Source organism: Sapajus apella, unplaced genomic scaffold (genome assembly GCF_009761245.1).
Source record: "Sapajus apella isolate SASKATOON/1434 unplaced genomic scaffold, GSC_monkey_1.0 scaffold16, whole genome shotgun sequence".
Classification (NCBI taxonomy): Eukaryota; Metazoa; Chordata; class Mammalia; order Primates; family Cebidae; genus Sapajus; species Sapajus apella.
Genome location: NW_022436956.1, coordinates 29,906,148 through 29,978,236, shown reverse-complemented (window position 1 = coordinate 29,978,236; position 72,089 = coordinate 29,906,148). Strand labels below are relative to the sequence as shown.

Sequence of the window (72,089 nt, the reverse complement as noted above, 5' to 3'; positions counted from 1 at the left end):
GAGGCGGAGGTTGCGGTGAGCCAAGATCGCGCCATTGCACTCCAGCCTGGGTAACAAGAGCGAAACTCCGTCCCAAAAAAAAAAAAAAAAAAAAAAAAGATATTGGATTTTGACCTGATTAAAAACAGTGTTAAAAACAGTGGAAAAATAAGAACAACTTGTACTAGAATTTAATGAAATATCCTAAAAAAAAAAATGATTCAGTAGGTGAACATGACTCGTTGATTTATCAATAAATCACATGACTATTTCCACATGATCGACATCTTGCTTTCGATCTACTTAAAGCTAATAAGTTGAGTAAAGATTGAACAAAAAACTATTTACCATATGTATTGTACAAAGCAGAGCACATGAACCTCTATAAAATAAAGCTTTCATGATTGTTAGAAATCCACAGGGTAAGGAAGTGGGTACAGATAGGGGTTAGCCAGTTGCTCAGTCTGCCACTGGAAGAGAGTGGAGATCAAAGCTATGGTGCCATGTATCTCAAACAGCCACATATAATTCTTGACATACTGGTAAATGCACTCACCTGTTTCCTGCCAAAGAAGATAAACACACCAAAAACAACAGCAATGCTCAGAAAAGCTGAACATTTTCTTTGAATATGTATGTAATGTGCAAGAACTGACTTCCTGGTACATTTGTGGACCAACCATCGAACTCAAAACTAGTCTGATAAGAGTATCCTAAGGTCAGCAAGAATAGTCAGAGGAAAATGTGAACTCAAAGAGTGGATTTTATAGGGCTGTTCACTGTGAATGGTGATTTGTTTTATTTTCTAAACTTGAGAAAGTAATCCTGAGAAGCAGCAGAAGAATCATTTAAAAAATGGCATTACAAATAAGCTAAAATGTTAGGTGTGTATAGAAAAGAAATCTCTGTCAATTGATCCTAAGATGCCTTGGACTGTCCAAAAAACTAGCTATGTGTGCACTGCCCTTGCCCACACAGACAAGCCTTCAGTGCACCCTGCAATTTATTCCTGTCATGATACTCAAGTCTCAACTAACTCCTTTACTTAGCCAAGACACGGTTATGCTGTATCTCTACCCCTGCACACCAGTCTCTTATAATTTCCAAAGTGAGAGTTCTCATATTTAAAAACTGAATCTTGGTTTCTAGGTGATTATAAGATTATGAAAAGATGCTCCTCTCTCCCTGGCCATGCTATTATTTTCCTTAGTGTTTAAGAGTTTGGGCTGGTTATCTTGGCCAAATTATCCAATTTTTCTATTCCCGAGTTTCCCCGTTTATTATTTAGATTTTATTTATTTGAATTTATTTGACTTATTTATAGCCACATCTCTCTGATACCTCATTTATAAAATCAGGGTAATACAACATATTTATTTGTTTATTATGAAAATTTATCAAGGTAAACTTTGCAAAATATTTATAATAAGATCCAGCTCATAGTAAACACTCAATATGTACTGAAGAGTTACTGTTGTGTTGTGGCTGCTGTTGTTATTGTCGCCAGATAATGTATGTGTGTAACAGTGGTAGAGTGGAGATGAGACCTCGTACTGTAAATTCACTGAGAGCCTAAACGTAGTCATTTATCTTTATATACCTATTCATTAAACATTGTTTTACACAAGCCATGGGCTCTCAATAAGTGTTTTTTAGCAGAATAAAACTTTGCTGTTGAACCTAAAAATATAATTCAGATGACAGGCATTTTAGGCCAGTCCAAAAAAAGAGAAAGTTGATAGATTCAAGATTAGAACAAATAAAGTGGTGCCCACGATGTGTATCTCAGTGTGAGTCATTACATTATTTAGTAGCTCTGGCAAGTTGATGGGCAAATCTGGAATCTACAGTTCCACCGGCTATTAAGGTTTGATTTTTACGCCATGAGTATGGACCGTGCAGTTCCCACTAAGGTGGAGGAATTGGGATTGGAGGAGTGATGGCAATACACAAGTAGCTTAAAGAGTTTCAAACTAAAGGGTGTGAAATGTCCATGACGGAAGATGCTCAAAGTTGTTTTTCTCACGTTTCCTGATATCAGGTTATCTTTTACTGTTAGTAGTAGAGGCTATGATGCACATTTCCTCATCTCTATGGTCAGGAATGAATAGTCTCTCTTTTTTTGTGGATAAGAAATTGCTACTGATTCTAGGAGAAAGCCTCCAGGCAAGTTTGTCTTCTCTTCGATGAAACAGGCAATATCTAGGCAGAAAACTGCACTTGCTGAATTGATATGCCTGGTCCACCAGATGCTAGGCCATCCCAGGAGTATCAGATCATTTGTCAGAAGGAGGGAGTTAATATTTAAGCAATGCATCTGCTTGTAATACCTGGCTACTCTCACTTCTAATTGTGTGATCTTGCTAATGTTATCTTTCTGGGCAAAACTTTCCTCATTTATAAAATGGGAATAATAATTATGTCTATTCTATCAGATTGTTATGAAGATTAAGTAATTCTTGTAAAATACTAAAACAGTGATTGGCCTTTATTAGCACTCTTTCAGTAATAGCAAATAGAATTAGATTTTAATCTCCTCCAGAAAAATTACTTCCTGGTAATTTGATTGTTAAATATATAAAGCAAACAATTAGTAGGTCTCTTACTTTATTCAGACTTTAGCAATACTGGTCACTCAATTTTATACCAAAACCCTAGTTTAGCACTGAATAAAATCAGGTTTTCTATTTTTTATTTGTAAGTAAGTTTGAGAAACTGTGCCTGGAGAGGGGATAGAGCAATTTTCAGTTTCTTCCACATCTCCCATCTCCCCTAAAATAAATGTCTTGGGCAACTCACCCAGCCCAATTGAAAAGGAGGATTTTGTGTAACAGATGGCTCTTTATTAATTATGATCCACCACAATTTACTTTTAATAACTAAGATAGTTATCGAAACATAGATTCACAAAGCTGAACAGGAGTTTATGTTCATCTAGTTCAAAATTCACATTTTACACTTAAAAAAAAAGTATCTTCATTAGAACTCCTTACTTAAACCACTTCCTTCCCCTTTACTTTGATGGAGAGAGAGTTTGACATGGCCATTCTGGTTTTTAGCCATTGCTTGCCTTCCTGTGCTTCCATTTACTTGTCCCAAGAGTGACAGTGTTACAAGCAATTCAGAATGCGGGCATTGATGATCACACTTTACCAAATGCATGGTGCTTCACCTAATTCAACCTAGCCATTGTATAATCTTTAAGTCCAAAGGCACATTTTAGTAATATAAATCAAGGTGAAACATCTTTGTTTCCAAAAACAATACTATTAATGTAAATATTTATCTCTTATTGATCTTGAATTACCTGGAACTTATTAATTTGTGAGCTGGCCTGAAAATTCCCTTTACATTTTCTTATCAATATCTACATCTATATATAATTACTGTTTGATGTCTGAATAATTGGGCCTCACACATTACAATGTGGAGGCTTTTTAGTTCAGATTTGGTATAACATAATGATGAAGAAAAAAATGACTAGGCATATCATGCATTTAACCCCCAAATAGGTGACAAAAATCCAAATCAGTATAGAGTAATTGCACACACCAGCATTAACAGAAGTCCCTAGTACAAAGAAGACGGGTCTCTTGCCAGAGGAAATGTGGTGGCCCAGATAGTGCAAATGACAACTTTGGCCTGAGGTAAACAGGCAACATACTATTACATTTTAGAATACAAGGCAAGCAGCTGTTGAGAACTGCAGCATTTTTCTAAAGTGCATTCATGAAGTTTTAGGATATCATGACTTTTCAGAAGGACGGTACTGCATTCTGATACCATCACCCTAGAAAAGATAAAAGATTACAGCTTTTATCTTTTACATTTTACATGCCTAAAAAATGGGAAAGAGAGGTGTTATTATTGTCTTAAATATTGAATACAGTGTATTTTTGAATTGTCAAAAAATAAAACAAGCATATGTGTGCATACAACACACTTTCTAATAGCAACTAAACAGATCAGGTATTATTTAAAAGCTTCCTCTAATTTGCAATAAAAGGCAATAATAGGGTTTTCAAGATTAATATGCTAAACCATTGAAATGATGAAGCAGAACACACATATCCCCTTGTAGTGGTTATTTAGAGAGAAAACAAATGAATATTGCTTTTTTTTAAAACTGTATATATGAAACGTTTATTTTCTGGTAATGATTCTTCTTGCTTAAATACTGTTTAAATAAATCAATGTGTAGGGTTAATGGCTATCATCCAAAGGCCACTATATTAACAGGTATTAAGAATACAAATGATACAAGATAATTAGGTAGCTTCATTTTGGTATGTGAATGGCTTTGCAATGCTTTGTAAAATACAGACAGATATTTCTACTGTGCTTCTATAAATCACAGATGCAGAATAATACTATTTTTTTCTCAACTACAGAGTATGTACTCTTTTTATAATATTTAATTATTTTTCATTGAAAAATAAAAATTGCATATATTTACCATGAATAATGTAGGATACAGTAAATTCCTCTTCAAAGGTTTAGCCTGTCAATTCCTTTAAAATTCAAGAGGGGGAAAATCATTAAGTACAATGATTTCTGAGTAACTTTTCAAAGAACCAATATGTCACTATGTTCAGCTTCCCTGTTCTTTGTTCTCCATTTTAAAGTTTAACTTCCTCATTTTTTACATCTCCTTTTCCCTAGTTTCAGTAACAACTCCCTCCTAGCCTCTATCACCTGCTCTGTCCTTAGTCACCTGCTCTGTAACTGTCCTGCCAAAACTACTCATCTCACCACTCCAGCTCATATCCTGGCTCTCCTTAAAATAGTCTGTTGGAATTAGCTTAGACTGTGCTGTCCAACTCTAGCCAATAAAGACACTGCAGTAGGGGCTGCTGTGGGACAAGACCTCCTTCCCCTCCTTTGTCCAGTGTGCTCTCACCATTTCTCCATCCACAAGACGCACCTTTCTATACAAGTAAACTTGCCTTGCTGAGAAAGCTTTTTACCTGAGGGCTGATTCTTCTTTTGGTCACCAAGCATTTGTTTCTAACATGCAACATGTGATTCTGAAATATGCATATATTCTGGAATGCTAAATTGAGCTAATTTACATGTACATTATCTTATATACTTTGCGTGTATGCGTGTGTGTGTGTATGTGTGTGTGTGGTGAGCACATTTAAAACTTACTCTCTTAGCAATTTTCAAGAATAAAATACATGGCTAACAATAACCATCATGTTGTATAATATATCTACTGAACGTATTCTTCCTAACTGAAGTTTTGCATTCTTTCCCCAGCTTCTCTCCAACACCGTACTCCCACCCCACCATTATACTCTGTTTCTATGGGGCCAACTTTTTAAAATTCCACATATAAGTGAGATTATATCACATCAGTCTTCCTGTACTTGGCTTCTTTCATTTACTCAAGTTTCCTAACGAAATAGCTGTACTGTTGTTCTTTGAATTATAGTCTCTGTTGGTATCAGTGTTTAATACTACAGAGAACTATTATAAATCAATGGATTGTCATGAAATAGTTCACTGAAACACTGAACTGCGTTCAGTTCAGTGAAATATATTGTTATGAATATTCCACTGACTCCTCAATTCTCAAGACTTTATGAGAAGTAGCTCTCAACTATAGCTGTCAACTATATTAGTTTAATCTATAAAAGATTTCTTTAAATTCCTACAGCCCGATTCCACTTAATGTTCATTTTCCAGAATATTAGAAAACAAAAGATTCAAAAAGTAAGATAACCTCAATATACTACTAACTGATATCATGGATAAGTCAGTTAATATTTTGAGCAAAACATTAGCCTGTAAAATGGGTTTTCTAACTTGCAGAATGCTAACTTCTTATAGATTATAGGTTTATGTGAGGTTTAAATGAGGTAAGGATGTGATAGAATTTGAAAATGCTCGAATTGCTATGCAACTGTAAGGTCTTATTGTAATTAAAATTAACATAAGAAATTGAATGATTACCAAACCAGTTCCTATGTGTTTCTAAAAAAAAAAAATCTGGGCAATTTATCAACATATCTAAATTAAGCATGAATAAGCAGAGGGTATATGTAGAATGAAAGAAGAAAAGATCAGAATTTAGGAAAACAATGTTGTTTGAATGGAGACTGTGGTGAGGAGGGGCAGGGGGACACTTTTCAACAGAAAGCTGTGCATTGCCCCATACAGGAAAATCTTCCAAGCAACTTAATTCTGTCTTCTTATTTACTGAGCTAATTCTCAACTCTGTAAGTTGTAGATCACTAACACTTGTAAATTCTGTCTTTCATAGTAGAGGTTGAACACACTTACCTTCCATCTTGTATTAAGACCAGTTTCGCCACCTTTTACATATTTCTTTCAATTTTCCTGATCTATAAATGTGCCTACTTATACAGTCCCCTTTGTACTAGTTATAACATGTGTCTGGTAACCACATTAAATGAGTAGCTCATTAACATGTGTTAGTTTAAATCTGTATAAGAGTTACAGTTTTATCCTTTTATGAAAATCATCTTTTAACAGCACAAGGATGAAACATCAACTAAAGAGAAGGCAGTTAATTATCATATGGACTAGCAAAAGAATACAAAGGAAATGACATACTCCTGAGACCAAAGGAGAAAAAGGATTTGGAGAAAGAGTAGTCAAATAGCTCAGCCTTGTCTGGTAAATTGAAAGAGGTTAACAATGTATTGCATTTGGCAACTATGTATCCATTGGTATTTTTACAAGAGTATTTTATAACATATTGGGGTTAAGTACAATGCAGACTTTAGATGAATAGGTGAGAAGTGGAAAAGGAAAGCATCAAAGCAAGCCTAACTTCTCCCTCACTTTTCTTTGTTTTGAAACTTACTCTTCTGTATCTGTAAAAATTATGAATGCTCACTGTCAAAAAATAAACAATACAAAAATGTAAAAAAAGAATGTAAACCCCTTCTGAAAGTATAATGACTTGAACATCTTTCTATACCTTCCTCTAAATGCATATAATTTAAAATAATGGAACCATAATATATCTACCTACTATTTGGTACATAACTAAATTTTGTTTTATCACTTAATCTTCCTAGTTAAATTTTTTATATTTATTTCTATTTTGAACAGCTTAGTTATATGTCTTCCAGGCAAATAAAGGGGAAATAAGAAGATAGATAATTTGAATATACATACATGCTTCCTTTATTCTTATACCACTCACATCTGTATGATATTTTACAGTTCACAGTATCTTCCCATGATTTGTTTTATTTAATCATTAAACTCCATAAGATAAGCCAGGGAGGCATTTTTGTCCTTAGTTTACAATAAAAAAATTGAGGGTTGATAATGGTAAAATATCCTGCTCAAAGTCACAAAACTGTTACTCAAGTCCTTCATTCAACAATAGTATGCCAGAGACCATTAAAATAAAAATGAATAGAAAGTGGTATTTGCTGTTCTCTCTATAATTCAAAATTTAGTGAGAGAGAAAAGCGTATAAAGAAGTACAAGAAAATCATTCAGAGGTCCTGTAGGAGACGCCTAAACAAGGTAGGAAAGAGTAGTCACTTCTGTTGTTGTTGTTGTTGTTTGATAATAGCCTATGCCTTGCAAAGCAAAGTAGAATAATGATGTCATTAAATAGAGAGAGAGAGAGAGAGAGAGAGAGAGATTCTAGTTTAAAGGAGATCTGGTGAAAAATGAGGTAATGCCCTCCTTAGGGACCTCTTCTTGAGATATGTACTTACATATAAAGAAATAAACTTGATGCCAAGGCTTTACTGAATTTTTGTGAACAAGCAGAGCAAAATGAATATATAAGTTTGTGGACATCTTTTCAAGGTAAAAGCCTGTCATGTAGATACAATGAAGATGAATTAGAGAGCTTTACCCAAACACTGTAAGGTATGCATGTCAAGTACTTTAATTTCAAAGATGTATGCTGTTTGCTCTAACCCAGAAAAACAGGCTATTGCTAAAGAAAAATTATTTTAAGCTGAAATTTTCAGCAAGCTCACAGCAATTTCACATATCTTCATAATGGTAGAAAGAGCAAGATGCATAAATATCTAAACTGGCTCAAAGACTGGATAAATTAATATTTAAGCAGGATACTGGAGTCTACCCTTTTCGCTCAAGAATTGAAGTGGCAACAACAGGTAGTAGAACCCAGCAAAGACAAGGCGCCTTGTGGAAATCATGGAAACAGAAAAGAAAACCAGTAAAAAAAAAAAAAAAATAATGAAAAATGTTCTAGTCTGAAATGAGAAATGCCAATGGTATAATGTAGAATTGAATTCAGAATTGCTTTCAAAGTTTAACTCTCCTACTTGAATATGATTTTTTTTTTCATTTCAAATAACAATATGGACTTCTAGTTTTCAGTTTAGCATGTAGGAAATTTGAAAGTCTTTGTTCTAACAATAAGTTAAAAACTTAACAAACTGTAAAGGCACCAACTCTTCCTAGATTCATCACAGAAATTAGGTCCCAGAGCAAACCACTAAACCCCAAATTGGAGAGAGAAACAGGTGGATGCCAACAATTACAACTTACCAGAACAGAAACCCATAAGCAACAACATCCTTGGGAAGCAGTGACTTGGTAGGAAACACTGAACTGTAACTGATGAATTGCTGTAGCCTTAGATTAGAAAAGTTGGAGAGTTAAAAACTCCATGGGAACCCAGTAATAGGACAGCCCTGACACTTTTGTGAGCTTTACCTCTTAGAGCTCTCTATCAGATTTCACAGTGAAGATGCAAGAAAGTTCCCTGGTGTTTCCAGCATGGTAAAGAGAAAAGTACTCATTTTTAAATACCCAGAGCATTCTATTCTTCTTAACAAGGCTTTCCCTCAACAGAAAATATTTCACCAGAGCCTAACCTGTTGGGATTTTATCAGATCCCAACTGGCCTGAGGAAGTACAGAAAGCAAATCCAGCCCTCTCTAGCTTTCACATGGGTAAAAGGAAATAGTCAAATTCAGCCCGTTCTAGCCTTTCAAATGAGAGAAGTTAAATACACAACTCTAGCCTTTCCCTTCACCTCAGCCATCTGATCCTATTTTTGAGTGGGAGGAGAACTGAAAAGCACTAATGAAGTTTACGGTCCAGGAGCATAGGCTCACTAAAAATCTGCAACTTAGTCATAGTACTACAAACAGCCCCTTCTCTCCACCTCACCGCCAACATCCCTAAAGACCTGTTTACTGTAGTTCCCTATGCCCACGGCTTCATGTCAGGATATCCAGAAAAAAAACCTGCAAGATATACTAAAAAAATTAAAACACAGTTTGAAGAAAGAACAAGATTCAGAACCAATCTCAAATATGGCAAGGATACTGGACTTACCAGACCATTAATTTTAAAATACTGTGATTCATAAGGACTCCAATGTACAAAGTAGACAACTTGTGGTAACAGATAAATAGTGCAAACAGAGGAATGGAAACTCTATAAGAATTTTTAAAAATGGCTAGAGATTAAAAAAAAACACAGAAACAAAGCCCTTGATGGGCATTAGTACACCGGACATGACTGAGGAAGGAATCTCTGAACTTGAAGATACGTCAGTAGTAACTTCCAAAATTGAAAAGCAAAGAAGAAAAATAGGACAAAATTTTCATAAGACAACTGCAAAAAGTATAATGTAGTCAAATTTTCAGCAACAACGTAGTTGAACTCAACAGTATAATAAACCAACTCAAAATACTTGATATCTATAGACTACTTTAACACAGTAGAATGCATGTTATTCTGAAGCTCATATTGAATAATCATCAAAATAGACAGATTCTGGGCCATAAGAACACCTTCACCGAATTAAAAGAATATAAATTATTCAATGCCTACTCTGAAATCACAATGGACTTAAACTAGAAATTAATAACACTGATAGTTGGAGAATTCCAAAATTTTTAGAGATCAAGCAACACACCTGTTAATAACACATAAGTCAAAGAAGAAACCTCAGGACAAATTAAAAGCTATTTTGAATTAAATCAAGATGAAAACACAACTTATCTAAATTTGTGGAAAACAACAAAAGCATACTTAGAGGGAGCTTGTAGAATTATGTGTGTATTTTAGAAAAGAGGAATGATATAAAATAAAGAACCTAACTTACATTTTAGAAAACTAGAAAGAAAAAGAACAAATTATATCTAAAGTAAGCAGAATTAAAGACATGACAAAATGTAGATCAGAACTCAGTAAAAATGAAAATAAGAAATCAGTAGAGAAAATCAATGACACTAAAGTCTGGTTCATTAAGATCAATAAAATAAATAAACCTCTAGCCAGGCTAACTAAGAAAAAAAGAGAACACAGCCATTACCAATATCATAAATGAAAAAGGGGACATTACTGCAGATCTCATGGACATTGAAACAATAATAAAAGAATATTTGAAATAGCTCTAATGTGTCAACACATTTGATAACCTAGATGACATCTACCAATTCCTTGAAAGATACAGTCTACCAAAAGTCACACAAGAAGTAGACACTCTGGATTTCCTATATCTACTAATGAAATAGAATCAATAATTAAGGGCCCTCAAAACAGAAAGATGGATTCACAGACTCAGGTGAATTCACAGGTGCATTCTAGGAAATATTTAAGGAGAAAATTGTACTAATTCTCTGCAGTCTTGTCCAGAAGACAGAAGCAGAGAGAGTACTTCTTAACCCATTCTATGAAAACAGGATCACCCTAATACCCAAATTAGATAAAGCATTCTAAGAAAAGGAAACTACAGACAACTATCTCCTGTAAAAATAGATGCAAAATTGTCAACAATATTTTTAGTAAATCAAATCTAATAATGTATAATTAACCGAACACCATAGTCAAATGGAATTTTTCTCAGTTATGCATGGAATGTTCAACATTTGAAAATGAATTCATTTATTTCATCACAGAAAAAGGCCAAAGGAAAAAATCATATGATCATATCAATAGTCACAGAAAGAGAAAGCATTTCGCAAAATCCGTACAATTCATTATATAAACATTGCAAACTATCAATCATCTCCCAAGAAGAAAAAGAAGTAAAAAGGAAAATAAAAAGCATTCAAATTGAACAAGAAAATAAAAAATTGTATCTATGTACAGATGACATAATTTAGTATGTAGAAAAACCTAAAAAATCCACAAAAAAACCTGTTACAATAAACAATTTCAGCAATGTTTCAGGATGCAAAATTAACAGACAAAATATAAATAGTGTTTCTGTACACTAACACAGAGCCATCAGCAAAATAAATTAAGAAAATAACACATTTCAGAAATAGTCACTATAAAAATTACAGAAATTTAATTAAAATGAGAAGTGTTAAAATGTGAAGAAATTGAAACATTTGCACACTGTTGGTGAAAATTTAAATTAATCAAGTACTATAGAAAACAGTATGAAATTTCCTCAAAAAATTAGAAAATGGGATTAACATGTAATATGGAAATTCCACTTCTAGTCTTATACCTAAAGAATTTAAAGTAGGATCTCAAAGAAATATTTGCACACTCATGTACATCTCAGCATTACTCACAATGGCCAAGAGGTAGAAGCAACCCAAATGTTCACTGAAAGATGAATAGATGAAGAAAACATGATATATACATACAATGTTATATTATCCAGCCGTAAAAAAGAAAAAAATCCTCTCACATAATACAATATGGATGAACCTCCAGAACATTACACTAAGTGAAATAAGCCAGCCACAAAAAGTCAAATACTATATGATTTCATTCATATGAAGTGTTGAAAGCAATGAAGATCATAGAGGCAGCAAGAGGAAAGGGTGTTGTCAGAATTGGGAAGGGGGTGATAGAGGGTGTAAGAGGAGTTAGTATTTAGTATTAGGATATATAGAGTTTCAGTTATGTAAGATGAAAAAGCTGTAGCAATCCGCTATGCAACAATGTAATAATTAACACCACTGAACTATATACTAAAAATGATTAAGACAAGACATTTAATGATGTAATGTTATGTGTTTTATTACCACAATAAAAATTAGTCAACTGCTTCCCTATGTAATAGCAATAAATAAAAGGGATTTGAAATTAAAAACACATTACCATTCAAAATACCTGTCCCCTGAAAATGAAGTACTTAAATATAAATCTAAAAAATTGTGCAAAGGCTATATAAGAACACTTACAGAACTCTGATTTTAAAAACTAAAGAAAAATTAAATAAACAGAGAGGCATTTCATGTTATTGGATAGAAAGACTCAGCGGTTCCAACATGTCACTTCTTTTTCCAATTTGAATTTTAGATTCAAAACAATCCAAATAAAAATTCCAGCAAGTTATTTTGTGGATATCAATAAACTGATTCTAAAGTTAATATACAAGCAAAAGTACCAGAAATGCAATGCAATATTGAAGGAGGAGATCAAATTGGGAGGACTGACATTATTTTACTTAAAGACTAATTATAAACCTTCAGTAATTAAACAGTGTAACATTGGCAAAAAAAAAAAATTGACAAATCAGTGGAAAATATTAGAGATTTTAGGACTACATCTACATAAACATAATCAACTTATTTTTGAAAAGGATCAAAGACAATGTAATGAAGAAAAAATGGGCTTTTCAACAAATGGGTGCTGGAACAGCTGGATATGCACATGCAGAAAAAGAAATAAATCTAGATACAGACCTTACACACTTCACAAAAAAAATTAACTCAAAAGGGATCTTATACCTAAATATAAAATGCAAATATAAAGCTTCTAGAAGATGATATAGAGAAAATTTAAATGATAAATATATTGATAACTTTTTAGATACAACACTAAAGGAAAGATATATGAAAAAAATAATTGAAAAAATGAACTTTATTAAAATTAAAACTTCTAGTCTTTGAAACGCATTATCAAGAGAATGAGAAGGAAAGCAATACACTGAGAGAAAATAATTGCAAGAAATATGTCTGGCAAAGAGCTTCTATCCAAAGTATACAAAGAATTCTTAAATCTCATCAATGTAACAACAAACAATCTGATTAAAGAATGGGCTGAAGACATAAACAAACACTTCACCAAAAAGACATACAGATGAACAATAAACATGAAAAGATGCTCCTATCTTTTCAACATCATGTTTCATTAGATTATAAACTAAAGCAATGAGATACCACTACATACCTATAATAATAGCCTAAATGCAAAACACAGACAGTGTCAGATACTGGCAAGGATGTGGAGGAATAGCAACATTCATTCATTGATGGTGGGAATGCAAAATTGTACAGCTACTTTGGAAGACAAAACACTTTCTTACAAAACTAAATATATTTCTACCATAGAGTACAGCAGTATGCTTCTTTGCATTTATTTACCCAAAAGAGTAGAAAACTTATGTTCATGCAAAAACCTGCACACTGATGTTGATAGATGTTTGGCAGCATAACTGCCAAAATCTGGAAGCAACCAAAATGTGCTTCATCAAGTGAATGGATAACATACCTTAGTACATTCCAACAATAGAATATTATTCAGTGCTTTAAGAAGGGAGCTACCAACCATGGAAACTCCTGTGAAATAGGTGAACTCATATCATGGGGATTTGTTGCACAGACTATTTCTTCACCCAGGTATTAAGACCGGTACCCATTAGTTATCTTTCCTGAGTCTCTCCCTTCTCCCACCCTGCACACTCCAATAGACCGAGTATCTGTTCCCCTCTATGTGTTCATATTTTCTCATTATTTAGGTCCTACTTATAAGTGAGAATGTGTTGTGTTTGGTTTTCTGTTCTTCTGTTGGTTTGCTAAAGATAATGGCAAGCAGCTCCATCCATGTTCCTGCAAAGGACATGATGTCATTTTTTTAATGGATGCATAGTACTTCATGGTGTATATGTACCACATTTTCTTCATCCAGTCTACCACTGATTGACACTTAAGTTGATTCCATGTCTTTGCTATTGTGAATAGTGCTGCAATGAACATTTTCTGCGTATGGCTAGCCAGTTATCCCAGCATCATTTATTGAATAGGGAGTCTTTTCCCCATTGCTTGTTTTTGTCAGCTTTGTCGAAGATTAGATGGTCATAGTTACGTGGTCTTATATCTCAGCTCTCTATTCTGCTCCATTTATCCATGTGCCTGTTTTGGTACCACTACCATGCTGCTTTGGTTATTGTAGACTTGCAGTATAGTTTGAAGTCAGGTGGCATGATGCCTCCAGCTTTGTTCTTTTTGCTTAGGATAGCCATAACTATTCAGGCTCTTTTTTGGTTCCATATGAATTTTAAAATAGTTTTCTCTAGTTTTATGAGCAATGTTGTTGGTAGTTTGACAGGAGTGGCACTATGTCTATAGATTGCTTTGGGCATTATGGCCATTTCCGTGATATTAATTCTTCTTATCTATGTGCATGAAATGTTTATCCATTTGTTTCTGTCTTCTCTGTTTTGTTTCAGCAGTGTTCTGTAATTATCACCTTCCTGGTTAGCTGTGTTCCTCAGTTTTTTATTCTTTTTGTGACAGTTGTGAATGGGATTGCCTTTCTGATTTTGTTTTCGGCTTGGCTGTTATTGGTGTATAGGAATACTAGTGATTTTTGTACATTCATTTTGTACAAACTGAAACTGTTGATTTTTTATCAGCTGAAGGAGCTTTGGGCCAAGACTATGGTGTTTTCTAGGTATAGAATTATGTGGTCTTCAAACAAGGATACTTTGACTTCCTCTCTTCCTATTTGGATGCCCTTCATTTCTTTCTCTTGCCTGATTGCTTTGGCTAGGACTTCCAATAGTATGTCAAATAGAAGTGGGGGGAGAGAGCATCCTTGTCTGGTGAAGGGGAATACTTCCAGCTTTTTCCCTTTCAGTATGATGTTGGCTGTGGTTTTTTCATAGATGACTCTTATTGCTTTGAAGTATGTTCTTTTAATACTTAGTTTTGAGAATTTTTATTATAAAGGGGTATTGAATTGTGTTGAAAGTTTTTCTGCATTTATTGAGATAATCATGTGTTTTTCATCGTTAGTTCTGTTTATGTGATGAATCACATTTATTGATTGATGTATATTGAAACAACCTTTCATCCCACAGATAAAGCCTCCTTGATTGTGTTGCATAGGATTTTTGATATGCTGCTGGATTCAATTTGCCAGTATTTTTTTATTTTTGAGGATTTTACATTGCTATTCATCAAGGATATGGGCCTAAAGTTTTCTTTTTTGTGTATGTCTTGGCCAAGTTTTGGTATCAGGATTATGCTGCCCTCATAAATTGAATTAGGGCGGAAAGCTTCCTCCTCAGTTTTTTGGAATAGTTTCAGCAGGAATGGTACCAGCTCTTCTTTGTACATCTGATAGAATTTATCTCTCAATTTCTTAATTTTTCTGGTTCTGTTTTTTGGATAGGAGGCTACTTGTTACTGATTGAGTTTTGGAGCTTGTTATTGGTCTGTTCAGGAATTCAATATTTTTCCTGGCTCAGTCTTGGAAGAATGAAATATTCTGTTTCACAAGCATGTTATTGATCAGTAATTTATATTCTGGGAAGAGATAAATTACCTCTCTCTAATTTTTTTCTGCAGCACATAAAAGAATACTTCAGACATAAAATGTTTTCCATTTTGTTTTAATGCATAAATCAGCATAGTACTTATTACACTACTTTCATATGCATACTTGTATGTATATTTTAGATAATTCTGTACAAATTAATGAAAAGAAAACATTTATTTATTCATCCATTTGTCACTAAGGTATCCATCTGTTCAACAAATGTTTATTGAACCTATATTCTGTTCTAGACATTATACTAGTAATGGATCCAGGAACGGACATTGTCTTCCTTATGTTTTTAGTCTAACAACAGATATACCATTAAGCAACTGTTAAAATAGAGAGTGATAAATGTTATAATAGGCGGCATGCAGGTGCTGATACCCAAATGCCCTATAGATAAATTTGGAGTTTCAGAGAAGGTTTCTACCAGAAAATAATAAAAACATTGACATTAAAAACAAAATGGTAGTAAGAAGTTATCCAAACTAAAAGGGAGTAGAGAAGCACATCAAATGGCCATCCCATGCAGGTATGTTGAATGCACACAGAAAAGGAAGAACAATGAAGAGATGAAGGGGATTGATTGTGACTAGGTCATAGAGAAAAAGGTAGAGTGCAGCTAAAACTGGGCAAGTCATGGCTTGACTATGACAGGCCTTATAATCAAATCTGGAAGTAAACATTTTATCCTAAGGAGAGTGGAAAAAGATTTGAGTATATAAGCAAAAAAACATATAGAGACAGGGTGTCTAGTAAGAATATATGAGAAATTATCCTTGAGAGAAATAATTTTAGCTTTAGTGGAGATGTTGGGAATGAAAATGGAAAATAGAAAAATTTATAAATAAGTAGAAATGAATTGAAACATTCTTGAAAAATTAACGGATCAAAGAAGAAATCAAAAGAGAAATCCAAACATATCTTGGGACAAATAAAAGTGGAAATACAATATACCAAAAGGTATGAGATGCAGCAAAAACAATTCTAAGAAGGAAGCTTATATCAATAAATGTTCCCATTAAAAAAGAAAGATCTTAAATAAATAACCAAACTTTTCACCTCAAGGAATTAGAAAAAGGAAAACAAACTAAGCCCAAGTTACCAGAAGGAAGCAAATAAGACAGATTAGAGGAGAAATTAGTTAAATAGAGACTAGAATAATAATAGAAAAGATGAACAAAACTAAAAGCTCGTTTGTTGAAAAGATGAGTAAAATTGAAAAACCTTTTAGTTAGACTAAGAAAAAAATAGATAAGACACAGGTAAATAAAATCAGAAATGGATAATAAGTACCCCAGAACTTAAAGTATAATAAATAATTTTTTTCAAAAGAAAAGAAACACTTTACAAAAAAAAAAGGGAAAAGAAAAACCTTTAGTTAGTCTAAGAAAAAATAGAGAAGACACAGATAAATAAAATCAGAAATAAATAATAAGCCTGGCCAGGAAAAAGTATTAGTTCTCAAAGTAGGAGGAGGAAACAGTAAAATCCCAGATGAAGAAGCACAGCTGGGTGATTTTCCCTTCCTGCCTCCTTTCCCTGCCTGACAACGAAGCTGAGGTTTGTCCCTACCCTACCCCTGGCACCTGATAGCTTCTCTGATGAATTCTACCAGACATTTAACTCAGAATTAATATCAATCTTTTTCAAAATCTTCCCCTCCCAAAAAAACAGAAAGTAAAGAAGACTTTCAAACTCATTTTACAAGGCCAGTATTACCCTGATATTAAAGCCAGGCAGAAATATTATTTAAAGCAATACTTATAGGCCAATATCTGTCATGAACATAGATATAAAAATTTTCAACAGAATACCAGCAAACTGAATTCAACAGACGATTAAAAGGCTGATATACTGTCATCAAGCGGAATTAATCCCTGGTATTCATAGATGGTTCTATAAATAAAAATTAATAAATGTGATATGCCACATTAATAGAATGAAGGATGAAAATCATATGATCATCTCAATAGATGCAAAGAAAGTATTTGATAAAATGCAATGTCTTTTCATGTTAAAAATTCTCAAAACATTAGATACAGGAGAAATGTACCTCAACACAACAAGCCTACAGCTAGTGTCATACTTGTTGAAAGTTGAAAGCTTTTTTCCTAATAACAAAAAGCAAGACAAGAATTTCCACATTTGCAACTTCAATTCAGCAATGTTCTGGAAGTCCTAGTTAGAAGAATTAGGTAACACAAGGAAATAAAAGACATCCACAATAGAAAGGAAGGAGTAATTTTTTTTTTCTTTTTGCAGATAACATGATTTTATACTAAGAAATCCTAAAGACTTCACCAAAACACTGTTAGAGCTAATAAATGAATTCAGTAAAGTCACAGGATACAAATCAACATATAAAAATCAATTGCATTCCTACACACTAAAAACAAATGATCTAAAAAAAATTAGGGAAACAATGTCATTAAAAATAGCATCAAAAAGGAATAAAATACATAACAATAAATTTAATAAAATGAATGACATATCTGTATAGTGAAAATTCTGAACTTGATGAAGGAGATTTAAGAAGATACAAGTAAATGCAAAGATATTCTCTGTTCATAGATCAGATGAATAAATGTTGTTAAAGTGTTCATACTACCCAGAGCAATCTTATCAAATTCAACGTAATCTCTATCAAAATTTTAAGGGCATTCTTCTCTGAAATTAAAAAAAAAAATAACAAATCCTAACAGTCACATGGAATCACAAAAACTAAATAGCCAAAGCAGTAAGAATGGCAAGAAAAACAAAGCTGGAGACATCAAACTGCTTGATTTTTAAATATGCTACAATGCTAAAGTAATTGGCGCAGTATGGTACTACCATATATACGGGGATATACACTAATGGAACAAAACAGAAAGCCTAGAAATAAATCCACACATTTATGGTTAATAGATCTTTGGCAATGGTACCAAGAACACACAGTGAGGAAAGGATTGTCTTTTCAATAAATCATGCTGGAAAAACTGTATATTCACATACAAAAATAATGAAATTGGATCCTTATCACATACTATTTAGAAAAATCGTTGCAAAGTCAATTAAAGGCCTAAATGTAAGACCCGAAACTGTAAAAATAATAGAAGAAACCTTAGGGAAAAAACTTCATGACATTGATCTGGGAAACGGTTTTTTGGATAGGACCTCAAAGCACAGGCAACAAAAGTGAAAACGGACAAATGGGATTATATCAAACCAAAAATCTTCTACACAGTAAGGGAAACAACAGAGAGAAGACACGACCAATGGAACTGCAGAAAATATTTATAAATCATGCATTTGATGAGAGTTTACTATCCAAAATGCCTAAGTAACATAAAATTTTCAACAGCAAGAGAGCAAATACACTGATTAAAAAATGGGCAAAGAACCAGAATAGCCGTCTTTCAAAAGAAGACATACAAGTGGCCAACAGGTGTATGAAAAACTGCTCAGCCTTACTAATTAGGAAAATGCAAATTAAAACCACCATGAGATCTTACTTTGCAACTGTTAGAATGGCTAAGATATATACATGTGTGTATGTGTATGTATGTATACAGAGAACTGGGTCAATGTGCATTGAGTGCCAAAAATGCCTTTTGTTGGCTAGTTAAATGGTCCTTTGTATATATATGCTCTGTGTGTGTGTGTGTGTGTGTGTGTGTAACACAACAGAATAGCATGCTTTCCATACTTAACCTTAAATACAAAGAAACCTTAAACACAAAGAAATCTTGTCATTTGTGACAGCATAGATGTACGTGGAGAACATTTTTGTTAGGTGAAGTAAGCCAGGCACAGAAAAACAAATACTGCATGACCTCACTCATAAGTGGGACTAAAAAAGTCAAACTTACAGAAGCAGAGTAGAATGGTGGTCTTCAGGATCTGGGGTGTAGGAAAATAAAATGATGTTGGTCAAAGGGTACAAAGTGTCAGTTATGCAGGGTGAGCAAATCCTGGAGATCTAATCTATAACATGATGACTATATTTAATGCTGTATTATATGTTTAAAATTTGCTGAAGGAGTGGATCTTAAATGTTCTCACCATCCCCACACACACTCAATGGTGAGGGTCTGAGATGATGGATATATTAATCAATTTAATTGTGGTAATTATTTTATAATGTGCAGTTTTATCAAACCATTCTATTGTACACATTAAATAGGTACTTTTTTGCCAATTATGCTCAACAAAACTAGAAAAATACTAAAAAATGAAAATGAAAATAATGGAGTTTTGAGAGATATAGGATTTAGAGGTTGACTTGATGTGGATATACAAAAAAAGGAAGAAGTCAAGGAGAGCTCCCTGTTTCTGGTTTTGACAATGAGCTGGATGCTGGTACCATTCACTACAAGGAGCAGTCAATATACATTACAAATTAGCTACACAGGAACGGGTTGACATCACATTTCAATCTGTTTTCATAATACATCCACTGGTGCATTGAATGAGGGGTTGGATTTATGGTTCACAAAATACAGACTTTGTAGTCATAGCCATATACATGAACACTGAATCCTTAGAAATAAATAAGATATCCCAGGTAAAGTATGTAAAGCATAGCAAGAGAGACTTGAAATGAGGGATTGAGAAAGTGTAATATAAAGTGATTTGCAGGATAAGAGCCTGCCTGTGAGGGTTCTATGAATAAAGTGCCTCACAATCCAGAGACTACCGGAAGGAAACATCTGCAGTGGTATTTGCTTGAAAGAAGTTAAATAAACACACATTTTACTTTGGCTTATGAACAATTGGTGTTCCTGTCAAGAGCATTTTCTGTAAAGTAATTATGAGAGGAGTCACACAACAGTAGCTTTAGATATGTGTGAGACATTAGAAAATGAAGGCTATAAATTGCAACAAGCCATTGAATGGGTGGGAGTTTTAGAATTTTAAAGTGAAGGAAATGTGACGATAATTAAGAGACATCAAAAGAGAAGAATCTGTGGTCATACAAAATAGTTCCACAGGATTTATACAAAAGCAAGCGGGCTCTAATTAAGCAGAAAATGAGGGAAAAATGAAAGAATGGCATGAATATTCAAAAACTCCTGGTGCTTTCTACAATTCTCATTAATAGTCACATACTACACCCTTACTAATGTTTAGTGTCTTGTCCTTATGTATGTTTGTAAGAGCACGTATTCTTTCTCTGTATTATTAACCATTTTATTTGTTTTATTTATTATATTTATTTATTATATTCGCATTTTATTTGGGAGTATAATTTAATTTTATAAAACATGGGAAATAAAACTTTTACCAAATAGTCTTTTAAGAATCAAAATTCACACAATTAACTGTTTAACCTCACTGATTAAACAAACATGTATTCAGTATTTGGTAAATGCCAGGTACTGAGTACACAGAAGAAAACAAAGTATTTTTTAAAAGAAAAAAACAAAAAAATCTGCCCCATGGGGTTAACTTATAGTCCTTACTGATAAAATTTCATGTTTACCTTAAATTTCATGTAGTTTTATATGCAAATCCATTAAATTTCAGGTTATGTGATGAAACATGTCATTTTTATTCTTTTCCCTAACCTTCATTATCTCATACAGTTCTCTGAGTAAATGGAATTAATATTTAAATGACCTATTATTACCACATTTACTAAGATATTCAGAATTAATTAAATATATCTACTAATATGAAAATTGGATTGGTTTTGAATATGAAGTAGCCATATCATCTGCTATATTTTATGTAAGTTGGACTGGCCCAACTTGTGATAATAAGGAGAAAATCTCAGAGATCCTCTAAGAAAGAAAGCAGTAACCTTTATTAATTCCCCATCTTTGATTCAACCTTTTTGACTTATTTTTCCTATTTTTAGAAATTTTAAAGGAAGCACTTTACCATGTGACCTATTCATAAGTTGACCCTCATTAGTACCACATTTTCTTATGTGATTCTCCATGAAGTTACAGAAAGGATAATGATAATTATTACCATTTACTTTCATTGTTATTTTAATTAATATACAATCTGTGAAAATAAAAATGAAAGTCCTATTTAAAGTAAATATCTTCTCTCTGCTAAAATACAGATTGTGATTTAATTTTCTAATGCATATATTTAAATTTATATTTTAACTAAAAACTGTTTTTTGTTTGTTTGTTTGGGGGACAGCAAAATTTAGTAGCACAAATAATCTTTACATGTTTCCAATAAACTAGCATAGATGAGTAATTGAGATAAAAGCTGTAACTACTGAGTTTGTACCAACTCTATTATAAACATAGAAAGTTTATAATGTAGTAATATATTGTGGCTAAAAAAACAGAGAGCTTAGCAATAGTATTATATATTTGAAAGTTTAATTTAAATTTAGTATATTTTTCATTTCACAAATTTGAAGTAGAAGTAGAAAGCAATAATGGCAAAATAATGAGGCTCTTAACACTTCAGGCAATTTGGAAATTCTCTAATTAGCAATAATTGCAGAATCAGCACTTACTACACACTTGAAATAAATGCCTCTTTAAAGAAACTACAATTTAAATATTTCTCATACAGATATAGAAAACCACACTGTCTCAAAAGGCAATAAAATAAAAACATACTGATAAACTGCTAATTGCTGTGTTCAAAATGTCTTATCTATTTTTACCTTTAAAAATGTATGCCCTACTTTTTTATTACCATCAACAGAGACGAAAAACTATCATTTTTGTACTTAAAGCCACGCTTACCTACTTTGAAGATAATAGCTGATACTTCATGTCTTCATGATATTAAAGAAAAAGTAGAATAAATCCATATTAAATTAATAATAATTAACATAATTAATGTATTTATGCTACCATACCATATTAAATGTTTTAAGAAAAAGGATAAAATACTTCTAGTTTATCGTTTTGATTGTTGGAAGGATGCAAAAGCAAATGATTTCTAAATAGTAGTTTTTACTTATTTCTTACTTTGTAGTATTTACGATTTTTCATTGTGGTTTTTATTTGAAGTGTATTAGAAATAGAAATTATAAAGTTGTGTTTCAGGGAGTATGTACGGAATGTAGTTTAGGGGAGAGAAAGGATCAAAGAGATTTGTAATCAGTCGTTTTGGGTTGGGGTAAAGACACTTCTCTCAGTGAGCCTAGTGGGACATATTGAGCCATAACTAAACTTACTTTATTTCTTATTACCCTTTGTTTATTCAATATTTATCAAAAATATGGAAGATTCAGGCATTTTTAGCTTTTATTTTAAAGCAAATATAGACTCAAAGGAAGTTACAAAAAATGGTACAGAAAGTCAATGTTAGAAATATCAAAGTAGAGAACTCCAAAATCTGTCTCCCCATTAATCAATAAAGAAACTGGCAAAAACTATAATAATCAACTACAGTATTTTAGAATGCTTGAGTAAAAGACAGCTGAATCTCAGTAAGAGAGATTTGTAGCATTTTAACTTAACCTCCGTTACTTCCTTGGTGATAGCCTTGAAAATGCCATTTTCATTCCTGGTATGAGTATCTAATACCAGAGGGTCCAGGGTTGGCCTTATTTTTAAAGAATTGTGGTTGTTTATTTAAACCTGTGTGATGGCTCCTTGAAAGCCTCTTTGAGTAACTTATAACTCTCTCAGATCTGAGGAAGCTACTTAATGACAAAAACATTTAAATACAAATTTAATAGTTGCTACTTCCTGGGGCAAATGATAATAGTTGATATAAGCAATAGATTAATCAAAAAGTCAAACACGGAATTACCATATGACCCAGAATTTACACTTCTAGGTATTTCCTAGGAGAATTGAACATGTATGTTCAATATAAAAACATAAATTCAAATAAAATAAACATTTGCACATAAATTTTCATCATAGCATTAGTCACAGTAGCCAAAGAGTGACTGATCAACAGATAAACAAATTATAGTATATCCATACAATGGAATATTAGTTGGTCATAAAAGGAAATGAAGTACTTGTACATACTACAAAATGGATGAACATTGGAAATCTTACAGTAAGTGAAAATAGCCAGACAAAAAGGCCATGTATTATAAGATTCCATTTACATAAAATTTCCAGAATAGAAAAATCCATAGAGACCAAAAGAAAATTAGTGGCCAAAGGTTATAAGAAGGGAACAAACGAATTGTAAATGCTTAAGGGGCAAGGCGTTTTCTTTTCATGTGATGAAAATATTCTGAAATCAGACAGTGATATAGGTTGTCCAACACTGTAAATAAACTAGAAGTCACTGACTTGTGCACTTTAAAATGGATAAAGAATAAATTCTAGGTTATGTAAATTTTAATACAGGTGCACACACACATGCAAACACACACACCCAAAAGTGGAGCTGGGCCATGTTTAAAAGTGTAGGATGCTCTGGCCATGACTTCCTTGCTGCGATCTAGGGTTAGAAGGGACACTGGAACACCAGGATCTCCTCTTTTGTCTGTGTCAATTTGCAAAGCGCCTTTCCCATAACTTGTCTTTGTTGCTCTTGATACAATGTGTATTCAGCACTGATACTTTGGACAACAACTGAAAACTTTGTTGTTGTTGTTGTATTTGAACCTACTTTGACTAATAAAAGTTTATCAGTTGACCCCTTTTAGGACATGTCCCTGGGCAGAAAATTAGAAAAAGGTTTCTGGGCAGAAAACCTTCAGAAGTTGAAGAGTTTAGGCCCCATATGGCCTCTAGTTTCTGGTCTTCCCCTTTACTTTCAAACCCTTTTTCACCCAAGATATATACGGCTGTACTAGCTTTTGCATGGATGTCTCAGTCTTATATACCATACAACGTGCAATGTGCATATATATATACACACACCTTGATATGGTTTGGAAGTTTGTCTCCTCCAAATTTCATGTTAAAACGTGATTCCTAGTGATGGAGGCAGGGAGGTGGGAAGTAATTGGATCATGTGGGTTGATCCCCTAGGAACAGTTTAGCATCATCTCTTGGTAATAAATGAATTATTGCTCTGAGTTCTCATGAAATCTGGTAGTTTAAGTGTATGAGTGTATGGCACCTTGTCCCTCACTGGTTCACCCCTACTCTTGCCATGTGACATGCCCGCTCCTGCTTCACCTTCCACCATGATTTTAAGCTTCCCCAAACCCTCATCAGAAGACAATTTCAGCACCATGCTTCCTGTACACTCTGCAGAAGTGTGAACCAACTGAACCTCTTTTCTTTATAAATTACCCAGCCTCAGATTTTCTTTATAGCAACACAGAAAAAGTCCTAATACACAGTGAATCTTTCAGTATTAGTTTTAGCTTATTAACCAATCAGTTTTTTTTTTTTTTTTCCTGTGACAAGTTTTTCCCTCCGCTGGGCTTCTTCCCTTTGTACCAAAATATTTTCTTTTTTTTTTTTTTTTTTTTTCAGCTTTTCAAGCTTTATTTTTTATTCTCCCCAGTCTCTGAATACAGCATGCCTCTCTCTCTAGACTTCTTTGCCTTTGTACTTGCAATTCCTTCTGCCCAGGAGCCTTTCTCTTCCTGTCTATATCCAGTGAACTCCTACTTATGCTTTAGAGCCCAGTACAGAAGGCATCTCTTACAGCTGTTCTTTTCACCCATACAGCCACACTTCCACTGTGCTGTCATGTACTCTGTCTTGCCTCCACTGAAACATATATCGCCTCGATGACAGGTAATTGTTTGCATAAGTGTGAGAGGTGTGTCACGAGTGTGTGTCCCCTGGTGGGTGAGGGCAGGGACTCTGCCTCACACAACTCTGAGATCCCAGAGCTGAATCAAAGAATAAATTTCTCCTCCTCCTTAGACCAAAAAGAGCCCCACTGTCTCTCCTATCATTCTTCAAGACAGAAAGCAATGATTGAACAGAATTTATTGGTTGTCTCCGAGTATCTCTGGTTCGGCTTTGGCAGGGCTGTCTGGTTTCCTTTGCTTTGCTTGTTTTGGGGCTGCTGCTGCAGCCTTTAAAGCTCTTTTTTGCTTCTTCAGCTTTTGAGTCTCCTGGAAAACCCGAATGCACAGAGCCTTCTTGATCACGAATCGGCGGTGGGCTCTTCGGTAATACAGAGGTGGGAAGGTGTACTCAATCCCCAGCTCCTTGTATATCTTCTCATAGACATCATAGTTGGTGTTGATCTGGGAGCTTCAGGCTCCTTTCTCCCCTCACTTTGCCATTGATAACTTCCTGTCCTATCCTTCCAAAGTCTGGGACTGGAACATCCAAGGATTGCCATCAGACACCTTCTCTACTGAGAATGGCATCATCATCACCCAAGGCAATAAGTTAGGGTGCTACTGGGAGTGCATGTGGCCTGGGAGCAGGGCCTGTCCTCTGATTTGTGCTCCCCCTTCAGGTGGACATGGATAACACAAACAAAAAGAGCCTGGGAATGGTCCAGGTCCAAACGTAGCTACTTTCGAACTGGGATGAAAAACAAGAATTTTGTGACTATGGATGATATTGTTTAAAAAAGGATGAGAGACTAACTTGCTTTTCTTAATATTTACTAAATCAGGAACCTTGCTGTGTATATGTGTATGTGTATGTATATGTACACACACACACACACACACACACACACATATTTACTTCCTTATACATAACTTTCTTACACATGACAAAACTACTTGTATTGGCTTTTCTTTGTGTTTTCCTTTAATATTATAAAATTGTATAAAATGTCTGAATATCATCGTTTTCTTAACTCTGTGTTTAGGGTGTTATGCAGTTTTCTTCTTCATATAATTAAGAATCCTTTAAATTTTAGTTACTTTTTTCTCATTTACTTTCTTTTTAAATGGCAGTAGTTAGCATTTTGTGGATTTAGGTGAAGTGACATAGATCTTTCTATGACATAGAATTTTCTATGTGAGAAAGGAAGCTTATATTAGGAAGAAGTGTTTAAACTATAAACTGAGGAGAAGAAAATACCTAGGAAAAGAGAAGAAAGTTGGTAACCAAAACCATGGTCTCCTTCCTAAATTTGTACCTCAGCCTGCAAAGGAAGCATCAGTTCTACTACCCAGGAAGAGCCAACACTAGGAAGAGGACTTCTGCCCTTTGTCCTCTCCTTCTGTTCACTTCTCATAATGGGAAAGAAAGTAAGTTATCTAATCTGTAAGATAAGAATATGTTGCATATAATCAGTTTGACCTCTTCCTCATCTTTTTGGAGGGGGATATACTTAGAAAATTCAGTTGCCCCCTCTTATCTTTCTTGTGTTTGGGGGACATGTTCCATGATTGTCCGTGCATGCCTGAAATCTATGCTAGTACTGGACACTAAATATATAGTGCTTGTTCCTGTACATATACATTTATGATAAAGTTTAATTTATTAATTAGATATAGTAAGAAATTGATAATAATGTCTAACGGCAAAATAAAATATTATAACAAGATACTGTAAAAATGCCATGTAGTTATGGTCTTTCTCACTTTCCCCAAATCCTGTAATATTCAGACCATAGTTGACTACAGGTAAATGAAACCACAGAAAACAAACCATGGATACTGGGGGACTATTGTGAGAGGGGATACCCCCTACCCTCCTCCTGCTTCCTGGCCTCCACCTCCTCCTCCCCTTCAGATGGGAAGGAGGGTGAAAAAAAAGAAATAAAATACCCAAGAGCTGAGAAGATGATTCCCTTTTTGGTTCCCAGTGTCTCTGCTATCTATAAGCCTTGAAAAAGAATGTTGCTTGCAAATGAATGTTATCACTACTGGCCAAAGCCCAGCAATGGGTTACACCCCATGTTTGAACTACCCAGGCTCCCTCCTGGAAATATCTCTGCCAACTAATAGTTTACTGCCTTTGCTTTGTCTCTGTAAGCCCCCTCCCCTGCCTGTTCCTGCTTATGTTGCATATGAATTAGCAAATCAACAAAGCCAAAAGATTGTAAGGTTGGATGTCCAGCAAATGGACAATTACATAGTTTCACCTCAGTTGTAACCCTTTAGTGTTGTAAACCTATAAAAGGGGAAAGAAGCTGCTTCTTGGGGAGCTCAGTGAATGATGCTGTAGCCTCCCGCAGCTCCCAGCTGAATAAAAAGCCACATTCTTCCTCAGTTTGGTGTTCCAGAGGTTTGTTTCCTGCAGCTCCTGCTTAAATTGTATTCATGCTCTTCTGTGCTATGAAATAAATTTACCACCTTAGAGTCGTGAATGCAGCCGGGGAAGGGTGCTTTTATGGGAGGCTGCTTCACTTTCAGGCAAAAGATATTCAAAATCCTATTAGGACACCAATTTAATCAATAGTAAAGCAGCTATGTTCATTTCTAGCTATCTGAATAGAGCGTGGACTTCTTGGTTTGTTCAGAACTAAACAGAAGGGAGAGAAACTTGATTATTTTGATGCTCTGATTAATGTTTAACACTCTTGAGAATACTATGGAGTAAATGCATCTACTCTTTCAGCATGCAGATAAAACACTTTGAACTTGAATCCTAGAAGATGTTTAAATTCTTATCTATAAATTATTTGATTTCTTTCCCAAATAGCCTAATTCCTAGTGTATTTAACATGATGGATTCATGTACTTTTTGGGAACATACACTTTATTTGAGAATTTTTCTCATTCCATATATATTTCTGAACACCAATTCTATTTTACATACTTTGGTAGGTTCTGTGCATATGAGAATAAAATGGGCATTATTTACCCTAATAAAGCTTATAGTTTTAGGAAAAGATAGACATTAAACCAAAAAGAAGTGGGAAATATATAATTACAAATTGTGACAAGTGCATTAAAAGATTTTTTAAAATCTTATTTTTATGCCAGTAAATAACAGGACATCCAGTTTAGATTGAGGATCAGATAAGTCTGGGAGGAAGCTCCTCTTAAGATGTTGGCTGAAGAAGGCATATTTCCAATGGACAATGAAAGGAAAATTACTGTATTTCAAGAAGGAAAAAATAACGTGAATGTCTGTAGGCCCTGAAGCCCTGAAGTGAGAAATTACTTGACTACATGTGGTTCAGAAAAAACAAATGTTATAAAATGAAGTTAGAGACATCAGAAAGGCTTTTTAAGGATCTTGTGTTTTAAGATTTTGTGTTTTGTAAGATCACTCAGGCTTGTTTTGAGAATGAATCAGAGGCAGGAGTGGGATTGTGGAGGATGCAAAAGAGATGGAGTATCTAATATTACTTTAGCAGACCCTCACCTTTCTGTCACTTGTTATCCTGTGAAGATTTCACTTGCTACCCAATGAATAAAAATTAGAAAAATTGATCTCTTGGTTTCTCATGTTCAGGGAACATCTTCTTTTCTATAATTTTCTTCAGGCAGGGAAAAAGATCTGTGAAATAGTAAGAAATATGCATATTGGTCTCTGACCTCAGTCCCTAGCACAGAACTACTAAAACTATTATAATTTCCTGAGCAATAGGGGTTCTAAGAGAATCTTTTGTTCTAATGTTTGGTCTCTGCCCTGGTTTCTGAGACAAAGCTCCTAGTACCTTTGTAGTTAAAGGTGGTAGGTGAATCTTTTGTTCTAATATTTGGTCTTTGATATAGGGTCTTGGCAGAGGTCCTAAATCCTTTTGAATTCTCTGGGTGATAGACATGTCTTTTGTTGCAATGAGATGACTTGGTGGGTTTTATGATGGGGCTGGTCATCAGAAAGACTAAACCATGATTATATGCTTGGAGCTCTCAGCCCCACACCCCATTCCTCAAAGAGAAGAGAAGGACTGCAAATGACTCAGTCATTACTTCTGTGATAAGGCCTCCATAAAAATATTTGAACTATGGGGTTTAGGAGCTTCTGAGTTGGTGAACACATCTGAGTGCTGGGAGGATGGTGCACCTTGACTCCATAGGGACAGAAACTATCCTTCCAGACTTCACCCTATGTACCTCTTCATCTGGCTGTTCATCTGTATCCTTGGTTATGTTCATGATTAATAAGCCAGTAATCCTAAGTAAACTGTTTCTCTGAGTTCTGTGAGCCACTAACGCAGGACATGATTTATAGCTGGTTAGTAGGAAGTATTGTTGATAACCTATTACTTGCAATTGGTCTCTGAAGTGGGGGGATGTTTTATGGGAATAAGCCTTTAACCTGTGGAATCTGACACCATATTAGTCCACTCTCATACTGCTAATAAAGGCATACCCAAGACTAGGTAATTTATAAAGGAGAGAGGTTTAATTGACTCACAGTTTATCGTTGCTGAAGAAGCCTCAGGAAACTTAAAATCCTAGCAGAAAGGGAAGCAAACAGATCCTTCTTCACATGGCAGCAGGAGACAGAATGAGAACTAAGCGAAAGGGGAAGCTCCTTATAAAACCATCAGATCGCATGAGAACTTATTGTCACCAGAATAGCATGGGTGAAATAGCCCCCAAGATTGAATTACCTCCCATCAGGTCCCTCCCACAACATGTGAGAATTATGGAAACTACAATTCAAGATGAGATTTGGTTGGGAACATAGCTAAACCATATCAGACACTATCTGTACCCCATTATCTATCTCGGTAGTTTCAAAATTAAATTGAATTATAGGACATCCAGCTAGTGTCTGCCAGAGAATTATTTGGTATGTGGGGAAAGACCCCCATACATCTAGTTTCAGAATGTGTTGAGTTGAGTGATTGGTTGAGTGCATGAGACTAGAAATAATCAATATAAATTTTTTTGAATCTCAGAAGGCCAATACCCTGCTTTTCTATTTCTGAAGTAATTAGTAAATAGGAGTGTTATTTTGCTGAGTATTGTCATGTCAGACCAAAGACATACTAAATTCCAATAAATGATTAAGCAATTCTGAGAATCAAGGGCTATGAAAGTAAAAGAAAAGAGATGAAGGAAAAGGAAAAAGGTATGACTTCTTGTTCTCATGCTTCTGTGTGTATGTGTGTGTGTGTGTGTGTGCACGCACGCATGCGCGTGCACACACACACAAGCTCACTTATATATTCACTAGTTTAAGAATCAAATATAAATTTTAATTACTTATAATATTTCAGTTTATCTTCAAAATCCATGTCTTCTTATAAAGGTCCACCTTCAATAACGGCACTTCTACTTGCCTTCTTTTTCATTTTATGTAATAAACCTATTCTATGGGTTTTGCCAATATCTCATGAAAGTCCTGATTTCTCTTTTCCTTCCTGAGTTATTCAAAGTCTGGTGCCTTCAATTGTGGCTAGATGTCAGTGGAAGCTTTCTTCTGCCCAGGCATTGCTAACACTGATGAAAGCTGGGGAATCTATTCTCTTGGGTTGGGAAATTTTCTTCATTTTCTCCAACAGTAAAGATTAAAGATAGATTTCTTCTTAAATTACTTAAGGGCAGAACACCAGTTCCAAGTGTATTGCACTTTTCTCTAAAGCACACATAGTTTAGTCTCATTAAGGAATATAAATTTATCCCATCAATTAGACTTTGACCTGACTTGAAAAATAATAAACTTCATATTTTGATGCTGAAAAGCATTTGAAGACTCCTTCCTAAGTCTTCTTTCAAGACAAAAAAACCACTACATTAGCTGAGAATGTATTATATGGGAAATTACCTTGATGCAGTGGAAGCACTAAGTGGTGAGCTGACCCAGAGGTCAAGGAACAGAAAGGCTTTCAGACCAAATTAAAATGACCAAACCACATAGTTTCTTTAATTGATTAAAATACTGAGCAAGAAACAAAGAAAATGAAATGGGATAAGGTAATTCACTTAGATAGGTGTAAACTGGATGAAGGGACTACACTCCCTGAGTCCTAGGGTTCACAATGTTCACAAATCCTGCTTCTCTTTTGAAACACCAGCCTTCACGGGTGACAGTTCAATGATAAAGAAACATCCAGAGTTAATGTCTGAACAAAGAAGGGCCACAGGAGAAGACATCCTGAGCCAAGGACACAAACCTTCTCTTTCAGACAGATGCAGGAGTAGTGTGCTTGATTAGAGAGTAGCCATCAATTCACTTGTTGAACAGCCTTTGGTCTTATTTGCACTTTCTGGGCAGGACCAGAATAGAATCATACTGGGAACCATATTTGCATTTCTTGGGTAGGACTAGAATAGAACCACGTTGTATGTCAATATGTGGTGGTGGCTAATTGAGGTTTATAAAGTTCTTAGTCAAGAATTGGCATCCTCGAGATGTGTGTCTTTTTATCCTTTGCATCTAAGTAGCATATTTTTGTTCCATTACATTTTACATTTTTTCTATCTCTGGTTGTTGTACAGGTTACTAACTTACTGTTTTACCAAATTATCTGAATACTACCTATGTCTCACAAGTTACTTCTTTTTCATTTTATGTAATAAACCTATTCTATGGGTTTTGCCAATATCTCATATGCTTACTTTCTAGCATATTATTGTCTGTGTTTAGCACTTCTTAAGAATTCCATCCATCCTAATTTTTTAACTTCTAGAGTGGAACTGAATATTCTCAACAGTACAGCAAAATCCCATTACAGAATGCCATTATCCAATCCATCTAATTTGATTATTGTTATAATCACAAGATTTGTTCATTCTATTCCCCAATATTTTTCCATACAAAAAATGAGAGTTTGCATTTATTAAAGAAATTAAGAGACATTTGTCAAAGTCCAAGTGAGAGATGATTTTTGCCTTGTCCTAGGCCTACCACATAAGATGTAAAAAATGGATGAAATTGAGAGAAAAGTAGCAGAACTAGGTGACCGATTTTATGTGGGATATGCAGGAGAAAAAGATATCAAGGATAATTCCAAGTTTTTTGGTTCTGTGTAAGTACCACTCACTAAGAAGCGTAGGAAGAATGAAAGAAGAGTTAACTGAATAGTGGAAGGACATCATAAGTATAAATTCAGTTTTGAAATTATGTCCCAAGAATTTACCCAGTTGGCAATTTGTTAAATATTGATGTGAAACTTGGAAGACAATCTATTGAGTATATACAAAGTTGGGAAGGTACTGACATATAGATGACATTAAATACAATGAAATTACATGATTTCAACTAGGAAGAGAATGTAGAAGTGATAAGAGAAGTCAGTGGATCAACATATATGACCATTTATGCATGCATATTTATAGTGTACTATATTCAGGCCAATTTTTTAGTTTTTTTTGTGTGTCAACTTAACTAAGCTGAAACTAGGTTTCTCTGAATTCCTTTCCTATATAGTTCCAGGTTAGCTTAGTTCACAAGCGATACTTTTTCATGATATTTGGAAGATGAGAGTAAAGCAGCAACCATATTTTATTAGACATGGAAGGTTGGTGAAGAACATGAGCCACATTGCAACTTAGGTCTGTTGCCACTCATGTTGTTGGCTGGGGAAACAGCCAGGCCCACAGTTCCCTCGGTTCCAGTCAGTTTTCTCCTTCAGCTTCTTCAATTCTTCAATCAGATGATGACTTAGATCCAGGTATAACTTTAACATTAGCTCCTCTGTAGAACACACCCCCTCCAAAACTGGAAGTGTAGCAACAGTGAGAGACTGGAATGAGTTTAGTCCAGTCTTTTGGCTTTTAGCTGATTCATACAGGTTTTAGCTTGCCTTGCTTCCCTCCTATCAAGTCTGTTTTCACTCACCTCTTACTTACCCTGTGAACTGCAGGCTCCAGTCATAGACAAAGAAGCACCAGTCTCACACAGACCGTTGAAACAGCTTCCAGAGAATTCTGTTTCTCTGATCAAATTCTGAATGATACAGGTAGAAACAATCTCATTCCATTTCTATGGTAATGCTACTGTAACCCTAAGAAGAGCCAAATGATTTCGATGAGCTACATAAGACACAGTTGTGTACTGTACCAGTCATTAAACAATTATTTATCAACTTTAATTTCACCCATCCATACTTTGTCTCTATGATTTCAGGTTTGGAATTCTGTAAACCCTACTTTTCCTTGGTTGGCTAGCTGATTAGATTTTGCCAGTAAGGGCTAAAATAAGTGCAGTGGCACATCATATGTGTATGGTGATGAGAAGGGATATTAATTTAGGCAGTGATGGTAATGGTAGCAAATTCTAAAGTGAGAATGTGCCTAGCAAGTAAGAGGAAAACTTGATGGGGTTTCAAACTGGAGAGGTATAGCCCAGGAGACAGTTCCTTTAGGTCCAAAGCAAACCTGTGTAGAACCTGTGGGCCATAGCAGACACCAGCTAACATGTAACTTGTGTATAATGACCAATATGCATATGGAAGGATACTTAACGAATTTATGAAGAAAACACTTAAGGTGATTTTGTTTTTGGCTTTATAAATCAACATGATTAGTTATATATCACATTGGTGAAACTATAGAAACATGGGCCCTGTCACTTTCTGCTCACAGAGGTACCCATTTGGACAATTTTGTTAACGATCTTTTACATAGAAGAGTTAAAATTTAATGCTTTTGACTCTGTTATTTCTGTTCTGAGAGGTTATTCCAATAATTTAATAAGACAGAAACTTAAAGTTATATGTACAAGGAAATTTTTCTTACAGAAATTCTTAAGATAACAAATTTAGAAATTATCTAAAGTCATAAAATAAATTATAGTATATCTATTAAAAGGAATATTGAGTAGCTATTAAATGTGGAAACAATGCATGGCAGAGACAGAAAGTTAACATCCAATATTGTTTTTTTCATTTCCTAATAGAATCCCCAATATTTAGCTAGTCATGTGGTAATGTGTAATGAATATATCACTTTTCATCTCAGTGCTAAGATGTTACTAAATTCTTGCACTGTTACTAAATTCTGGTTAATTGCTTATAAGTATAAATGATTCCCTGAAAGGGAGGGTAAATTTTTTTTTCTCTCTTTCTTCTTGTTGGCTGGAATGTGCTTTTAATAGTAGTAATGACTCTAGTAGTAGTAATGACTGTAGTACTAATGACTCAAGTTCCAGTAGCCACCTTGAACCAAAAGGGACCTTTGAAAGGCAGGCACTCACGGAGGAGTGACAAAAAGGACAGCTGGTGGCATTGGGCAGGTGGAACAGAGAGGAGATGAGAAAGTTCAGAAAATCATGTAAATGTGGCACCCTCAAGTTATGCCATAGATTATCATCCCCAAGACTTTAAATTATTCCATTTATGTCACTGATTCTTCACATATCTGTTACTCAATGTAATCCTAGATGATTATTTTTAAGAAAAATTAAAAAGCAGGTCAAGGAGTGGCTTGTACAGTATGCCTCTAAATATATATTTGTTTGTATGTGAGGAGAAAGGGAAAGACAGAAAGGTAAAAATGAGAAAACATAAGGCATCTTGTGGAACATAGATGATTTTCACTTCTCTCTTTATAATTTTCAGTTCTATTTGAATATTTTTACATAATTGCCAATGTTCTCAAGATAAAAACAAAATAAAGAGTTTTTTAGTTTTGAATAACTAAGCTTTCATCTAGATGAAAAGTTAAAATAATTACTACAAATGTGCAAACATATGTTGGTAATTAATTTAAAAATTTTACATCATTTTGATAGTTTTTAATAGTAACTATTAAGTATTAACCTTATGCTGGCTCTTATATGTGCTTATAGGTTAACTTGTAGGTGAAGTCAGGTATAAAACATGTTCAAGTATTCTTGGTTTATTAAAAAATATTTTTAGTTCAGTAAAAACACTGTATTATTAAAAATATCCTATGAAATAGTGAAAAGCAAATCAAGCTAGATGAGAATCCTGTCTACAAATATAAATATGGGATTTCAAAATCAAGCATTAGTAAAATTATTTTAATTATAAAACAAATAAATAATCCTACATAACAAAGATGTTACACTAAGAAAGCAATCACTGCTTTGTATTAGACCACTGGCTAATATAATCATATCAGTATTCCAGATACAAAGATTATACTTTCCATTTCTTCTATCTCTTCTACATGAAGACCTCAAATAACACTGAGAAGACGAATCATATGAAAAACAGCAATGTAATTATACATTTCATTATTATAAATACTAGTTAAAAATCAACAGGATATATATTTAATGAGAAAACTGTAAGCATTCCTATTAAGATAATAATTAAGAATACTCACTATCATTATTTTAATTGGCTATTATCTAGACATATAGTAAATATAAAACTTTATGAAAATAAAATAAAAACGGTGGATATTGGTGAGAAAGCAACACATCTAGAATTTGTGGATAATAAAATTTTATGTATATAATTTTCAAAGGATAAAACAAAAAATTCTCTAGATCCATGAATTGAATGTTTAATAAAGCTGCTAATATGGATATATAATTTGATATTTACATATACTGTATATATATATATATGTGTATATTATATATATAAATATTTACATAGTGATATGATTTGGCTGTGTCCCCACCTAAGTCTCATCTTGAGTTGTAACTTCCACAATTCTCATGTGTTGTGGGAGGAACCTGGTAGGACGTGATTAAATCATGGGGGCAGGTCTTTCCCGTGCTGTTTTCATGATATTGAATGAGTTTCACGAAATCTGATGGTTTTATAAAGAGGAGTTCCCCTGCAAATCTTTGCCTGCCTGCATCCATGTAAGATGTGACTTGCTCCTCCTTACTTTCTGCCATGATTGTGAGGCCTCCCCACCCATGTGGAACTGTAAGTCCATTAAACCTCTTTCTGTTGTTAATTGCCCAGTCTCAGCTATGTCTTTATCAGCAACTTGAAAATAGACACATGTATATAAATATATACATATATTTATATATATTTAAGAATCAAGGAAATCTGTAAATTATTTTTCTTTACAGCCACAGTAATGATTAGTTAGAAATGTTGGAGGAAAAACATTCTTATTCAAAATAGCAACAAGATACGAAATGTCTAGATATATCCTGATTCAGAAATTTGAGGATATTATACAAAGAAAAATATAAACATTTGCTCAAAAATTAAAAATATGCATGACAATGAATTTGAAAAACATAGTTCTAGATAATCAAGACTACACATTACGTTACGGTGTACACTGCTTGGGTAATGGGTGCACAAAACCTCATAAATCACCATGAAATAACTTATTTATGTAACCAAACACCACCTGTTCCCCAAAACCCTATGGAAATAAACAAAAATAAAATAAAGCAAATGAATATTGAAATCAACATCTAAAAGGAGAAAGTTACCATAGTATGTACTATATATACCTGATTAATATTATAAAATTAAAAGTTATGTTTAGGACATTTTTATTGCTAGTAGTAATGTTATAAAAATATAATAAAAAGAACGCAAAATTGGATATGCAAAATAAATAGTCATATTATTTTTGTGTACTAATTGTTTCTTAGATACAACTTATTACATCCCAAGACTATCAGTATCATCTCTAACTTACAATATTGCACTAGCATTTAACCTGTCCTCATATATCCACTCTTGCTGTACTACAGTCTATTCCCCACAAAACCTCCAGAGTGATCTTTAATAACAAAGATCTTATCATTTAATTGCTTAAAGCCCAGTAGAATTTCCTATTACTTCTAGTATGAAGGACCATATAAGGCCTCAGATGTTTCAGTGCCTGCCTCATTCTCCAGCCTCCCCACTGGCATCTCCCCTGATGCAGTGTTCCAGCCTCCCAGTCCTCTCTCCTAAGCTCCTTTTTATTTGTAAGTTCTCCATACACACTGCCTTTCCTGCCTAAAATGCTCCTCTCTTACCTTTGATTTGTTAACAACTTCGCTTTTCAAATGTGAACACACATTTTTCTTTAAATAACTTGAGTTTTTATGAATCATTTAAAAAAGTTTGACAATGATTATTTTTTCTTTTTTATGCTTTTTAATATGTATTTTTTCTTCTATAAGCATGACATTTTATGAGAAAATGAGAAAACAAGCACAACTTTATAAACAAATTTATTAAGCCTTAATTTAGCAAAAACATGAGATTGATTTTAGTGTGGTATTTGCAAAAGGTGGACAGCTAAGCAGTTTGGAATAAAAATATTCTTAATCAAAAATTGACCTCTTCAAGTAGCAGATTCATAGACACCACAATGCCTTCATTTTCCTAGAGAAAGTAGAGAGAAAAGAACATGAGTAATCTGGCTATTAGAGGTGAGATATAAATATAACTAATCTCTACTGTGAGAAATACCTTCACAAAAAGGCTATGGACCTGTCATCCCCAAATGGGAAGATCTCTACTAGAGTCTCATTGCCTCAGCACAGATTTAACAGCTAGTCAGACATATGGTATAGGAAAGCCTCATCACAAGCAGAGGAGAATGTGACTCCGAAAAACTGACTTTTGGGTAAAGAGAGACAAACACTGGCTGTGCATCACATTTTCAATGACTTTATTTTCTGCATGCATCAGAATCTAATATTCCCTACTTGCTGAGTAGTTCCTTGAGAGAAATTATAAATGAAGGGTTTTCTAGCTGAATTCTATTGGGCTGCCATTATACAACCATGATACTATGGCTGTTGATGTATAAAACCAGGGTTTTACGGGGGTTGCTAAGAAAAGGGAAATAACATGAGCCTCTATAACTAGTGGGCAGCTGACAGGCCATCATTGTTCTACATTCTATCCAGACTTCTGAATAGACTGAGCAGGGAGCGCTCAAATTCACTCTTGGGAGATCCCCCTCCAGTCTGCCTTCTTCTTTCCCTTAAACTATAACTTTCTCAAAGTATAGCCATAAAGAACAGAAAAACTGACGCCACTCACCAGCCATGGCTGCTCCTGCTTCCTGGACGGGAAAAAGCGAGTGAAAACTAAAGCAATTTCAACAGGCTTGCTTTCCTCTTAGTGGACCAGCTTGTTGATACTACCCTAAATGGAAAACTCCAGGTCCTCAAATTCTCCTTTTCTTTGCCAAGATACAATTAGACTCCTGATCTAATGTACGACTGCTTCCCTTTGGAAAATAGGAAACAGAGGGTGTGTTTTCTTTGTGATATAACAAAGTGATCAGAATGAAAACATGCACACTCTCACGAGAACAAGTCTCTGTGCTCTGTTTTTCCTTTTAACACTGTTAATAAATCACATTAAACCTCTGTTTGTCTCTCTGCTGCCATCAGCCTCTAAATGGTCAGGAGTCTTTACTTCACTGATACTTAACCTCGGAAGTGTGAATTTGGAAGATAAGGGAAAGAAGCTGACTGAGGATTGCTAAGCTGTGATACTCCCTTCACTATTTGATAAACCCACACAAATGATCTCTTTTCTTCTGTCTTTCCTGATCCACTAGTTTTTAAATTGGGATGTTGTTTATCCATGAGATGAAAGTATTTTTGTTCATTAAATGAACAAAATATTCTTTCACTTATTTTTGAGATAGATATATATGTGCAATTAAAATCGAACAATAGAAAAATTTATAAAAATGGGAAAAGATCATCTAAGTTCTTTAATTTCACATGACAAGGTAACTACAATTATATGTTAACTTGCATCTTTGTGTAATTTTCTCTATAATTTTATAAAACATTTAATACAAAAATGATATTATCCATGGCTCTAATCATTGGCCTCCTAGCATTTTTGGCCTTTATGTTAGTTCTGAACTGGCCATATTAGTTGGTTTTGGCCAGCGTAATGCAGTAGAGGGATCTGATGCAGTTTCCAGCCTGAGTTTTACAAATCCATTTACAAATCCTTTTGCCCTTCTCCCTCTTGAACACCTGAAGCTAAATGAGGATGGGCCTGGGCTGGATTGCTAGCTGATTAAAGTCATCATGTGGAGAAGAGCCCAGTTATCCCAGCCAAGGCCATGCTAGACCAGCCTCCAGCCAAGTGTTTTCCCAACATATGAGATATCCCAGCCTTGTCAGCAGAAAGGCCTACGCTACACACAGATGATGTCAGACACAATGCCAGCAGTGATGAAAAGAAACGTTCAGCCAACTGGCCACCTCATGAACAATATAAATGCTTCTTGTGTGAAGCCACTGAGTTTTTGGGTGTTTTGATACTGAACAATAGATAACTAACAGGCCTGTAATTACCCGCAGAATTTTTTTTCCTATAGTGGTATTATCTTAGTTATATTATTGATAATTTGCTTTATTTAACTTCACAATGTCTGACAAACATTTTTTAAAAATCAACACATGCAACATTATCTGATTTTTGATGGCTGTATAGTATTTAATGTGTTGATAGATTATATTTTTAAAATGTTTTGAGCGGGTGCAGTGGCTCACACCTGCAATCCTAGCACTTTGAGAGGGTGAGGGAGGCAGATCACATGAAGTCAGGATTTTGAGACTTGCCTGGCCAACATGGTGAAACCCGGTCTCTACTAAAAATAAAACATTAGTCAGGTGTGGTGGCATGCGCCTGTAGTCCCAGCTACTCGGGAGGCTGAGGCAGGAGAATTGCTTAAACCTGGGAGACGGAGGTTGTCATGAGCCAAGATCGGGCCACTGCATCCAGCCTGGGTAACAGAGTGAGACTCCATCCCCTCCCAAAAAAAAAAGTTTTGTCAAAGTAATAACATTCACAAGGCAGCTTATCCAGTAGTACAGAAAAGGCAACAACAAAAATCAGATTTTTATGATTTTTTACTTTGCTCCCATAAACTACGTGTAATTTCCCTAAGTTATTTGCTTTTTTTTGGTGGCAATCTTTGCAACTCCCAATAATGTCTGTTTTATCTATTTCATGATGTATAGATTACAAACAATGCTCTTAGCTGTCTCACATGGAAAATGAAATGCAGCTCATTCACACTGCCAAATCTCTCCCTCTCCTATTCTAATATTTAATCATAGTGTGATTTCCTATTATTTCCTTGATTCATTTTGAAATAATAAATAATATACTTAACTCTCATTTCTTCTTTCATCAGTTTTGCATAGTACCTTAATTCTCCTCTGTGTAAGTTGATCGGAGTTTCCCTCGTGCAATTTATTTCATCTTTTCTCACCTCCAATTACACCATTTTTTCCCAATTTCCTATTGTGGTAAAAATATATACCACAAAATTGACCATCTTAACATTTTTAAATGTAGCATTCAGTGATACTAACTACATTCATAATGTTATAACAGTCACCGCCATCTATCTCCAGAATTCCTCTTTATCTTGTAAAGCTGAAATTCTATATGATTAAGTAATAACTCCCTATTTCTTCCTCCCCACTGCCCCTGACCATCACCATTCTACTTTCTGTCTCTGAATTTGATACCCTAGGTACTTCATTTAAGTGAAATCATACGGTATGTGGTATGTGTTTTTCTGTTGCTGCCTACTTTGACATGGCATAATGTTGTCAAGGTTCATCCATATTGTAACAAATGCCAGAATTTTCTTCCTTTTTAAGGCTGAATATAATTCCATTTTGTGTATATACCACATTTTGCTTATCCATTTATCAGTTATTGGATAGTCCCACATTTTAGATATTATGAACAATGCTGCTGTGAATGTAGGTATATAAATATATATTTGAAACCCTGCTTTCAGTTACTTTAGGATGTACCTATAGGTGGAATTTCTGGAGCATATGGTAACTCTAATTCTAATTGTATGAGGCACTACCATACTGTTTTCCAAGGTGCCTGTACGATTTGAAATTCTCACCAACACATCACAGGGTTCCAATTATTCTACATCCCTGAAAACACTTGTTATTTTCTGGGTTTTTTGTTTGCTTGTTTTGGGGTCATTCAAATAGGTATGAGGCAGTATCTCACTATAGTTTTAGGCACCACCCTCTTTCATCCTATTGTTGGGGGTAAGTCATAGTCAGTTTTCTTCATCAGCCAAGTATAGATATTACATGAGCCATATAGCTCGAAAATCCAGTTAGCCTCCTCCACTTCATTTCTATTCACCCACCATTTTCATTGAAATTATATTCTTTGTTAGAAAACGATACAGTTCATTTTGTCTTCACTTTTATTGAAACATAAAATGTTAAATATGCAAGCTGTACTAATAAAGGTGCTCCTTGAAGTTGATAAAGGAGGGCTTGGTTACTTGTGGCTTCCTGCAGGGGAGAGAAAGAACAGAAGGTCAAGATGGTTACCCCTTGCTGCCTTCCTCTCATCCCTCATCATGATTCTTTTTCCAACCTCTTCTATGTGCTCTAGCCACTTCCCTTGACTTCCATCTGTGACCTCTTAGCCTATTCACCAACATGTGATCTTTGTAAAACCTAATTTAAAGCATATTAATTCTCTTTTCTAAAGCACTAGAAAGGCTTCCTGTCTCACCTAGATAATAATTTTTAAAGATTTACCCTGTGATAGACAAGAACTATGAGATCTGGCTTCTCACTGCTTCTCCTAATATGTCTCTGCCATTTTCCCCACTCACTTTCTCTTTCGGTCACACTCATTGCAGTTCTTTAAACATGTTTAGTGCATTTCTATCCCCAGGGCATTTGCACTTGCTATATTCTGTGCTATGACACTTTTCCTGCATAAGAATCACATGGTTCACTCCCCAACTCTGTCCATTCTTTGTTCTGATTTCATTATTTCAAGGAAGGCCTTCCCCAGTGAAATATGTCTACGAGTACAGCATCCATCATTCTGTGTTTACCTTTGTCTTCCTTTATTTTTCCTTTTATCTTTTTTTGCTCTCTGGCCTTTGATATATTTACCTGTTTATGTATTCACTCTGTTTCAACTCACTAGACTATAAGCTTTCTGAGTTAAGAAATCTATTTACTTTGTTAATTGGCATATTCCAAGCATCTAGAACAGAACCTGGTGCATGGTTAGTGTTGGCAAGTATTATTCAACAAACAATTCAATGTCCAAATGTAGCTCCATTGGATGGATTAGGCACTGGAAGCTGTTATGCTAAAATGATGCAATTTTTTGACTGGATTGTCAGAAACCAAGAGTAAAAAAGTAAACATTGGATTGTCAGAAACCAAGAGAGTAAAAAAATATGTGGTGAATATTGGAAGTATTGAGATCAACTTTATACATTTTACTATAAAATATAATTTTAAGTGTGTATCTGAAAGGGATATTGATAATAGGCTTATAATATAGTATTAAATAAAGCTATTATGAGTGAAGAAAGTAACCATTTGGTCCTGACTTAATGTACCCAATCTATAACATTTTAATCAAAATAATAAACAAAGTTACATGGGAGCTTGAAGGAACGTCTGGAGTGTGATTGAGGATTTGAAAGCAGACTCTGAGTGACTGGTGATCTGCATTGTGAGAACAGTCTGAGAACCAGAGACTGAATCAATACAAATTCTACCTTATAGGATGTATTTTGTACTATCTCGTAATGGTAGCTGAATGTCAGTAATGTGGTATTTGCTGTGATATTTTTACTCAGAGGATCAAAGTGCTGCTTTCTCCAAAGTTAGCTCCTTTATTTACTCTATTTTGTTCAGGGTTCGATGCAATGTTTGGTTACTTAGTGAGAGTGTGTGTGTGTGTGTGTGTGTGTGTGTGTGTGTGTGTGTGTAAGAAAGGAAGAAAAAAATAGAGTATGAGAGGTAAATGAATATAAATAGTAATGGAAGCATTAGAATGTTTCTATTTTAATAATTGTTACCCTTGGTTTTTCATTATCACATTCTGCCATGATTTTCCTTACCTCCTTGATTGATTAATTGACTGATTATTTGTATAGTTGGGGGAATCCAAATGCATATAAGTTGGAAAAAAATAGCAGATAATCACCAGGCTATGTCAACAAAAACACCAGTTTGACCATTCAAGTATTCAGCCATCACTGGACCTAACCACCAATATCATGCTCTCATTTATTTCACATACCACCACCAACTCTCAATACTTAACAATTTTTAATTGCCAGGAAAGAGGTAGAAATATCTTGTCATGGATAATCGTTCTATGGTGGGCATTTGGGCTTTATCCCTTGGAGTTTCAAATGATTGCTGCACCTGAAAAAAGAAAATAGGCTGTAAATGAGATACAGCTCTTTTGAAGTCTCAGAAAGCATCTTGCACCATGAACCGTAAAATGCCTGGAATGAAAAGAGCTTTCAGATTTCATAGAACCAAGCCCACTGGCATTCTAACTCCTCAACGTTGTACCCTACCTCTTAGAATTGACATTTCATCTCAGACTGTACTGTTAACATCAAAATGAACACCTCATATCTAATCTAAGGCCTTTCAACCTTCATTTCGTCTATATTCCATTTCTGACCTACAGATATAACAATCAGGTTATCCCTTGGAAATTGTTCATGAAAATTAGATAAGGAAGGATTCTGTACTCCCAAATCCCATCAGGTTTGATTCCTCAGTTGAAGGAAAAGTAAATCCCAGTATCTTAAAGACTTGAACACTGAACAACTTTCATATCTCTACCACCAAGCTGAACTTGTAAACCTTTTTGCATGGGCTAATTGATAAGAGTCTACTTATCCTAAATCCAGAATTTTTAGTTCCTTTTTCTATGAATACCCTTGAAAGTACAATCTCTAACTCCTAATTATCTGAAAAGATTTAAAATATTTAACTTCCTAGATCTCTATTCACAGGAACTCTATCTCAATTTATGCTGCATTCCCTCCTCCTCCTCCTCCTCCTTCTTTTTTCTTCTCCTTCTCCTTCTTCTTTTATTACTTTTTTTTTAACACAGTATCTTACTTTATTGCCAGGCTAGAGTGCAGTGGTGCCATCTTGGGTTTCCTGGGCTCAAGCAATCCTCCCACTTCACCTTTCAAGTAGGTGGGATTACAGGCACCTGTCAACATGCCCTGCTAATTTTTTGTAGAGATGGAGTTTCTCCATGTTGCCCAGGCTGGTCTCAAATTCCTGGATTCAAGTCACTCCACGCTCCTGCGACTCCCTAAGTGCTGGGATTACAGGAATGAATGACTGTGCTGGTCCCGGATGGCTTTCTTTTTTAAACGCCAGTGTATCTTTATTTTCCCACAGGAGTTTTACTGATCTCTACCATTTTTACTTTATAAATAACTATACTATTATGTGTTAATAACAATCCCATTCTATCTTTAAACAAGAGGGAGCATTTATCTATTTGTTTATGTATCTATTGATTCAATAATTATTAATTGTATATCTGCTACATGCCAGGTTTGTTGAGTTGCTTAGTAAATTCCTGCCATCTTGAAGTTTGCATGTTAGTGAGTAAAATCAAATAAATAAACAGACACATAAATAAACTATTACTATATGCTTAGTGAGTGGAGGTATGAGCTATGGGGAAAAATAACGTAGAAAGTAGTGGGAATAAGGAATGTCCCAAGTAGTTCAAAGAGTAGCAAACTTTTTCTTCTGCACATTTTTATTGAAAGAATGCCTTCTTTTTTGTTTCTTCTTGTATGCCTTTATGGATCCTATAATAATCTGTAAGCACATATTTGTTTGTTAACCACATTTTCAGTATCCATATCTCCCATGAAAATGTGAGGTAGGCTTAAGTCATGTAGGCCTGATTTACCCTTCTGCCACCAGAAAGAACTCCATGATTTAGCAGAGCACCCAGATTTTATTAATTTAATAAATTAAGTAATAAAAATTTTTCAAAATATTTTTCATTCTCTAAAACTTTAGAATTTACAGTTCATAACATAAGGCTTATGGTTGATATTATTTTGTTTTACTTTGATCTCCTTCTGGGGTATATCGGAAATGTCTTTTCCATAACCGTATTTTAAAAAGCTGAATGACAGAAACTAGGTATCGCTCTTTCACTTGCCTGACAAAGATTGTCATTGTGAAGTGAAAGGTGAATCATGACAAATTCTTCCTGAATAAATAAATGAATAACTAGGAAAGAAAGAGATGCTTACCTTCCGAAATACTTCCTCTAGGTGGCAGCACCAAGAATATTTCTGGAAGCACGCGATGAGTTGTGTGATGAAGATGGAGCCCATTGTGCTGTCTCTCCAGGACACGTTATCTATGGTGATAAAGGTTGGTATACCTTGAGCTGTGTTTTTGTTTATATTTTTGTCTTGAGAATGTTTTTAAAAAGAAAAGCATAGCGTGGGAGTTATCTTTGCAGATTTGTAGGAAGCACTTAAAACCTGACATTTATCCACTTTCCACAAAAACTAAACAGAAAACCTGGCAAAAGGTGATCAAAAGGTACAGTTTGTAAGCATTACAAGAGATTGTGTAGTGATTGTATTTTGACTCTTGGGATTCTTGATTTTGTATAATCATTCAAAGGTGGCCTCTTGGGACTGACTTTCTACTATAAACCCCATGTTCATTCTCTTGACTTTTATAGGGGCTTCAGAAATAGCTGGAATTATCCCACTTTACAGAGGAAGGAATAAAAGGTCAGAAAGACAAAGGAACTTCCCCGTGTTCACACAGTGAGTAAGCCACAAAAAACTGCCACCAGGCTCCAAAGTTGTTTGCAGATTATGCCACACTGTGTTTCACCATATAGTAAAATAAACACATGCAATGTTTCAGTTATAGAAGATGAAAAAAAAAGTGATAAAAATCTACTCTACAGGATAGTGCCAATCGTAAGCAATACTGTATTATGTACTTGAAATTTGCTAAAAAAGTAGATTTTATGCCAAATAGTCTTTTCACAGACTCACAGAAGGATGATAATAATAAACAGAGAAGTGGAAGAATCTTTTGGAGGAGAGAGATATGTTTACGGCATAGTTGTGATGATTTCAGGAGTGAATCCTTATCTACAAACTCATTAAGTTGTATACATTAAATATGTACCATTATGTATGTCAGTCATTCCTCAATAAAGTGCTTTTAAAAAATAAGATCTAGAAATAGATAAATTAAAAACAGTTAAATAAATGTCTGCTACTTAAGATAATTACCTAGAAGTGAAATACTAACCAGTGTTCCCTGAGATTAGACGGAATCAGCCCCACCCTATCATTTTCAACTTGTTTTAAAAGATATCCACATTCCTAGTGGGGCATGCAATGGCACTGCTCTTCATAGAATAAGGTGGGAAATACGGAGAAGAAGACTTGAAGTTGATCATTTGAGAAAGGGAAGCCATTCCTGGAATCCATAAAACACTATTCAAAATGTTAAATGGGTTTAATAAAAAACAGAATTAATCATGTTTAAATGATGAGTGGTGAATGGGGTTCCTTGTATTGTGTTGTTTTGATATTTGATATACCTCTGACTGTAAAGTGTAATACTTATAGTAAAAGTACAATTTTCAAAACTGTGTGTTTTGGAGGGGTAGGCGTCTGTTCTCGCAGCACACATAAGATCATATATAGTATGTGGAGAGCACACAACATTCTATCAGATTATTGTTTCATAGGGATTCTTGATTTTGTAGAATCATTCAAAGGTAGCCTCAGGCCCACAAATCCCTTACTGCCACCAAAAGATACCTACGTGGGGTTGAAGAGCAGAAAGCAATGAAGTCCTTCTCCACATGGGTCTTGTGAATAGCATCTTCCTCTAGGTTCTCAAGTGACTGTGAAGAAGCCACTGCCAAAGATGCTGGAGCATCTGGGACCAGCAGATCCCCGCGGTTTGCTGTAGAGACATTAACTTTCTGTACACTGCTGTGCCTCCCACAATATGGCTATCACAACTGCCCACCTTGTTCATTTTGAATGTTCATTCTAACTAGTTCCATACATACAGACCCACACACATACAAACCCACACACACACCACCTTACTTTCTCTCCAGTGTCATTCAACAGTGTGCCTACTGATAGTGAAATCATCTTTACTTTACCATTTTTTAGAGAAAAAATTCTGTTTTCTTTTGAAAAATAGGTTCCAAGGGCTATGAGACAATTGGTCGCAAATTCCTGGCATCAATCAACCTCCTGTCTTGGTCTCCCAAAGTGCTGGGATTATAGGCATGAGCCACCATCCTCAGCCAGCCATGAGGCAACTGAAAGTCTGGAGCAAAAGTTGAACTGCAATATTCTAAAGTCCCCCGATCTCTTTAATAATTTTCCCCTTAAAAAAATTATATTGAAAAGGGATAGTGTTTTACATAATGGCTCAGTTTCAAATGAAATTCTTCTTAAACCACACAATGTCAAAGTGTCTGTGAAATATTTACAAATCAAGCTGTTGTGAAAATGATTCCATTCCAAAGTTTGAGTATTTCTGTTTAACTTTGATTTAGGGATTCTGATGATATCCTTCACCACTTACTGTGGATAAAATTGTACAGAAATTTTCCTGCTAATTATGAGACAATTTCTTATTATACCAGACCCTTAGGAAGAGTTTCTTCAGAATTCAATGTACTTTATTTGCACTGGATGGGGTCTAAGACTTGGCCCTAAATATAAACCAAACATCACAATCCTCTGCATACACCTTCATAACTGTTAGATGTTCAGTCTCAGCACTCACCACCCCTGCAGGCCTGGACAATGATGACCTTGGGTTTTTCCCTTAGACTGAGGCAGTTGCGGTTGTTGAATATCTGGAAGATGGTGTCATAAAGCAGCACATCTGGGTTTTTCTCATCATGCGCCGTTCCACAGATTCCCTCCAGGATGCCATGAGACATGAGCACTAAGAAAGTGCTGTCTGAGGACTTGTGCTCTGGTCGGGCAGCAAATGCCCTCAGCACTGACTCCATATCCTGGAAAAGAACAATGTCTAGCTTCAGTTGGAGAAGCAATGAATGGGACTTCCTAGATTTACCATGAGTGAAACAAGAAACATTATTTTACATATCCTGGTCATGGTGCTTCACATAGTGCTTACTCAATCATGACAGCTGTTTTATGGTTTTATTTTTCCTTCTCAATGGGGCTATAGGTTCCTGCTTTCTCTTCCTGCTGACATACTGTCTTCTTAATATACTATATATTTTTATTTACTCATGTTACTTTTTCTTTTTCTTTTCCATCTCAATCTTTTCTCTACTTACCTACCAAGAGTCATGTGCTATAAATGTGTCACACGACTTTCTTTGTAAAACTCATCCCACTTTGCTTAGAATAGAATCAAACTTCTGGCCTGACCATATTCCACCCTCGTACTATGTCCCTTTTCCTTCAAACTCTAGTCACACTAGTTTTCTCTTTGTGCTTCTCCTGTGCCAGGTTGATTTTTCTGTTCAGCCTTTTCACAGGTAGCTTCTCCTACTTTGAAAGCACTGCATTCATGTCTTTCCGGAGCCGTCTCTGACCAACCCAAAAACATTGCTCCCACCCTATAATTCTGTCTCACGTTTCCTTTTTCTTTTTCTTTTTCTTTTTTTTTTTTTTGCTTACTTTTGTTTTTTTTATCACTGTTATGTAGGCACACACATGCACATCTGGTGTCTCAAGTTGTCTTTTTTCGTACAATTTCACTGTTTCTTTCTTTTGTAACCTAGATGAATGCCAGCAGGGAACTTCCTATCTCATTTACAGACCAATTCCCAATGTTAGGAGTAGCTCTTGGCACCAAGTTTAGGACTCAATATTTGTTTTACAAGTGTACTCCTATTTAAAATTTATTACCCTATAATTTTGGGGAGTATTCCCATCACACGATTTTGGAATTCAATAAGAAACATGAAAACATGTGCCAATCATGTTTAGTTTCAGAGTTGAGGATATTTGGAGCACAAAAGAGACATAGATTTACCAATCTAGTACTCTCATTTTGCCTGTGCACACACACAGACACACAACCACACACCCCCCCCCCCCCACCACACACACACACGTACACACACACCCAGAGGCGGTTAAATCTTGTTGAGCTCCTTAAAACTAACTAGTTATTAGAAGGATGTGTGTTGAATATGTATGAGTTTGGGGTGGCTGAGGGGTTCTTACCCTGGCTGTCAGCTTCTCTTCTACAACCACACGGTAGTCCAGACCCTCAAGCAGCTCCTTCATCCCTGTGATGTCAAAGTCAGCTCCATTCCTCGGAGGCAGATGGTCAAACTCTGTATTGCATATGATGAGAGCCAGGCGTGTGCGGTCCTTTCTCTCCTTTATTGGATAGATCTGCAGGAGATGGAGATGCAGTGAATTTAATTTACTCAAGTGTCTTTTCAACCCCCTTGTACCTATCAATGTTGCTTTTTTAAGTCTTCATGCAACTGCTCTCTTCCCTAACTTGCATCAAAATACACTGACTTTCTCTCTCTCAAGAACCTGGGGAAAGAACCAGGACATATCTGAAATGATTATTCAAGAATCTTGAGGAAATTAGATAATTCTTACCCCTTTCTTCTCCCTTTTCATCTTTACCTACTCAAATTTTTCTTAGCATTCAAAGTTCAAGTCAAATTTCATAAAACACAGGAAATGTTGTCATCGGCTCCAGTGAAAAATGAATACAGCAAAAGTCTTTGTCTTTGGAAACATAGCTGTTTTGGTACTATTTTTAACACATCAACTTATAATGTTTTTCAGACTTTAATTATATTTCCCAAGTATCCTTTATGTCTAGACTTTTCAACTAAAGTGTGAACAATTACTACTCAGCTATGTTATCTTAGAAATATTTTTACTCCATGGCTAATGCTGCAATTGTCATAAAATCCAGATAATTGCAAGAATGAATACAGGAGCAATAGAAATACCAATTTTCTTCTAACCCATGATAAAATGATCTGCATCATGGGTTGAGAGAAGATTGGTATCATTGTGAAGTCACATAATATTTTCCTTACTCAAAGCATTTATGAAAATGTTTACTGCCATCTGACCCCCCTCGCCATCATTCATTTAGTGCTGTAAGAAATGGTGCACTGAAGAAAAGCAGTGATTTCTCTTCTGTTTTTATGCTTTATGCAGATAGCACAGCACCTCTTCAGCTCTTTCTTTACATAGTCTCAGGAATTCTTCATGAGGGCAAAGCTTGAGCGCATCTGTAGATTCTCCTGTCTCAGGTGGTCCAACCTCCATATTCAAATTAGCTGCAGGATATAACATAATAAAAACTGTTATTTCTGCCTCTGTGACCAAATTTATCACCTAAGAAGACTGAGAGAGAAGATATCCTGGGAAGAAGATTTCTCCACATGTAGGGGTTATAGTTGTATCTCATATCTAGTATTCTATATCAGGAGATGTATTGTTACTGGAAAAGAGAGAAAAGCAAATCCAGCCAAACATGCAATCATAGATTCTGATCATTTTGGGGAAAACATTTTGATGATGTTTGGGTTAAATTTAGCCTTTCCTTATATAGTCAAAAGAATTTGATTTCTCCAAAGGTTTTATTCTAGGACACTCACTTATCCATGTGGACTTTCTATTATGCCTGTACAAGAGTATGCTGAGTAGCCGGGCGCGGTGGCTCAAGCCTGTAATCCCAGCACTTTGGGAGGCTGAGGCGGGTGGATCACAAGGTCAAGAGATCGAGACCATCCTGGTCAACATGGTGAAACCCCGTCTCTACTAAAAATACAAAAAAAAATTAGCTGGGCATGGTGGCGTGTGCCTGTAATCCCAGCTACTCAGGAGGCTGAGGCAGGAGAATGGCCTGAACCCAGGAGACGGAGGTTGCGGTGAGCCGAGATCGCGCCATTGCACTCCAGCCTGGGTAACAAGAGCGAAACTCCATCTCAAAAAAAAAAAAAAAAAAAAAAAAAAAAAAAAAAAAAAGAGTATGCTGAGTAAATAGTTGTCAGAGTGCTATCTACTACAAATTTAATGTGTGTTCCATAACCAATATTCAGTTTCTACTATCACATGTAAGAAGTAAAATTAAGTAAAATTAATTCTAATAACATTTATTTAGCGTCACATATAAAAAGTATTATTTTAACATGTGTTTTCAGCCACAAGCCAAGTGCTTAATAGCTACATATTGCTACCATACAGGATGGGACAACATCTCATTTTGGAGTAATCGTCCCCTCCTGACCCCCACTTTGCATACGGATACATACATACACTAAACCACAGAATATTGAGTCTTGTACTTTCAAGGCATTATTTTTTTAAGCAACTTTACTCTTAATTTTTAATGATTCTAGAAGAAATGAACTTCAATGATCCCTGTTGAAATGGTAAAGGCAGCTATTTAATGAAGAAGTGCTGTCTAGTAACAATGATGCTGTGTCCAAAGTCAGAGACAATTATTTTGTCAGACATTCTGACATAACTCTGGATGCCTTGCCTCCAAAGTGCTGAACAATGAACACTAAATTTTCAACCTGTGTTTTATAATGTGAGGAAATAATATATCTCTTGTGGATAAGTTTGGTTCGGATTCATTCTGATCAATCTCCTAGAGAAATCTAACATTATCTGACAACGCTTGACCCCTTCTGACTGAGATCGTGCACAAGACTGGGAAATTTCAGAACCCTCCCTTGAAGGAGAAAGAGGGAAATTTTAAAAAACATCTTAGAAATGAAGTTTACCAAGGTCCAATATAATGAAGTGTCTCTTCATGAAAAAAAGGAGCAGTTATATTATTTCTGTTTAATTATGTGAGCCAACCAAGACATTCTCTGATAAAATAACAAAAAATACTACTTTCCTATGTAAAACTTTTTGTTTGTAATATTTTATAATTTTATTTCTACTTCAATTATTTATTTTTAAATAATATTTTAAAATAAATGTCTAGCTAAAATGTATGATAAAAGCCTGAGCTCTGGATCTGCAACAAGTTGTAAAAGTGTGCATGAATATCAAACCTTCTGGGTATCTCTTTTCATAGATTACACAGTGATATATGAGCTTCCATACCATTTCAGAAAATTCTACCAAGGTGAAGACATGCTGGAACCTTGGATATTCCCTGGTCAGAGGGCATGTTTTTTCATCCAAGTCTTCTGTTTCCAGTTCACTTACAGGCTTCGAGAGCTTCCTAACTTAGTCATCTCCTAATGATCATTATGTGTCTATGTGTGGATACAGTATTTTCAGGTAAAATTAGAAATTAGGCAGAATTTTTATCGTATTCAATAGTAAAATTAGCATTAAAGCAAATCATTTCATTACAATATAGTACATATTATAGTGCAGACTGCTGCCCAAGGAGGGCTGGGTACATGCTAGGTATACTGGTAGTATATCTAAAGTTTCCTGAAATCACTCTGGAGACTCCAAGTGCAGACAGAGCCCAGGGAGCCCCTGGACTCCTCCTGTAAGGGGTTTCAGCTGCCTCATTCCTGCCACAACCTCTGCTAATCAGATAGATTGCTTCAGTTTAGAATTGAATGCTCATTGTGATATCTGGGGTTGCTAAAATCATTGTGAAGCCCCTATTACTTCAATTCTAATTCCCATTAGTTGCATTATCACTAACTTTTTAAAAATGGAGATTGTTTCCATGCCGTACCAGGTTTGAGAAAAACAACAAAACACCTTCAAAAGGACCAGTTTAAATATTAATGAGAATGCAACCTGTCCAAGTCTTATAAACTTGGACAACTATTATACTATCATGTCCTCTCTTTTGATGGGAATACCTCTTCTTCATAGAGGAGTGCTGATTGAAAAGCTCATTTGATTTAGTTAGGTCTCAACAATTTATGTTGCCTTTTGTTTATTACTATTTATCATTACTGGTAATCTGTAATACTTCATGGCTGAAGATTTCAGCTTAATTCTGGGGAAAATTGAGTCTGTCACTAGTGAACTTCAATATGAGAATATTTAAGCTCTAATAATACACATAATTCAATCTGAGTCAAAAGTTCCTAAAAGAAGTTTTAAAATTTTAGACATTTTATATAGATTCTCCTGATCATATTTTGTAACTCACAGAAATGAGTAAGAACTGGAAAAGTCTAATTTGTAGCAGCCACATAAGAATTATGAAAATTACTATTTATTGTATGCATATACTTTATTTATTTATTCATCCTACATTATCTAGGCATCCACTATGTCCCAAGAAAACTACTGATTACTGTTATTAATTGGTGAAGAAACCAGTTGCATTCTGGTTGGAGAATCTTGGTAGACATTCTTTTTGCCTACTGAGATGAAAAGGGAATAAAAACTGAACAGTTTTGTTTTGGAGAACAAAGTGTATCGTTTTAGCTGTATTTGTTTTGTGATGCCAGTGAAAGACTGAAGTAGACATGCTGAATATTCCGCTAGAGCTAAATGAGTCTGGACCTCAGAGGAGAGAGTTCCAGATAAAAGCTAATATCTTGGAGTTGTTGGCATGTGGTGCCTGCTGTTATAATGTTTCTAGGCTTAGACAATCTTATGAGAAAGTACTGGAAGAGTCCCCATTTCACAGATGGTAAGACTGATAACCAGGCAGCTGGGGAGGTTAAGCAACTTGCAGGAAGTTGCATAGGTCACAGGCGACAGAATCTAGGTTTAGATTTATGTATCCCTTACTACAAGGTCTCGTTTTTAACTATTTTTGTGACAGTCTACACACAAGGACTAAGCTTTTTAGCTGATTAGAAACTTGATTCCACCTCACAAAAGAAGTGGTCCTAAAAGGACAATGATAGGTTTAGTAAAAATGATAAGTTAGGGAAGGAAAGATAAGGGAATCACAGAAGACACTGCTTAGACCTTGGAATTAAGCAGATTCTGGAAAAATTGAGGCATTCATTGTAAAAGACCCAATCTTACCTTTTTTATTGGGGGATATTTGGTCTATGTTAAAAAAGGTTTGGAGAAGCATTTGCCCTGCCATACGTTGTTTCTTTTGCATAGAGTCTGCCACGACCCGAACCTTGTCTTTAGTTTTGGCATCATAATATTTCTTCTTTTCCTCTTCCTTCCAGTTCAGCACATTTTGTTCCACCAAGTTATCCAAAACGCCATTGAGAAAATCTTTGCCCAAGGATTCCAACAACTTAAGTGGTTTTTGTCTTTGGTTGCCTTCTGTTAGAAATAGAAAAACTCCTTTAACTATGGGTACAGCTTAAAGAGTTTTACCCTCACTTTATACATAGTTTTATAATGTGAAATACTCCTGGAAGTATGTTCCATTTCACCATCTGTCTTCTTGTATCTGTAGAGTTCTGTCACCCATCAAATTCCTACCACTTAATACTTTTTTTCTTTTTTGTTCTTTTTTCTTTTCTTTTCTCTCTCTCACCCTTTTTTAAAAAATTTTTTTAGCTTCTCATCTTCTCTCTGTGGCATTGGACCTAACCTGGTCATCCACTGTATTCGTGTTTCTCTTTCAGTGGTTTATAGCCTATAGTGATAATGATCTGCCTAAAACATATATTCCCAGGAAAGTCAATGCTCTTGTCTTAAATTCTTCCTACTAGACTATGTGATTTTTATTTTTTTCTGTATTTAGTTTTCTTGGTGAAAGAACTATATTTTTGAATTTGCATCTTTTAAACATACACCCTATCCAACATCTTTGTATTCAAAATGCTTAAAAGTGCTTAATATTCTTGTTAAATACATAAAGAATAAACAGATGAATGCATCCTTATTTATAATTCTTTTGAATCTTGAACTCAATGAAAATTCAAAATTGAAAGTAATCTGATTACTAATCTTCCAGTGTGGTGGATACACTTAATTTGACACCACGTTAATGTATTACTTAGCATAATTTGAATATTTATAAGGAAAATAGATATCTAAATAAGGCATCCTTTATTTCAATGCAACAGATATGATTTGGGCAGATTTTACACAGTGATGTTGAATATCTTATCAATTCTCAGTCAATACTATGAAGACAGTTATACAATCCTTGTAGATGTAAGGATACTGTTGACACAAAATGGCATCTAAAGAAAATATGTCAGAACGTTACACAAGAGCTCTTGCACAGAAGCACCAGCCTCATTATCTGGGTTATCTTGAATTAATATTTTAATAAATGTTTATTAGGCAGCTATTATGAGAAAGACATTAGACATTACAAACCAGGAAAAAAGACACCTAACATAAATTAACTTAATAAAAGATAACATCTCCCATGTACTCATTATAAATTTAAAAAATGAATGCATATAAAGCAATATAAACCATTATAATTATCATTATTATTTACAAATCACTGTGCCAAGGTTTATACAAATGTTAATACACTGGACCCTCACAATAAGCCAGTGGTATAGTTATTACAGTCCCTATTTTATATCTACCATTTAAATAATAACTTGCTTCATATCACATGAATTAAGATTCAAATCTTGTTTTTTTCACCATATTCTATATAGTTAGCATGACATGGTTTCAATTGAAATAGTATTCATAGAGCCCCTATCATGCCAAGTGCATTACTGAAATATCATAAAAATTCCATCTGAATCATATATTAACCTCTCTTAATTGGAAAAGAAAAGGTAATATGTAATTGACTCAAATAACGTGAAAGAACACAGAGTATACAGTAACCGTGAACAAGAATTGAAATCTAGGGGGCCAGAATCCAGAGCCCCCATTCTTAATTCATCAAACTACTTTGCTTGAGAATTGGTGAAGAGCTTCTCAAGGAATGCAGGCAAGATGCTCAAGGGGCTCAGAAAACATTAGTACATTCTAACAGGTAAGATCACAAAGGCTTCTTAGAAGGGTTAGCAAAAATACTAGTCTTGCAATACCATGTACAGATGTTGGAACAGAGTGTGATTTGCAAATAGTACACAGATTAGTTGGTGGAATATCCAATTTGCCCAAGTGCTGGGCTTCTGTTTTATTTATTTGTGTGCACAGTAAACTAATATAGTGTTGACTGAATAAATGACATGTGAAAAAATATGAGCAATAAAATTGAAGAGTTTATAACAGTAAATGCCACATATGACAAACACACTGCTAACATCATAGTCAATGGTAAAAAGTTGAAAACCCTTTCTCTAAGATCAAGAAGAAGACAAAGACACTCATGTTCACCACTTCTATTGAATGTACTCCTGGCCAGAACAATTCAACAACATAAAGAAATAAAAGGCATCAAAAATGAAAGGAAAGGAAGAAGTTTAATTGTGCTTGTCTAAAGATTAAATGGTCTAAAGATTAAATGGTCTTATATACAGAAAACCCTAAAGGATCCACCAAACATCTTTTAGAACAAATAAACAAATTCAAGAAAATTGCAGGATAAAAAAATCAGCATATAAAAATCTGTAGTGTTTCCATATAACAATAAACCATCTTTAAAAAATAAATACATTTCCATTTAAAATTTCCATAAAAATGAATTTAACTAAGTAGGTAAAAAAACATATACATGTACCGGGTATATATCCAAAGGATTATAAATCGTTCTACTATAAGGACGCATGCACACAAATGTTCATTGCAGCACTGTTTACAATAGCAAAGACCTGGAACCAACCCAAATGCCCATCAATGATAGACTGGACAGGGAAAATGTGGCATATATACACCATGGAATATTATGCAGCCATCAAAAACGATGAGTTTGTGTCCTTTGTAGGGACATGGATGAACCTGGAAACCATCATTCTCAGCAAACTGACAGAAGAGCAGAAGATCGAACACCACATGTTCTCACTCATAGGCGGGTGTTGAACAATGAGAACACATGGACACAGGGAGGGGAGCACTACACACTGGGGTCAGCTGGGGGGAAATAGGGGAGGGACGGTGGGGGGTGGGGAGCTGGGGAGAGATAGCAAGGGGAGAGATGCCAGATGTAGGTGATGGGGAGGAAGGCGGCAAATCACACTGCCATGTGTGTTCCTATGCAACAATATTGCATGTTCTTCACATGTACCCCAAAACCTAAAATGCAATAAAATAAATAAATGAGAAAAAAAACAAACTCCAACCCGATCAACATAGTGAGACCCTGTCCCTACAAAAAATTAACAGAATTGGCTGGGCATGGTAGTACATATCTATAGTCCTTGCTTCTTGGAAGTCTGAGGTGGGAGGATTTCTTAAGCCCAGGAATTTGAGATTATAGTGAGTATAACTGTGACACTAGTCTAGGCTACAGAACAAGATCCTGTCTCAAAAATAACAATAACATCAAATCCCAAAACTATAAAATATTGATAGAAGAAATTAAAGAAGACAAAAATAAGTAGAAATACATTTTCAGTTGATGGACTGGAAAAATTGCTATTATTAAAATGTCCATCCCTAATACTCAAAGAAATCTAAAGGTGCAATCCAATTCCTATCAAAATTCTAATGGCAGCTTTTACAAAAATAGAAACAAGTCCTAAAATTTATATGGAATCACAAAAATAAAAACCTGCATAGACAAAGCAATTTTGAGTAAAGAGGTCAAAGCTGCAGTCATCGCACTACCTGACTTCAAACAGACTACAATGCTATGATCATCAAAATAGCACGATAATAGTATAAAAATAGACACAGAGAGCAAATGAATAGGACAGAAAACCCAGAAATAAATCCAATTATTTACATTCATTTGACTTTTCAATAAAGTTTTCATGAACACAATGGGGAAAGAACAAACTCTTCAATAAATGTTATTGGGGAAATTGGATAGCCACATGCAGAAGAATAAAATTTCTCAACATATACAAAAATAAACTCAAAATGGGTTAAATATGTAAATGTAAGAACCAAAACTGTGAAACTACTAGAAGAAAACAGAGGGGAACAACTTCATGACATTGGTCTAGACAGTAATTTTTGGATATAACACAAAAGGACAGGAAACAAAAGCTAAAATACTCAAATGAAATTAAATCAAACTGAAAAGCTTTCACACAGCCAAAAAATAATCAAAAGATTAAAGAGATAATCAACAGTGTGGGAGAAAATATTTGCAAACCATACATCTGATAAGGAATTAAACATGCAAAATATAAAGGATACAAACAATTCAACAGAAAGAAAACAAACATTTAAAAATAAACAAATGACCGGAATAAACATTTTTCAAAAGCAGACATATGGAGAATATGTATATGAAAAATGATCAACCTCTCTAGTCATCAAGGAAATTGAACCCACAATGAGATATCATTTCTCATTTGTTGGAATGGCGATTACCAAAAAGACAAAAGATAGCAAATGGTGGAAGGGATGTAGAAAAAAAGAAATTCTTGTACACTCTTGATAAAAATGCAAATTAGGCCCTGAGAAGTGGCTCATGCCTGTATTCCCAGGACTTTGTGAGGCCAAGTCGGGTGGAACACCTGAGGTGAGGGGTTCTTCACAAGGCTGGACAACATGGCGAAATCCCACCTCTAGTAAAAATATAAAAATTAGCCGGGCATAGTGGCAGGGACCTATAATCTTATCTACTCGGGTGGCGGACGCAGGAGAATCGCTTGAACCTTGGTGGCAGAAGTTGCAGCGAGCGGAGATTCCACAACTTCCCTCTAGCCTGGGCAACAGAGTGAGACTGTTTCAAAATAATAAAATAAAACATATATACATACATATGTATATAAATTAGCGTGGTCTTTATGGAAATCTATATGGAGACACATCTGAAAGTTAGAAATAGAGCTAAAGATATTATCAAGCAATCCCACTATTAAGTGCATATCAAAAAAATGAAACTCAGTGTCTCAAAGAGATATCTGAACTTCTATTTCCTTTGCAGAATTTTTCACAATAGCCAAGATACAAAATCAACCTAAGTATCTGTAAATAGATGAATAGATGAAGAAAATGTGGTTTACATACACAATGCAACACTATTCAGCTTTTAAAAGGAAGTAAATTCTATCATTTCTGACAACACTGGTGAAGATAAAGAACATTGTATTAAGTGAAATAAGCCAGGCCAGGTACCAAAGCACAAAATATTATATTATGTCAGTGATATATAGAATCTAAAGAAGTTAAACTCACAAAAGCAGAAGGTGGTGCACAGAAAATATATATAATTTTTATTTGTCAAATAAATTAATTAAGCAGTTAGAAATGTGGCTTGAGGTGTAATCTACACATTCTGATGACACTAACTTTAAGCTTAAAATAATAAATAAACTGCTCTCAAATTTATGGATTCATCCCAGATATGGATGTCAGTATTGAAACCCATACATCCAATAGACAATGAGACATCTCTACTATATCTTACAAACTCATTCAACTCAAGTTATAAAGATGAAACTGCCCATTTTTTAAATTTCCATCCTTTGTTCTCTTTTCCATATACTAGTAAATAATACCTTCACCCAAAGTACAAAAAGGCAGCAAAACTTGGAGATATTAAACCTCTTTGGCCTTCCCCTATATCTTATTTCCCTTCTTAATTCACATTGCATTGATTTTATTTGCTAAACATTTTCAGAATCTGACTACTTCTCTTAATTCTAATTGTTCATTACTTCTATTCAGGCCAACATCCTTTCTTTCTTAAGAAATAAATTCATTTGAGTATGGGCTTATAAATTTTTCTATTATAAAGACACATGCACGTGTATGTTTATTGTGGCACTGTTCAAAATAGCAAAGATTTGGAACCAACCCAAATGTCCATCAAAGATAAACTGGAAAAAGGAAATGTGGTACATATATACCATGGGTTACTATGCAGCCATAAAAAAGGATGAGTTCATGTCCTTTGCAGGGACATGGATGAAGCTGGAAACCAACATTCTCAGTAATCTGACACAAGAAAAACAAACACTGCATATTCTCATTCATAAGTGGGTGTTGAACAATGAGAACACATGGTCACAAGGAAAGGAACATCACAAATGAGGGTCTCTCTGGAGGTGGGGGTGTTAGGGGAGGGATAGCAGGGGGTAGAGGGATAGGGAAAGGATAGCATTAGGAGAAATACCTAATGTAGATGATGGGGTGATGGACGCAGCAAACCACCATGGCACATGTATACCTATGTAACAAATCTACATGATCTGCCCATGTACCCCAGAACTTAAAGTATAATAAATAATTTTTTTAAAAAAGAAAAATTCATAAGAACCTTATCAACCTGCTCTTCATCCCTTCTATTCTATTCTTCACTATGGCGAGTGTTCTAATATCTAGATTTGACCATGAAACCGCTCAGCCTATTCTATCCTAGGCCTTCTCATTCACTCATCTTCTGATACTGGTTCCACCTTGTTTATTACATTCAAAACATTCTGCCCTTCACTTGATTTCTGCAAAGCTTGTATTTAGAGATCTCTGTATTTCCAGCCCCCACCTTCTGGTTCCTTCTTGTTTTCTTACTGCTGTTTGTCTATCCTTCAAGTCTCAGATGAGATGACACTTTCTTCAGGGAATCCTCTCCGATTCTTCCAGAGGAGAGTGTCAGAGATATATACTCCTATGGCACCTTGTATCTCCTTAGCATAGCATTTTTTTTTTTCCATTTATTTATTTATGCCTGTGTTTATTTTTGTGAGACAGAGTCTCACTCTGTTACCCAGGCCAGAGTGCAGTGGTGATATCTCGACTCATTGCAACCACCGCCTCCAGGGTTCAAGCAGTTTTCCTGCGTCAGCCTTCTGAGTAGCTAGGACTGCAGGCACACGCAACCACGCCTGGCTAGTTTTTGTATATTTAGTAGAGACGGGGTTTCACCATGTTGACCAGGCTGATCTTGAACTCCTGACCTCAGGTGATCGCTTGTCTCAGCCTCCCAAAGTGCTGGGATTGGATTACAGGCGTGAGCCACTGAATCCAGTCTTTTAAAATTTTTCCCATTCTTTTGTGATTCCCAGCCTACTTGTCACTATCCACTATTAGATTTTATGCTCTGTGAGGACAGGGGCTGTGAACTACACCTGCATTATTTTTGGCATTTGGGGGATATTTATTGATTATTTATGGAATCAGTAGTGAAGTCAATGTAGTTCATGGCCTCTGTCCCCACAGAACATAAAATCTAACAGTGGGTAGTGATAAGTAGGCTGAGAAACACCAAGGGGTGTCTGTTCAGCTCCTTAGGGGTCTCAGTTGGCTCTAGCTAGTAGGAAGAGTCTTGGTTCAGGAAAATTCTCCTCAATCAGGAGTATTTCGAGATTTCTCAGACAGAGAATAGGAGGATAGTTTGGAAGGAATACTCTTGGAGTTCTTGGTTTGGGATCATCTGATTTGGAACGCCTTCTGTCTGTCTCATCTTTGCATGTGTTTGTATATGTGAAGGGGATCTTAGAAGGAATTACCAAAGGATGTACAGCAGGCCTAACTCAGGGAACTCTTATTTGTCTGGTTACATTAAGTGAGCCCTGGAGAAAGCTTAACAGGCCTATCTCATGGTGCCCATCTGCTCTTCGACTTACCCAGAGACCCCGTTGTGAATTATCATTCTGAGGTAGTCCCTCCCCACCTGCAGTGAATCAAAGACAATAGGGACCAACAGGAAAAGCTTTGAGCTTTGCAGGTTGATATTGGGTGCTGAACAAGGTGACTAATCGCTGTTTTGTTATGTGTATTCTGCTGGGATGGAAAATGTATATTGGGTTCCCCACATAGCCAGTTGGGAAGTATCTTGCATTTTAAGAATGTTGCATATGGTTCCATGACACAGAAAAGGGTAATTTTCTCTTGTAAAATGGCTTGAATCCCATAGCTATGGGGAAGTGAGCAGGGTCATCAGAAGCCATTCTGTTCTTCTCCAAGTTGCAGAGAAAGGGAATCCAGAAACCTGGTATGCCAGCAAAAAGGGTAAGAAATTCTTACCAACCAAGTTTCTGGTCTCTTTCTCCATCTGTGTAAACAGGAAACATCACTATTTGTTTCTCTGCAAGGGTTTGATTACTAGATAAGAGAATTCACAAGACTAGTCTTAGCCTGTAGTAAATCTGGTGTATTTTGTGCTAAGTCTTTGCCTTTCTGTGTTCTGTAATGGAAAGAGGGGTATCACAGGATAGAATATGGTTTTACGACCCCTATAAGACTCCTTTTCAAGCCAGCTCAGCAGGCTGGCCAATTATAAACTTTGCTACATTTCCCTGAAACCAATACTGTATGAAATTTCTCTGGCTTGTTTTGTCTCCTTAAGAGCTTAATCTTGTGACCATATGGGGATACTTTCTTTTGGCTTACATCATCTAGCCCTAAAAGTTTTTCTTAAGCAGGTAGAAGCTTTGGCAAAGTTAAAATTGGCTTCTGTAGGATCCTGGGAATAGCAATAAAAACTGCTCAGTGCTGTAACTCAGTAGCTAAGACTTTGCCTTTTGACAATAGCAGCGTGGGCTCTATTCTTGGCTTTTCAAATGATTTCTTTCTGGTTTGTTATTTGCATAACTTTTCTATTTATTGAGGTTCCCCTACACCCCCATGGTTAGCTTCTGATTTCCTCTCTTGAATTTTCCTTTCTCTGAACTACCTTGGGGAAATTCTAAATCTTGTAAAAAGAAACTGCTTACCAAAGCCAGAAATATTGATCGTAGGGCTAAAGTTGGGTAATAAGAAATTTAAAAGGATTTTTTAAAGATCACTATGGTTAAAAGTCAGCTTAATTAAAAGTGAATAAACAAGCTATGGATACATTTAAAAGGCCTTTATGTTTTTCTCTTCTTGGATCTTGCTTTTCTGTAAAAGGTTATTTTCTTCTCAGTCAACTGAATTATTTTTCTCAATATTTTGTCTTGCCACTCTTAAAGCACACTTGAGAGGCCCTAAGAGAAATTCTGGTAGCCTGCGATTCCATGCAAAAACACAGAGAAAATAGAAAAGGCACCACAGACTACATTTTGGGGACGACAAACAACAAAAAACAAAAAAATCCCTCTGTTTTTTTCATGAAACCCTATGAATTAAAAGTAGATAAATCCCTCTCAAAATCAAAGGCCATGTTCTGTTTTGCATTGTGTTGTCTGACAGTTTGAGTTTTGGGGATATCAGAAATTACTTTGCATTGTGAGAGAGCTTTGGTATGTAATAACTAGGTAGGAAATATACTTTAAGGGATGGCTAATAGTATTTTTGGAGGGATTTTTGGCCCTTTGCACACTTGGATAAGAGAAGCACGCTCTGGGCCACCTGGAAAATATGGAAACATCCCTATCCCTTACTGAGAGATGAGACATCCGTGGAGAATAGGCTGATTTCAAAATGGGCTGATCGGCTTTAGGTTGTCTTGCAATAAAATGCAGGGTAGAGGGACTGCACTGTCTTTTCCAGTAGTATTTCCCTCCTTTGGGGATCCAGGATCTAGTACAAAATTGCACCCTTAAGTTTGGAGATCTGTCTTTGCCTTCAGCTATGCCTGCTTATTTAGCTGGGAAAAAAAGGCGTCCTTTCCCGGCCCTGTTCCTCCAAGGGCTCCATCCTGAAGCTAGTAATCCAATTAAAAAGCTGGCAAACAGAAACATTACAAGTGCTGAATTTTGTTTTTATATTTATATAAACTTCTATAATTCTGATATAATTCTGTGTACATTGTTAGTAATTATAATTGTTATGTAAAATTGTTGGATGCCTTAGAAGTAAAAAAAATTCCTAGTCAGTTGTAGCTTTAACGGTGTCTATAGACTTTTGTCATCCACACACATTTTGCCTTGCTTTGGTCCTTTTCAAAAGGCAGTTTATAATCAGATATAGGACTCTGACTGCAGGTCTAAGATAACTTTAAAAATCGTGCTATTGGAATAGAGGAAAAAATGAAACTTCTAGGACTCTCATGGAGAACTGATGTGTTAAAAATCGCTAATCCTTTTGTTTTCAGAGTCAAGATAACTTATTTCTTTAGAGCTATTTGCAACTTTTAACCAGTAAGTAAAATAAACTGTGAAAATATTTTGAACCATATTTGTTTCTCTCTACCTGATTTATCAGAATTTGGAAACTATTGTTAGTATTCTCAATTTATGACAGTACAGTTAATTGCATAAATGCAATAAGAATTTGTTTTCTTTTGTAACAGGACACAATTGGAGAAACTGCTATTTTACCAAGGCTTTGACTGGAGTAACATGTTTCCTTTAAAGAATCAAAGTTGAATTATAAAGCCAATAAAAGCGCTGTGGGGAATCTGGCCTCATACCTTGCCTACGCAGATTCCTTGTACAGGTTCTTGATCTGTAATAAGTAAAGAATGTCACTATGTCACTTTCTAACAGGTTCAGGAGCTCCAAGTTATCTTGGAATCTTGAAAGGAGAGGAATTAACCCAATTCATAGGTATTTCAGGGTACAAACACATGACAGGGCTTGGCACTTAAAAAGTCTTATCTGAGATTCCTCATGAAACAGAGTTCCGTCAAGGCCAAGTTAAACAAAAATCAGCCTAAATGAAAAATAGTTATTCTTGCTGCACTTTATGCAAATAATCAGGCCAAGTACAGTAAGACTAAAGATTATTTTTGTAAACAAATTAGTTCTCTCATAATTTGTTTTTAATACAAATGGAGTCTGGAGAGAGAAAAATTATGCTTCAAAAGAAAACCTATAATATACCTGTTGTTAGCTGTCCTTGAGTTTTTTCCTACAGTTTGGAATAAATCCTGAAGTCTTTGTGGATTAGAAGTTCCCAAACTAAGCTTTTCAATCTTTGTTTTTAAAATTTAGAATTTTACTCCTCATCCTAGGACTCATTATTTACCTGACAGGAGGCTCTTCACATAAATACTGCAGTAATACAATAGAGGAGAGTACTAATGTTTTGTCATGCAAGCACTGGAGGCCCAGCCAGGCCTGCATGAGTATGCTCATACAATTGCAAAGCAGTTCCGCTCTTCTCACCTTGGGGTTCACTTCAATTTCCACTATGTCCCCTGTCAGCAGGTAGAAGCCAGAATGATCAATGGCCTTTTTCCATCTTCATAACCTACAGCTTAAGATTAAGCTGCTATAAAACCCAAAGGGAGGGATTGAAACCACCTTTGCAGTATTATAACTGAGGAAATTACGACAACCTAAGAAATCGGACCTAACCAATTCTATCTTGCTTCTGACCCTTAAGCTGTCCTTGTTGATTCCTAGTATAGGCCAAACTAACTTTGAGAAGGAATGCAGTTCATGATTTGACTCTGAAACAAAATTGATAACAGCCCTTTTCCAAAAAGATCCCCTTCTTGATTGGGTTTCAGCCTGCCTTTGCAGGACTAACAAATCAGCCACAAGATTAAAAATTACAATTTAGGGGTCATGCAGCCTCTCACTCCTAGAGTCTGAACCACCCCAACTTGCTTCTGGGGATAATATCACTATTGTAAAACCTAAGGTCAGTACTTAAGATATTTTGCAGACACTGTACTCAGTGGAATCAGTTGACACCACTTAGACCAGTAATCTGTCCCAACAAGTTCTGACATCAAACCTAGGAAGAGAAGACAGCAATCAAACTTCACTTTGACATCCTATGATTCCATCTCCCAGTTGACTAATTAACACTTCCTACTTCCCAATCCCCTACCTGCCAAATTATCTTTAAATATTCTGATTTCTGAATGCTCTAGGAGACTGATTTAAGTAAAAATAAAATTCCAATCTCCTGCACAGCTGGTTCTGTGTGAATACTCTTTCACCATTGCAATTCCCCTGTCATGATAAATCAGCTCTGTCTAAGCAGTAGGCAAGGTGAACCCATTGGGTGGTTACAAATTCTTAATAGCAAACCAGGTAAGTTTCATTTCATTTAACAGCCGATAAGTGCACATTGGAAGTTTCAAACAGAAGGAAGACACATTCATTCCCCTATCCATTCAGGGATATTTAATGAGCATCAATTCTTGAAACTTACTCTGCTAGTATTGGGGGTGCCATTTTGGAAACATGTTCCTACACATTAGAGCTTACAGTCAAATAGAAAGACATAAGCAAATAAGTAAGATGAAATATATTAGAAGGATGTAAATAATGAGCATATGCTCAAGAAAAGCATAAGCCAAGTGTGGCTCAGATGGAAGATAGCTGTCCTGAGAAGAAAGAGCTTGGCACTGAGACCTGAAGGACTAGTAGGAATTTGTCCCTTGGACAACTGGGGGTTGGTCTCTTGGCAGAGAGCGGTGTGGGAAGAAGCACAAAGGCTTGAGGGTGTCTGATGTAACCAGAAAACTGGGAGAGCTGGGCTTTAGAAGGAATAGAAGTGTGAAGCAAGGACTGAAGTGGGAGTGATGAGAGACAGGGCAAATATTTAAGATATTTGCAGTAAGTTAGAGTAATGGCAGAGTTTGAGAGTCATGCCAACCTGAGATCACTCCTCTCAACAGACTTTTTACCTAAAGCATATTTGAAGGCATTTTCTAAGTATTCCCTTCAACTCTAATATGGTAACAATAGCACAACTGTATTGATTGGTTTTAAAATATTAAATCAGAGAGAGTGCGTAAAATAGCTATTATATGGTATTTTTTAAAGAAATCATTATTATAGATTTTTTGTTATTATAATAATCACTGAATGAAAGCTGCAGTGATAATAAAAATGGGAGGAATCAGTTACAGGAAAAAACTCATCAGGACCACAGTTTTGGTTCCAGGCAAAGTGGTGCAATGTTCAAACACATTATGGGATACAATTCCTCAAGAGTTTAAGGTAACAATAGCTGACTATATTGGATGCTTATAATTATCAAACCATGACTTGTTTTTGACTAGTGGCTTTCAATTTCTCCTATTATCTAATATTTCTATTATCTAATCTATTATATAATATTATCTATTATCTAAAGTCCCTTGATTCCAGGAGCTTAAGCTAAATGTTGTGAGGTGAGTCATAAATCCAGGAGAGAATTGTTCTGTAGCAAGAATCAAAGGAGTAAAGAAACTCAACAACAAGAAAATATGAGTGAAGTAAATATAGTAATTTTTTTATGAAGCTGAAATCATGCTTTACAGGGATTAATGGAAAAAAATAGATACACATGTTTCAAAAGGTAGAAAAACTTGTCTGAATATTCATATATACTGTATTTTTTAAGGCAATAGAAAGCCACTGTATGTCCCTGAGCAAAGTTAATTACATTAATAGATCACTAGCAGGTAAGCAGAGAGAGTTAACTAACTGGTCAACTTTCCTAATGACACTAATCTACAGACAAACTTATGCCAGGTCAGTTTCATAAGAATTATCTGCAGAGCTTCAAAAGGGAATAAGTGCCTGTAAGGTGTTTAAGATTGAGCTATTCAGGTTGAGAAATAGGGTAGTCATTGACTTTTTTAGTCATTGGTAGTCATTGACTTTTTTAATATGACTACAGATTACTGTGATATGTTATAAGGTTTAGAATCCACTGATCTGGTCCAATTTCTTTTTTTTCCTATGAGGAGAATGAAACCAAAGATGTGATACGACCTACTGGAATACTAGCTGCCGAAGTAACTCATGACTCTATCCCTTAGGCTTTTCCAGCTTCTGTTTATAAGACACGGGACCTGAAAGTTGTGTGCAGAATGGATTGGAGGGTTAAGTCCTGGAGAGAGGGAGACCAATTAAACAACAACAACAACAGCAAAACAAAACAACTGTGATAGTAACCCATGAAATACTGAATTAAAGTAGTCACTACCAGGACTAAAGAGAAAGGGGAAAAAAACAGAGTAACTTTAAACAGACTATGAATGTAATTCACAGTAAGAGATGGCAAAAAGGGTAATAATTCAGAGACTCTCAGATCTAATTATGGGAGAGAGGTTTGTGATGTAGGCAATTAATTTGGAATCAAGATAAAGCAGAAAAGATTTCAGAGTGCATTTTGAACCTTCTAGAATTGTCTCACACAAATAACTTCCTCTGGCTTTCTTTACCCTCCTTTTGATTACCAGAAGCTAAGAGAAAGGAATTAACTTCTTTCTGTCTAAAAGACATCTGGAAACATATTATCTCTTTCAGTGTCTCTAATGCCAGGACACGTGATTCACACTACACACAACCAGTAAGCAAAAGAGTTCAGTATTCATGCTATCAGCTTCCTTTCTTGTGTTTATAACACAGCAATAAGTCAAGTGTTTTCTAAAATCATACTCACAAGCTCTAGTCAGAAAAGAACTCACCTGCCATAGGTAACAGCCTCTGTCCTTTTCTACTTCGCTGAAAAGAGGCTCACACTCAAAAATGAAAGTAAACTGTGTATTTCCTATTACAAAGGGCGGAAACATGTAATCACAGATTGTGAAACTGCTGCTCAAAGCTTTCCAGACTAATTGTCAGGAAGTGCATTGTGGTCAGCAAATTAGCATCCAAGTACTGGACTTTACTTTCTTCCTGTCTGAAGAAAAAAAAAAAAAAAATGAAACTGACAAAAACATTGTCCTGTGGGTTGACACCTCAGCCTGTTTTTTTCCTTGTTTCCTGTGCCCCCTCCCACCTTCTTCTATCCATCTGTCTCCTCTCTTTGTCATCTCTCAATTTTTCTTTCTCTGATCACATAAAAACACAAATCCTGAAAGAGTTTAATCTGACAAGTCGTTTTTCATTTCCTCATAAGAATTAACCAGATAGTTCACATTTCTTGCTTAAACTGTGTTGATGGCTCCTCACGATGCCTTCCCCTCTCTGTCTCCCTGTGGTCTTAACCTTTTATTGGAGATAATGCTGAAAGAACCCTCTGTCTACTCCCTGGCATACTTCCCTTTTACTACCAAAGATGGCCACAACATATAATTTTTACTGAGGTGAAAGTTTACCTTTGCTTTTTGATATCGCCTGAATGAAAGCTGATTGTAGAAGTAGTCTCAGGCTGTAGTGAATTGATGTGTGATTGTATAAAAGAGATATATCCAGAAGAACAGTTAATGAAAGGAGAAAGAAAAAGGTGAGGGAGGAGCCATGATGACCGAGTAGAAACAGCTCCAGTCTGCAGCTCCTGAGACAAACACCCAAGGTGAGTTACTGCATTTCAAACTGAGGTACCCAAATCCTCACATTGGGACTATCTAGGCAGTTGGTGCAACTCACAGAGAGCAAGGAAAAGCAGGGTTGGGTGGCAGGCAGTTCACCCAGGAGCTATATGGGACAAAGGCACCTCCTTCCCTCAGGCAAGGGAGGCAGTGAGGGACTGTGCTATGCACAGGGGTACTTGTTTTCCCAGGATTTTTGCAATCCAGGGTCAGAAGATCCCCTTGTGACCGTACGCCACCAGGGCCTTGGGTCTCAAGCACAAAACTGGGTAGACCCTCGGCTGCTGCTCTGGTCAGCGGCTGTTGGGGCAGGCACTAAGCTGCAGGAGTTTTTACATACTCCAGCAACTCCCGTGAGGCATGAGTACCGTCCACTCCCATGGAAAGAGGGCTAACTAAGGCCAGGGAGGAAGTAAAATGGCCTCACTCAGTGGGTCCCACTCTCACAGAAGCCTACAAGCTTAGATCCACTGGATTAGAATCCCGACTAGCCAGCATAGCGGCGTGGAGTCTGCCTAAAATGACCGAGTTCCCCAGGGGAGGGCGACTGCCATTGCTGTAGCTCTCCTCAGTGGTTTTCCCCTACCAGAGCTACGGAGGCTGGGCGGTTTGGATTGGACTGCACTCTCCACAGTGTAGCACAGCCGCAGTGGCAGATCATGGCCAGACTGCGTCTTTAGGTGGGACCCGGACCCATGCCTCCTCATTGGGCAAGGCATCCTTGAAGGAATTCCAGCAACTCCAGCCAGAAGTTTACAGGAAGAACTCTCATTTCCCTGGGACAGAGCAGCTCGGGGGAGTGGCGGCTGTAGTCTCAGGGTCAACCAACTTAATGTCTCCTGTCTGCCGGCTCTGAAGAGTCCCAGCGATCCAGACAAGAGGGAGTCCCCCAGCATAGTGCACCAGCTCTGCTAAGGGATAGCCAGACTGCTTCCTTAGGTGAGTTCCTGATCCCATGTCTCCAACAGGTTTGCCAGACACCCAGACACTTCATGCAGAGGAGTTCCCGCTAGTGTCAGGTCAGTGCCCCTCTAGGATGAAGCTTCCAGAGGAAGGAGCTGGCAGCAATCTTTGCTGTTCTGCAGCCTCCATTGGTGATATCCAGGCCAACAGTGTCTGGAGCGGACCCCCAGCAAACTGCAGCAGACCTGCAGAACACGGACCTGACTGTTAAAAGAAAACAAACAAACAGAAAGCAACAATAACAGCATCAACATAAAAAACCCTACAAAAATCCCATCCAAAGGTCAACAGCTTCAAAGATTAAAGGTAGATACATCCACAAAGATGATGAAAAGCCAATGTAAAACGGCTGAAAATTTCAAAAGCTGGAATTCCTTTCTCCTCAAATGATTTCAACACTTCTCCAGGAAGGGCACAGAACAGGGAAAAAGCTGAGATGGATGAACTGACAGAAGTAGCCATCAGAAAGTGGGTAATAACAAACTTGGCTGAGCTAAAGAATTATGTTCTATCCCAATGCAAAGAAGCTAAGTATCATGATAAAAGATTACAGAAATAGTTAATTAGAATAACTGGTTTAGAGAGGAACACAAATAACCTGATGGAGCTGATAAACACAGCAGGAGAGCTTCATGATACAAACACAAGTATCAATAGCTGAATCAGCCAGGCCCAAGAAAGAATATCAGAGCTTGAAGACTATCTTGCTGAAATAAGGCAAGGAGACAAGATTAGAGGAAAAAAATAAATAAAAATGGAATGAATAAAACCTCCAAAAATTATGGGACTGTATAAAAAGACTGAACCTATGACTGATTAGAATACCTGAAAAAGATGGAGAGAATGGAACCAAATTGGAAAACACACTTCAGGATATCACCCAAGAGAACATCCCCAACCTAGCAAGTCAGGTCAACATTCAAATTCAGGAAATTCAGACAATCCCGGAAGATGCTCCACCAGAAGATCAATCCCAAGGTCGAAATGAAGGAAAAAATGTTAAGGGCAGCCAGGGAGAGAGGCCAGGTCACCTACAAAGGGAGGCCCATCAGATTAGCAGTGGACTTCCCAGCAGAAACCCTACAAGCCAGAAAAGACTGGGGACCAATATTCAACATTTGTTAAAAAATTTTCCAACCCAGAATTTCATATCTGGCCAAATTAAGCTTCATAAGCAAAGGAGAAATAAAATTCTTTTCAGACATGCAAATGCTGAGGGATTTTGTCACCACCAGGCTTGCCTTGCAAGAGGTCCTGAAGGAAGCACTAGGCATGGGAAGGTAAATCTGTTACCAGCCACTATATAAACACACTAAAATACACGAGCCAATGACACTGTGAAGCAACTACATTAACAAGTCTGCAAAATTAACCATCCAATATCATCATGACAAGTTCAAATTCACACATAACAATATTAACCTTAAAAGTAAGTGGGCTAAATGCCCAATTAAAACATACAGAATGGCAAGCTGGATAAAAAGACAGGACCTACCAGCATGCCATATTCAAGAGACACTTTTGGTGGGAATATAAATTAGTTCGACCATTGTGGAAAAGTGTGTGGTGATTCATCAAAGATTTAGAACCAGAAACACCATTTGACACAGAAATACCATTACTAGGTATATACCCAAAGGAATGTAAATCATTCTATTATAAAGATACATGCATGCATATGTTCATTGCAGCACTATACACAACAGCAAAGACATGAAATTAACCCAAATACCCATCAATGATACACTGAATAAAGAAAATGTGGCACATATATACCATGGAATACTATGCAGCCATAAAAAAGAATGAGATCATGTCTTTTGAAGCTGGAAGCCATTATCCTCAGCAGACTAATGCAGCAACAGAAAACTAAACACTGCATGTTCTTATAAATGGGAGCTGAACAATGAGAACACATGGACACAGGGAAGGGAAAAACACATACAAGGGCCAGAGAGGAGGATGGGGTTGAGGGACAACATTAGGAAAAGAGCTAATGCACTTTGGCTTAATAACTAGGTGATGGGTTGATTTGTGCAGCAAACCACTATGGCACACGTTTACCTATGTAACAAACCTGCACATCCTGCTCATGTATTCCAGAACATTAAAAAAAAAAAATGGCAGTATGATGTTCAACACTGGAGACTTTCAAGAGGTCAGAAAATTCACCTTCACTTTTAATGAGTTTAGGATTAGAAAAGTCTCATTATTGAAACTGAATTTGTATTTCTTCCAGTTCTTCAAAATCTTCACATCACTGAGTGACTGATTTAACCC

The 72,089-nt window shown here is 35.7% G+C and overlaps 1 protein-coding gene and 1 long non-coding RNA gene across 3 annotated transcripts; both read right to left on the bottom strand.

Moving 5' to 3' along the window:
• Window positions 1-37,224: 37,224 nt before the first annotated feature.
• On the bottom strand, window positions 37,225-37,959 carry LOC116556385. Its single transcript, XR_004270971.1, has 2 exons — window positions 37,483-37,959; window positions 37,225-37,395 (listed from the first exon to the last, which is right to left on the bottom strand). It is a non-coding gene; the product is annotated as an uncharacterized LOC116556385 (long non-coding RNA).
• A 3,260-nt stretch (window positions 37,960-41,219) lies between these two features.
• Window positions 41,220-68,206, bottom strand: LOC116556380 (caspase-4). 2 transcript variants are annotated; one of them, XM_032285731.1, is made up of 9 exons: window positions 68,001-68,206; window positions 53,804-54,058; window positions 50,054-50,163; window positions 49,073-49,246; window positions 47,649-47,883; window positions 46,662-46,805; window positions 45,110-45,219; window positions 43,099-43,226; window positions 41,220-41,333 (listed from the first exon to the last, which is right to left on the bottom strand). In XM_032285731.1, the coding sequence occupies exons 1-8, from the start codon at window positions 68,005-68,007 to the stop codon at window positions 43,128-43,130; spliced, it is 1,134 nt and encodes a 377-aa protein (XP_032141622.1). In that variant the 5' UTR covers window positions 68,008-68,206; the 3' UTR covers window positions 41,220-41,333; window positions 43,099-43,127. The 2 variants fall into 2 exon arrangements, with proteins under 2 accessions (XP_032141622.1, XP_032141621.1); XM_032285730.1 differs by having other exon boundaries at window positions 43,123-43,226.
• Between the last annotated feature and the right edge of the window lie 3,883 nt (window positions 68,207-72,089).

Coding starts and splice junctions, on each gene's coding strand:
- LOC116556380 (XM_032285731.1), bottom strand. Junction 46,806..47,648: donor TGTCCAGGCCTGCAGGGGTG/GTGAGTGCTGAG, acceptor ATGTCTCTACAG/CAAACCGCGGGGATCTGCTG. Junction 43,227..45,109: donor TAGAGGAAGTATTTCGGAAG/GTAAGCATCTCT, acceptor TTCTTTTTTCAG/GTGCAGCAATCATTTGAAAC.